We start from the raw sequence: 72,089 nt of genomic DNA on the forward strand, positions 1-72,089 counted from the left end.
AATGTTTGAAAGACAGCTTATTTTATTAAAAAGACATGCTTTGTCTCGATTTCCTTCTGGGATAAATCTACTTAACTGAATATAATACAAGCTAGAAATGTTTCAAAATGTCAAATTGTTGTTAAAATGTATTCGAGTGGAATATTCATGAGAAAATATGCCCTTTAATTAATGTTATATTGGCTGAATATTTCCTATCCTAAATTTTTCTACCCCTTTCTATTATCTTTAACTGAATTATGACATGCATGAATAAATGGCAGGGAAAAAAATGATAAAACTTTTTCTAATCTTTTATTTCTCAAAGATTCAATTCCCTGTATTTCCCACCATTATCTGCTTCACAGCAGAGTATCTAAATATCTATGCTTCTTGTTAAAAGTAATAGGAAGATTAATGTGTACACAAAGACAACAAGGCCTACAAGGCTCTTTCAAATGTTCAGTTCAATTAACACTTGAAATTCTACCAGAAAAGTAAAAATGTATGTGGGAGGAAAAACAAGTAGGTAGAATATTTGTTAAGCTAGAAAATCACTTGACAACTGAAATATTACACTTGGAGAAAAGGAATCAACTCAAATTGAGAAAGAGGAGATTTTAGGTGTTGTTTCTTAAGCTTCCTTTAGCATAGGGCAGAAAAATAATACAATATAGCAAATAAAATTGGTCAATATGTGAGTGTCATTAATACAGATTGCCTTTAAAGTGGAAGAGAGTTGTGAATCTGAATGCTCTCCATTAGACAATATTCAGTGTGACATCAATGACTTTATCCTGAATTGTACATTGACAAAGTGGGACATGGTTTAAGTTATAAAAGTGAAAAAAGTCGATGGGAGCTAAAAGAAGGATATAATTCTTCTGACACAAGTTCCAACATCATTGTGCTGCTGGTCAGAGGCAATGTACTTATGGTAGCCAGAACTAAAAGGACAGTTGGAAAGAGCATTTTATCTATACACCCAAAAAATATACCAAAGCAAAATTTGAGACCAATATTTACTAAAAATCAGTATGCAGTTGATGTTGAACCATACACAATCTAGTAAAGTGATATATAGCCATACTGAGCCTATACATTTATTTTAGAGTTATTAATTCCTGAAACATCAAATTTATACATAGTCACATACAAATTGAGATAGTAGTTTGTTAGGACTTGTTTCTCAAGAACAGGTCACAAAGATGACACTGATAAAACAGGATATGGTAAAGAAACTGGCAGAAATCAGTCAGAATCAAGATGGTGATCAAAGCAATGTCTAGCTGTCCTCCGTGCTCATTTTACTCCTGGCATGCTAATAGAAACACCCAAAAGTGCCATGACAGTTTGCAGATGCTATGGCAATTCCCAGAAATTACCCTAGATAGTCTAAAAAGGGCAGGAACCCTTGATTCTGGGAACTCCCTACCCCTTTCCTGAAAAACTCGGAATTGACCCCTTGTTTAGCATATGATCGAAAATAACCATTAAAAATAGACAATTAGCAGTTCTTAGGGCGACTCTGCCTATGGGGTAACTGCCATTTTATTCCTTCACGTTTTAATAGACTGGTTTTCGCTTTACTCTTGAATTCTTTCCTGCTCAAATCCAAGAACCTGCATGGCCTCCCAGCCTGAACTCTAATTTTGGGGTTTATCCTGTGACAAGCTGACCTCCTCTTGTTAATTCAAAGTCAAATATAATCTATTTAAACCTGCATCTACTACATACCTCTAATCGTGTAATAATTGGAATGTTTCTCTTGAATTTTATCATGCATAATCTAGTTGCACTATTCTTTTGTGAACTCTCTGACATTTAAAAAAAATTTAAGAACCACTGATGTAGATGGAATAAATAAAAATCTAATTTTTTTTAAAGTGAAGGATCTTCTGTAGCAAAACAGAAAACTAGAATTGTGACTTTGAATTCATAAAACTTTTGTGCAGCAAAAGACTCCAAAAAAAGTAAAAAGATAAATTATAGATTACACAAAATATCTGCAACCTTTATGACATTTATAAGGTTAACAAAACTAATATTAACAATAGACAAAGTACTTCAAGGAAAAAGACCCCAAAAATGCAAATGCCAACAAACACGTTAAAATGAGTCCTCAAACCCCAGGCCACAGACTAGTAGCAGTCTGTGACCTGTTAGGAACCAGTCCACACAGCAGGAGGTGACTGGTGGGTAAGCAAGCATTATTGCCTGAGCTCTGCCTCCTGATCCTTGTCGGATCAGCCAAGGCATTAGATTCCCGTAGGAGTGTGAACCTTATTGTGAACTGTGCATGTGAGGGATCTAGGTTGCACACTTCTTATGAGAATCTAATGCCTGAAGATCTGAGGTGGAATAGTTTCATCACAAAACCATCCGCAACCCCCACCTCAGACCATGGAAAAATTGTCTTCCGTAAAACTGGTCCCTTGTGCCAAAAAGGTTTGGGACTGCTGCATTAAAAGATACTCAATCTCACTTGTAGTCTGATAAATAAAAGTTAAAACAATTATCCAATATGTTAAGTTTGGCTGAAATTATATAAGATTTTTTAAAAACTGCTAGTAGTATTGGTGAGAATGTAAGAAAATGTGCACTTTGTGTAATGTGGTAGGAACATAAGTTGTTGGTAATATGTCTAAAAATAAGGGCATATAACCTACACCACACAAGTTCCACTGTTGAGAGTTCAGCCCACAAAATAAAAGCATCAGCACTTAACACGTTTTTCTTTTTTTTGTTTTGTTTTGTTTTTGTTTTTTTGGGTTTTTTTTGAGATGGAGTTTCATTTTGTTGCCCAGGCTGGAGTGCAGTGGCACAATCTCAGCTCACTGAAACCTCCACCTCCTGGGTTCAAGTGATTCTCTTGCCTCAGACTCCCGAGTAGCTGAGATAACAATTGTGCACTACCACGCCTGGCTAATTTTGTGTATTTTTAGTAGGGATAGGGTTTTACCAGGTTGGCCAGACTGGTCTCGAACTCCTGACCTCAAGTGATCTGCCTGCCTCACCCTCCCAAAATGCTGGGATTACAGGCATGAGCTATTGTGCAGTCTTAAAAATGTTTTTTATAGCATTAATCATATTGTTAAATAAATAAATGAATAAAAAGGTAATATAATTAACATGAATGTCCATCTAGAAAAATGTCTAAATACCTGGTGGTATTTTGATATGCAGCTATCAAAAGAAGTTAGTTAGATTTTTATCTATTGACCTAGAAGACTATCTGCAATATGTATGAGATTCTATCTTGATTTAAAACAAATTCTCTCCAAACAACAACAAAAAATAGTGTTTGGCACCCACATAAAATATCCATAGCTTTATGAGCTTTGTGGGAAACACTGACCATATCTGTCTGCTACTCTGAAGCCAAGAGTAAGGGGGAAAGACTGCAGAAAAACAGAACAGTAACAGAGCAATGAACCTGAATTCTCGATTTTTTTTCTTCACACAAAACAAGTCTAGAAACAAGTACTTTGGCTAGAGCATGGCTTAAAGACGACTTGAGTATCTCAGATACACCTATCTTTCTGCTTCACCATTCTGAACGGGATGTTTGTCCTGATGGATTATGGTGTTTTGCATTTGTGTTCCAGAAAGAAAAGTAAAAGGGTGAGGGGCAAAGAGCCTCCACTTGTGCGGTTTGTCTTTTTATTCAGGACAGAGTGTCCTCTCCAGGGACTCAGTAAGACAAAAGGTGGGGAAATGGGTGATTTGATTGATCAGCTACTTCTATTGTTATAAAATTACAATGCATGCCAGTGGGTAATCAATGCACATACTAGAAATAAAAAAAAAAATGACTCAAAACCTACAATAGGAAGGGTGCAGTGACTCTTGACTAACTCCAGGGCTTTGAGAGGTCAAGGTGGAAGATCACTTGAGGCCAGGAGTTCAAGACCAGTCTGAGCAATATAATGAGACCTACCTCTGCAAAAAATAAATAATTAGAAAGGCATGATGGTTTGTGCCTATAGTTCTAGCTACTCAGGAAGCTGAGGTGGGAGGATTGCTTCAGCCCAGGAGTTCAAGGCTGCAGTGAGCTATGATTGCACCACTGCACTCCAGCCTGGGCATATAAAAATATTTGATTCTTTGATGATTTATGTAAAATAATTTTTATAAAGAATTCAGATATATATATATACACACACACACATACACACATATATCATATGTATTGTGTATATTCCTAATTTTCTATATATCTTCTCTCTTCATCTCTCCTTCTGTTTCTAGATAGATAGATAGACAGATACACAGTATATAACTATTTATGTTTTATTTTCAGCGAAAGTCCCAAAACACTAGGTGCCAATCAGTTCCATATTTCCAAGGAAGGTGCCAGACCCCACAAAATAATTGCAAATGAGTTTTTAAATCATGGTTTATGAGACATGGTTTTGTATTTCTTGACTCTCCTCTGCCTCAAAAGACATGAGACTGAAAAAGAATACTGAGAGCCTATGCCAACCAAACCTCATTACTGAGAGGAGAGAAGGAATATTTTTCCAACATCTCAAGCCTAGCTAGGAAAAAGCGCCTTCCAATAGCACCTCTTGAAGGAGCTTGGTATGGGTTTCCTGAGGACTGGGGACACAATGGACTGGTGTCACATTCACAACGTGAAACAAGAAGATGTCAGTGACAACCTAATGAATGGGAAAGAAGCCTAAGCAGAGAAACAGAGGAAGCCCATTCTAGCCTCTTCGTATAGCAAGCAACCTGTGTTAAGTAAGAGTGGAGAGAAGGTAGAAATTTAAAGTTGACAGCATTTTTTTTTTTTTTTATTGCACTGAACCGCACATGCAATTACTGAACTGAGATGTTTCCATGACTAGAAGATGGACGTAAGATCAACTGGTAAAGTGACAAGATTTGCTCGAGATGTTTTCCAAATATAAGAAAGAAACAGTTCTTCAGAGCAGTTTTGAATAAGCAGTCAGTAAAAAGAATAAAGCTTGTATTTGTTAAATAGTAACTCACGTGTCCTTTTGAGGTTGTACATACATGTAAATATTCTTACACAGGAATAGAATTCTGTAGAAAGATATACCAGAGAATAGTAACAGTAATTGCCTATGGAGAAGGAAAAGAAGGGATAAGATGGAAGAGGGATCTTCACTGTCCATTCTTTGGACTCCAAATTGTTTACTTTGGGCATTTATTATTTAGGAAAAATTGATTAGGTCACTGGCATTCTGCAGCAGCTCTGATTTATCTTTATAAACATCAATTATAAATTATGTAATCATGTTGAAAAGTAGCGAGTTCTGATCAATAGAATACCAATAAAAGGAGCTATTTAGAAAGTTTGAAGATCCTGAATTTGCATTTTCTTTGAAACCTGAAGTGTTATCTACTTTTTTTTTTTGAGGCGGAGTCTTGCTCTGTCGCCCAGGCTGGAGTGCAGTGGCCGGATCTCAGCTCACTGCAAGCTCCGCCTCCCGGGTTCCCGCCATTCTCCTGCCTCAGCCTCCCAAGTAGCTGGGACTACAGGCGCCCGCCACCTCGCCTGGCTAGTTTTTTGTATTTTTAGTAGAGACGGGGTTTCACTGTGTTCGCCAGGATGGTCTCGATCTCCTGACCTTGTGATCCGCCCGTCTCGGCCTCCCAAAGTGCTGGGATTACAGGCTTGAGCCACCGCGCCCGGCCGTGTTATCTACTTTTTAATCAAACTTATCTAGGGGATTGAAAACTGGAAAAAAAAATTATCATTTCACGGATTTATTTTGTGGTTGAAATTTTCTGTCTTGAATACAGCTGACACATAGACTTTGACAAAACAAGAGTTTTATTTCTACTCACTTATACTATTCCTTAACTACTACCAGTACCACCACCAAAGACAAATACAGACAGATAGTTTTCAGGTTTACAGGAGGATACTTTACAGGTTGTTTATCCTTGACTTACTCTTACTTAAATTAACAATTAACTTGAAAGTTCGGTGCTCTGTTATAATCATGATACAAAATATCAGTCAGTAAGAAAACTACCCCATGTTTTTCCTACAAACTTTTGCAAAGCACTGGGTTACAAAGGTTGCTCTGAAATTATATGAATTAATAAATTTTGCAGCTTTTTTTTCCATAGACATATTAAATTTAATTCATGGGAAATTTTCTGCAACATTATACTATTGACATGTACTGGAGAAACTGATCGCAATTACTGTTTTTAATTTAATGAATTACTCTTTCCATGACTATATTTTGTTGTTATTTTATTTAGGTTTATAGGACACTAATGCCTCAAGTTTGTTCACCCACAGTGGCGGACTCTATCTTGATTATCAAAATTAAAATGTTCTTACTTTTTAGAGTCAAAATAATTCATAAAATAATTTACTGATATGGCAGTCAACTTCCTCCATTCATTCACAGAATCTATGTCCTTTTGAGTTGACTTTAATTTTCCTCTGGAATAAGGTCAATCTCTGTTTATGAGAATTCCACTGTGCTCTCCAGTGTTCCAGGGATCAGCAAACTAATAACCCTGCCTAAACATTCCTAATGTTGTCCTATTATCCCCATATCACCAAGATTTTTTTCTGCTTCCCTTATGTTGCTTATTTATGGGAAAGGAAAAATTACGGACAAGTCAAAATAATATACAAGAAATTATGAAATATTTTCCTTTATAGCAAGTGCTTATAAATGAATCTCATATTTTCCCAATTCTAATTATTACTGAATTGTGCATACAATCTTAAGATGCTGACTCATGATCTTTCAAGAGTTTTTGCATCCCTTCAAGATCCAAGGTTCTAGGTTACAAAACCACTGGTATAAAAAACATAGGCTTCATGGTCTAAGATCATGGTTTCATGCTGGTCTGGCATTTAGGAGGTTGAGCTAATGTCTCAAACTCTTAGGGCCGCATTTTCTCATCTATAAAATTAGGGCCATATACCCTGATTTAAAGTATGTTGCTGACAGAATTAAAACCAGTGGCACATATAAAGTGTTGGTGTTCAGTAAATGTTATTTTGCATCATTTTACACGTGCACCTCATTAAATCCCCATAGCAAACTTGTAAAGTCAGTACTATTAGTCTCCTAATTAAGAAAAGAGAAAGTGGCAGAGCCTGGCCAGATCTCAGTTGAGTTCATTGAGCTTTCAAATCAGTACAGAGACTAGTTTAGGAAACACAAAGAATATACTTCCATGGATAGATATAGGTTGTTACATGTTGAATCTGTGGGAAAATAACATTCATCTTCATTTTTCATATCTAACTATAAACGTAAACTACATTAAACATTCATAATCCTATCAGATTGTATGCCCTCTTTTATAACAGTAGTTTATAGTTTGCAACACTCCCTCTAATATCCTGAAATAAATCTTCAGATAACGGACTGAAACCCATAAATTCAAAAAGTATATCTTTATATGATACTCCACTGTAATATAAATTTTAAAATGTAATTATTAATTTGTAGTTCAAGATAAAATGCCCAGGTTCCCCTATTTGTAGAATCACTGGGATTGTGACAGCTACCGATGCAGACCTACTGAAGCCTACTTAACCTGAAGCATATAATATCTCTCCCTAAGTCCAAGAGCTCTACTTCATTTGCTTTTATTTTTTAATTAAAATTTTATTTTAAGGTAATTATAGATTAACAAGCTTTTGCAAGAATAATACAGCTAAATCTCCTGCATCTTTCACCCAATTTCCAGGAACATCTTGCAGAACTATAGCAAAGTAATACACCAGGATTGACATTGATACAGTTAAGATAGAGAACATTTCCATTACCACGAGAATCCCTTATGTTGCTCTTTTATAGGAATTTTCACTTCCTTCCCATCTCACCTACTCCTTAATCTCTACCAACTACTAATCTGTGTTCCACTTCTATAACTTTGTTACCTTAAGAATGTTATATAAATGAAATCTTACCATACATAACCTTTTGGTATTGGCTTTTTGCGAGGCCAGTGTAATTCTCTGGAGATTTATCCAGGTCTACTGCATGAATTGTAACCACACAACTGTTCAAGAACATCTGCTTGTTTGTTTCCGATGTTGAGCTATAATGAATAAGGCTGTATCATGAAGAGGTTTTTGCTTGAAAATAAATTTTCATTTACCTGGGAAAAATGTCCCAAGAGTGCAATTGCTGGTTAAAACTTATCAAGTTTTACTTTTATGGATCATGCTTTTGATATCAACTCTAGGAATTCTTTGCCTACTCCTATATCCTGCAGTTTTTTTCTCTTATTTTTTGGTAATAATTGTATGCTTTCATTGAAATTTGTAGTCATTTTAATTTAATTTTTCCAAAAGGTGTAAGAGATAAATTGAAGTTTATTTATTTATTGACCAATGGATGTCCTATTGCCCCAACACAATTTGCCAAAAAGGTTATCTTTCTCCATTGATTACTGTAGCTATACATTAAGGCTTGAAATCAAGTAGACCGATCCTCCTACTTTATTCTTTTCCAAAATTGTTTTAGCTAATCTTCATCTCTTGATGTGTAAGAGTTTTATGACTTTGCAGACCAAAAAAAGGGGGAGAGAGGGAAGATAATATTTACTTTGAAAGGTGGTTGTGACTATGTGGTTATGTAGATTTAAATACATATGAAGTTCTTAATACAGTAGCTGGCATATAATGTAGACTTAGCTTCCTTCCTATTAGTTCCGAACCAACTATCAGAAACCCTTCAAAAACAAATCAAGCACAAAACTGCACCTTTCTTTCCCAAAAATATTATGCTCTCAGTTTTACATAAATTTGTTATACATACAACTGGGTAAGATATCTGGATTACGTAGGAAATATATGCAAAAGAAACAATGCTCAAAAAGAACCAGCTGCAACTCCCACTACATCTGTTGGTAGGAAATAGTTTCTGTTTCCTTCTCACCTCATCAATTTGATATTAAAAAACTCTGTAAAAACTACAGTTGATTGGGAAAGTTTAATCTTATTCAAACATCAACACAATTGTCTGATGCCTAACTAAAATTGATCAAGACAGACATTCAATACCAAAAAATACTGTGGTTACAAATATTATCCCACTCATCAGAACCTGTTTCTGAGTAAGGTAATTGTGATCGCTGGAAAAGTGTTCCATTCCACCTTAACTGTACTGGCTTCCTTGCTATTCTTCCCAGTTTCCATGTGTGCTAGAGGAGGATCGGGGCCTTTATTCAGGCCGGAATCTTCCTCCCTCCCACCAGAGGTGTCTCCCACCACATGGCTCTATCCTTTATCCCCTTCAGGTGTTATTCAAATGTCATCTTCTCAGGAAGGCCTTGTGTGATTAGTTTATTGAAACTATTCCACTCAACTCCTATGTCTAACACTATTCAGTCTCCTTTCCTGCTTCATTTTTCTTCTTGGCTCCTAGTACTATTTAACTTGGAATATGTATATGTGACATATTTGGCTAGATTACTTCACCCATTAGCATGTAAACTCCATGAAGGCCTTTATTGTATTGCAGTATTTTCTGCACCTAGAACAGTATTGGTATATAGCAGTCACTCAAATATCCGTTGAATGAATGATGTAGAGAGGGTTCAAAAAGCATTGGAGAATGTCATGGCTTGACTGTTTTGAATTGTAATACTTTAAATCAAAGATCAATGGAAACATTAACAGGAAAGATCTTAACATCAATTTTCTTCCAGGAGAATTTAAACATAAACATATACAAATAGATAAGCATATGCTTTACAAATTCTCCCATTCCCTTCTCTAAACCTCAACCCACTCTCTCTGCCACTCTCCCCTAAAAAAATGAGAGATTAATGAAAAAGTAAACACACTGTGTCCATGGGCCTTTTTCTCTCATCCGACTGCTCAGATCCCAAATTTTAGAGGCTTTCTCGAATCATCTTTTTCTCATTGCTTCCCACTGTCTCCACTGCTATTATCCTTTTAAGCCACAATCAGTTCTTGCCTAAAATATGGCCAATTGTCTGCTAACTGGTTTCCCTCTTCCAAATTTGACCTGCCACAATCTTTATTTCCAAATCAGCTACAATGCAATGGACTGGATTGTCTCCCCACTAAATTCATATGCTGAAACCCTAATCCTTAATGTGAGATAGGGACATTATGGAAGTAACTCAGATTTAATGAGGTCACAAGGCAAGGGCCCTTATGAGAAGAGACATCAAAGAGGTTGTTTTCTCTTCACTCTATGAGGACACAAGGAGAAGGTAGCTGTCTGCAAGTCAGGAAGAAAACCCTCACCAGATTCTGATCATATTGGCATGCTCATCTTGGACTTCTAGCTTCCAGAACTATAAGAAAATAAATGTCTGTTGTTCAAGTCACCCAGTATGTAGCATTTTGTTGTGGAAGCCCAAGCCAACTAATATGCTAAGAAATTCTTCTAAAAACCTAAGTCACACCATGACGGTCTTCTGAGTAGAACCCTCCAGTGGCTCTCCAGTCTTAATCCTAGCAATTGCCTTCAGGAGCCTTTAGTTTCTGGCTCTTTTCCTTTCTAGTCCCATTTCCTACTACGTTCCCCACCCATCATTCCTTTCAACCACACTGGCCAATTACCTAATTCTTGAACGCATCAGGCATGTTTCCATCTCATGGCCCTATACTAGCTGCTCTTTCTAGAACAGCATTCACTGATACTGGTATGGTTCACTCCTCATTTCCTTCAAACCTTTGCTAGATGAATGTTATCCTTTCAATAAGCATTGCAAACAACACTCCTCACTTGCCCCCACCCCCACCAAATACACTGCTCTGATGATCTTCACTTCTCCAGCTGTTTTTTTTTTCCCTGTGTGCTTATCCCCTTCTAACACATCATATAATTTACTACTATGATTATATTTTATTGTCTGTCTCCCTGTTAGAGTGCAAACTTTTGTTTGCTTGGTTCATTAACTATCCTGAGCACTTGGATCACTGCCTAACATATAAAAGACACTCAATAAAATCCATTAAGTATAACTGACTGAGAAGCCAGCAGCCTGGGTTCTAGTCCCAATACTGTCCCTACCACGCTATATTACTTTGGCTTTATGTCTGTTTCCTTGTGTGTAACATAAAATCTTTGGATCATATTAAATAGCCTTCTTTCCATGGCTCTGACTCAGTCCTTTCTCATCGATAGGCTGTTTTGTTCATTGCTAGTCTTACTTGACCTTTCCTCTGGCCCAGACTGCTCCACCCTTCATTAAGTATACTTTCTTTCCCACAGCCTCATTCCTTGGTTCATAATGTTGATAATCAGTAAGTATTGAATCAATTGAAGTTATTTTGATTCACTCACAAAAAACCATAAAGGCACTTTCTGACAGGATTATGTCTTTTGGTGTTAATTGGTCTCTAGCTCTAATTTCTAATCCTAAAATCTATGCTGTAATACTATAAGAATTTAAAAAATATCAACCTAGGATTTCTATGATACATTCTCAAGCAGCGTATTTATTACTTATTTACATGAAAAACTGTCACTTCGACTTAGATAACATTGAGTACCTCACTTTTACTCTTTAAATATTGAATATCGGTTTTAAAGATCTCAAGTCTTCATGTCCTCCTTTTGTTAATAACGTAGAACGGATATTTTAGATTCCATTAGCAACTTCTCACTGAAGATATTATTAATGAAACTGAAGTATTGTATTTTACTACTTTTTTTTTTTTTTTTGGAGACGGAGTCTTGCTCTGCCACCCAGGCTGGAGTTCAGTGGCCGGATCTCAGCTCACTGCAAGCTCCGCCTCTCGGGTTTACGCCATTCTCCTGACTCAGCCTCCCGAGTAGCTGGGACTACAGGCGCCCGCCTCTTCGCCCGGCTAGTTTTTTGTATTTTTAAGTAGAGACAGGGTTTCACCGTATTAGCCAGGATGGTCTTGATCTCCTGACCTCGTGATCCGCCCGTCTCGGCCTCCCAAAGTGCTGGGATTACAGGCTTGAGCCACCGCGCCCGGCCCGTATTTTACTTCTAAAGGTCAATTTAATAGACTTGCAGTTTCAAAGTTAAACCGTACCATCTGTTTTGACTTAAAAATACAGTTATAAATTCTTTTTAGCAACAAGACATTTGGGTTTTAATACTCTGAAGAATTATTACAATAAATCCAAATTAATATTCTAGTTCCTAATTATAGAAGAGTGAATCAATAAATTAGATTACCCCAAATAAGATGAGATTTTGGTGATTTTTTTTAGCATATATTTACTGAGCACCCTAATGCACAGGTATTGATTTGTTGCCTAATATTAAAAATTAAATCAGTACCTTTTTAAGAAGCTCACAGATTAGTAAGAACAACTCGTGTTGAATTTATAATGGTTTTAACCCAAGGCAAAATTTAAACACAATTCTTTAATAGTTTTATTTCCTTTTTATGTCTTCCCCAGTTAAATCCAAGTAAAAATACGCCCCCCTTTCCAAATAAATATCATTAAACAAATTATCTGTATTTAAGCACAGATAAATATATGGAATTATTTTCCCAAAGATTAGTAGTAGGTCACGAGTGATGCTTGCATAATTTTTAAATATAATCAAGTATACTGAAAAACATGCTAGTAATGTATTTTCAAAAATAAGTTTCTATTCCTAGAACTAAAACTGAAAAGAAGTGTTGTGAGACACGCAAATGAAGCCAATACGTTTTACCAAGGGCTTGCCATTTTTCTGCAGGATGTTCCCAAACACTTCCTGGAAAGGGAGGTTGCCCTATAGGGTCCTACAAGTAACCTATGTGGCAGCATCTCCTCCCAGCGTAAGGCCTAAGCACACAAGCTCTTCCTTCCATCTACAAACGCAGGAAACCGCGACTGGAGAACTTATATGATTGGCTAAACCATGAATGACGCAACATAATCCACGCCCACTGAGACTCTGCCTTTCCTAGACTGGCTCAGATTACGCTTTCCTATTGGCCCCTACAGCAAGAGAGGGACAATTGTTTAAGTCGACCTCTGGGACCGGAACCGCGGGTAAAGATGGCGGCGGCCAGGTGTTGGAGGCCTATGCTCCGCCGTCCGAGCCTTTCATTGCACACCGCGGCTGATGCCGCCGCCACGGCTACAGAAACGACCTGCCAAGATGTCGCAGCGACCCCCGTCGCGCGGTACCCGCCGATTGTGGCCTCCATGACAGCCGACAGCGAGGCGGCACGGCTGCGGCGAATCGAACGCTGGCAGGCGACGGTGCACGCTGCGGAGTCGGTAGACGAGAAGCTGCGAATTCTCACCAAGATGCAGTTTATGAAGTACATGGTTTACCCGCAGACCTTCGCGCTGAACGCTGACCGCTGGTACCAGTACTTCACCAAGACCGTGTTCCTGTCGGGTCTGCCGCCGCCCCCCGCGGAGCCCGAGCCCGAACCCGAACCCGCGCTGGACCTCGCGGCGCTGCGTGCCGTCGCCTGCGACTGCCTGCTGCAGGAGCACTTTTACCTGGGGCGTAAACGGCGCGTGCACCGTTACCAGGAGAGCGAGGTCATATCTTTGCCTTTCCTGGATCAGCTGGTGGCAACCCTCGTGGGCCTCCTCAGCCCACACAACCCGGCCCTGGCCGCCGCCGCCCTCGGTGAGCCTTGGATCCCCCAGGGCGGAAGGGAGAGATGGGGATTGTACTGGGTTACTCCGTCGCAGATTTACCCCTCGTCATTTCTTTCTCTATGCTTCGTTCTTGTTTTCCTAGTCCTTTCGTTCCTATCTGGGGTGACCTAGTTTTGTAACAGTCACTGCGTTAGGAATCTAGAGACTACGTGTTTGTAGCTGTGCTAACACCTACCAGCTCTTCAACTCTAGTAGCCTGAGCTCTCCGGGATTCCAGTCCTGGACTCTACTTTGTGAGTGTTAAGCCAAATTGAAGAGCAGTGGTGATGAAGAGAAACGCCACTTAAGAGAGTGGGGCGGGCGAGGTTTCCTTTTTGCTGTTCCACTAGAAAGCTGTGTGACGGTGTGTCACACGGCTGAGCAGTATTCTTTGTAGCTTAATTTTAAATTTAGTGTGCCTTTTCTTTTTCTTTACTAACTTCTTTTTTGCTTAATTTTTCGCATTTTACGGTAGTGGTTCTTCGTCGTAGAATTGTGAAGATTAAATGAAATATTAACTAAGATACCTAACGTTTACTATTTATGTGCTAGGCCCTGTTCTAAATTTTATACGTGCCAACTTATTAATCCTCACAATAACCGTTCACGATAGGTAGCAATGTTTTGGTAAATGCAAAAAAAAGACCAAAACGTAACAAACTGAGTCATAGAAACGTTAAATGGGTTAGCCTGAGGACCCTATAGCTAATAGATTGGCGCAGGGTGGGGCATCAAACTTCAAACCCCCATTCCAAGTTCCTAGCAGCTTCTGTGTAACTGCTCAGGGCGGACATGAAAAGTAATTAACATATAGATAATTTTAAAAATTACTGTTTTTGACGCGTTCATCATTTTATATCTTCTACGAAGTGGATGTCTTAATATTGAAGTAATGTTAGGACTGTAGATGTGTGCTCAACCTAGCCTTGCTGTGTACATGTTTTTTCCCTTCCCCAGTTGAGAAAGAAGTCTTGAGGAAAGCGTCATGAACTTAGACTACTCCTGATGGATGGCCTAGAAAACCTATTTAACTTTGTCAAGACCTAGGTTCCTCTTCTATAAAATGGAGATAATGAAAAGTATACATACCTTTGGGAGTTATTGTGAAAATTGAATTGGTAGTTCATAAAATAGTCCTATTTTTGTTTATGGTGAATGATACTCTTGTTAGTCTTATTTTCTTTTATTACTCCTAGTGAGAAATCTCTTTGGTTAATGTTCAGAGTAATGATGGCAAAAATAGACAATAAATGTTTGAATGTTATATTTAAGTCATAATAGTTAAATTGTCACATAACCCAGACTCTTACCTCCAGCATTCTTATCATTTGCTAAGTTAGTACTCTTTAGTGTTCTAATAGTAACCAAGTTTGTTTAGATGATCAGATGAAAAAAATTTTGAATATCTTTTTGATAGATTATAGACGCCCAGTTCATTTTTACTGGGTGCGTGGTGAAGAAATTATTCCTCGTGGTCATCGAAAAGGTCGAATTGATAACTTGCGATACCAGATAGATGATAAACCAAACAACCAGATTCGACTATCCAAGCAACTCGCAGAGGTAAGGATTTGTTGTGATTATGTATCTGTTGATATCTCACGTAGGATCTGTCATAGGCAGGTTAAGTAATAGTAGAATAAAATGTTTAAGATGGATCTCTTGCCTTTCAGGTTTCCTCTTTGAAGACATCACATCTCAAAAATCTTTTTAGCTTTTTTAATCTGCTATGGTATACTCCATAAAGGTCAGATAATCATTTTAACAAAAACAGGTTAAGGTGTCATTTTGCCGGACCATAGAGATCTATGTTTCTCTTTTTTTTTTTTTTTTTTTTTTTTTTTTTTTTTTTTTGAGACGGAGTCTCCCTGTGTCGCCCAGGCTGGAGTGCAGTGGCGCGATCTCGGCTCACTGCAAGCTCCGCCTCCCGGGTTCCCGCCATTCTCCCGCCTCAGCCTCCGAGTAGCTGGGACTACAGGCGCCCGCCACCGCGCCCGGCTAGTTTTTTGTATTTTTAGTAGAGACGGGGTTTCACCGTGTTAGCCAGGAGGGTCTCGATCTCCTGACCTCGTGATCCACCCGCCTCGGCCTCCCAAAGTGCTGGGATTACAGGCTTGAGCCACCGCGCCCGGCCTGTTTCTCTTAATATAAAAATTCTGAAATAGTTTATGAGTGTAATTTACTAGACTGCACTAGCTAGTCATAAATCAAGGAAGTTTAACACTTATCAGCTTGGCCATTTTACATATTTACAGTTTTTTGGAGGAAAGTATATTTTGAGTATTGTCTATGCTTTCGTGTCAGGGTTGACATACTTTTTCTGTAAAGATCTGGATAGTTAATATTTTAGGCTGTACAGGCTGTAAATCTCTGTTGCAAGTGTTCAGCTCTGCTCTTACGGTGCAGAGTGCCATACACAGTTTATAAATGAGTTTGTGTGGGCTGTCTTCCAGTAAAACTTTACCTGTAAAAACAAGTGGCTTGCTGGATTTAGCCCATCATTCAATGATAGTATTATCAAATCATTTTGTGAAACCACCTCATTTTAAGATTTTTAAATTTAATGAGTGTGAGTAAAATGCATATTAATGTTGCTGTGAATTTAGTATGTCTTTTCTTTTTCTTTAAGTTTGTGCCATTGGATTATTCTGTTCCTATAGAAATCCCCACTATAAAATGTAAACCAGACAAACTTCCATTATTCAAACGGCAGTATGAAAACCGTATATTTGTTGGTAAGTTTCTCTTTTGACATATTGTACTATAAATGTGTTCAAAGTGTCCTATGCGAATTTGGAGTATTGACTACAATGAGGAATTAATTCTTGATTACCGAGAGGTTTACATAGTCTGTGAGCAATGTAATTCATAATCTCAAAGTGTCCTATGCGAATTTGGAGTATTGACTACAATGAGGAATTAATTCTTGATTACCGATAGGTTTACATAGTCCATGAGCAATATAATTCATAATCTCAGGTTACTGCAACATGCATAAACACTGGAAAGAAAATATTGTTTAAGTTCGTTATTTGAAATATTACTTGTTTCTACAGAAATAGCAGTATTTAACTTTAGAAAATAGGCTTTGTTGACTTATTAGATAGAAAAATAAATTTGTGTTTTTTTAAAAGTAAAAACTTTTAGAACTGGACTTGAGATAGCAGTTGGCTTTTTTAAGTGTTCTATTTGCGCCATGCATGGTGGTAAGATCAGGAATTCACAAATTCATAATGCCTGATGTCTGCCCTCCCTCGTGCAGCTTATTTTGTCATTTTTTCTTCCTTTGTTAATTTCTACCCAATGTGAAGAAGTCTTAAGAAGGTTTTATACTAGCCCTCCAGACCTATTTTATCAGCCTCTTCTCAGTCACTGTGGTCTTAGGGAGTGACCTGCAAGGAACTCCTTGTTGAAAAGACTTTACCACTAAAATCAAGAATGTCAGCATTTCATGAAATGTTGCTACTTTTTTTTTTTTTTTTTTACTTAGAAAAGTAGTGTAAAAATAATTTTTACAAATTAGGAACAAAGTGTGTAATTATTTCATTAAATAAGTTTTTAGAGTCTTGAAGTAGTTGTATCCTCTTGGTTAATATGACAAGGAGACAACCATAGCTAATCATGACTAAAGGATTTGAGAAAACAGATAATAGAAATTTTGAATAACTTTTGTATATATTCTTTCAACTTCTTCCTTGTTTTGATGGGCTTTATGATAGCTAGCAGATTGAGAAATTATGCTTTTCTGTGAAATTTAATTTTATTATGATCCATACGATATGTAAGTATATTAATATTCCTACTTATGTATTTAGAGTACTGAGAATATGATGTATAAAGAAGGAAAAAACGGCGCAAATACTAAAACATGTGCTCCAGATGTTCTATATGTTTGTTTCATCTGAAATGTTTTTCTTTGCTCTTCAGGCTCAAAAACTGCAGATCCTTGCTGTTACGGTCACACCCAGTTTCATCTGTTACCTGACAAATTAAGAAGGGAAAGACTTTTGAGACAAAACTGTGCTGATCAGATAGAAGTTGTTTTTAGAGCTAATGGTGTTGCAAGCCTTTTTGCTTGGACTGGAGCACAAGCTATGTATCAAGGTAAAAACTAATTTTATAGCATTTTCTTTGAAGATATTTGTAACATTCTAAGAATATAATGGTTAAAATTGTTTTCTTTGGGTTGAAACATAGGTTGAATCTTAACATCTTTAAACTTTTACATTGGCCCAAAGTATACTTGTTTTAAAATCCGTGTTTAAATACTATACAGTTGAAATCTGACACTGAGGTAATTGTTTTTATCTTCTACTTTGACCATCTCCTGTGTGAATGTACTTTTGCACGCATTTTAAAGACTGTAGCCAACTAAGTCAACCCTTTCTAGATGGTAATAGCTTTCAGAAGGTAGAAAAGGTAATGATTTTGTGTATTAAACATTTATATTAAATCAATGGCTATCCTATGTAATTTCTTTAAAGGTTATATCCAGGATTTGAATTAGGAGATTGTTCATTCAGTAAACAGTAACTGCTTTTTTATATGCTATACTCTGTTCAAGATGCAGTGTTGAATGAAACAGATCCTGCTTTCTTAGAGCTTATATTATAGTGGGGCGGGGGGGCGGTGGTAAAAGATAATAAACGTGTAATATTTATAACTAGTGGTAATACTATGGGGAAAATAGCATAAAGAGTAGAATGATTTATAGGGGGGCAGGTAGAAATGAGGTATGGAGAAGAATTTATTTTTTAAAAGTCATTCAGGGGAGGTCTCTAAAAATGACTTACACTAAGACCTGAATGACGAGGAGCTGCCTGTGCACAAATCTGGAGGAAGACACTTCCAGGCAAAAGGAGCAGCAAGTAAAAAAGTCCCTGAGGTGGGAACAGGCCTGAAATATTTAGGAACAACATGAAGGGTAATGAAGAGTGGGACAAGGAGAATGATGTAGAAGGATATAGCAGAAGCCAAAGGCTATGTGTTACAGGACTATTAGAGTTCATTGTGGGGCGTTTGGATTGTATTCTAAAACCTGAAGTAATGTAATACATGGTTTTTTTTTAACGTATATATGTATTTTAACCTTATACTCAAAATTGACTTAGATTTCTGTAACAGAATTGAATAGAGAAAGTGGGAGTAGGAGTAGACGGAATTAGACAAAGAAAGAAGTAACTTTCTTGAAGATGGTAGAATGGCACTTTATTTTTGAAAGATAAAGTACTTCTTTTTACAATAAAATTAATTCCATATGTTAACAGTGTTATTCATTTGCTATCTCCATTAAAGATGACGTAAGATACGTGTGGAGAAATAAAGTTACTCCTTGGTAGTTGGGTAATGACATAGTACCAGATGTAGAAGGCATCTGCATAAATAGAGCTTGCTGCTCTTAGATGAAGCAAATAAGGCTGACGTTGTTGAAAAAGATTAATCATGAGATTGAGGATACTAGAAGGGAGGAAAATATTATTTGTGCAGAAATGAAATATAGGGTTAGTATGGAGATAATAAGGAAACTTCGAGGTCTTCAGGAATTTTGTTACATAAAGTATCTAAGTTGTAGGAGGTATCTGATAATTTGTCTAATGTGTTTGTTTTGTTTGGGTAAGATATATTCTGTATGTAAATATGTAAATTTCAGCATAACTTTCTTCTACAGGATTCTGGAGTGAAGCAGATGTTACTCGACCTTTTGTCTCCCAGGCTGTGATCACAGATGGAAAATACTTTTCCTTTTTCTGCTACCAGCTAAATACTTTGGCACTGACTACACAAGCTGATCAAAATAACCCTCGTAAAAATATATGTTGGGGTACACAAAGTAAGCCTCTTTATGAAACAATTGAGGATAATGATGTGAAAGGTTTTAATGATGATGTTCTACTTCAGATAGTTCACTTTCTACTGAATAGACCAAAAGAAGAAAAAGCACAGCTGTTGGAAAACTGAAAAAACATACTTGATTGAGAACTTTGGGAATATTTAAATTTTACTGAAGGAACAGTAATGAGATTTGTAACTGTCAACTATTAAATACATTGATTTTTGAGATAAATATTTCTTTTTTTTTTTTTTTTTGAAACGGAGTCTCGCTCTGTGGCCCAGGCTGGAGTGCAGTGGCCGGATCTCAGCTCACTGCAAGCTCCGCCTCCCGGGTTTACGCCATTCTCCTGCCTCAGCCTCCCGAGTAGCTGGGACTACAGGCGCCCGCCACCTCGCCCGGCTAGTTTTTTGTATTTTTTAGTAGAGACGGGGTTTCACCGTGTTAGCCAGGATGGTCTCGATCTCCTGACCTTGTGATCCGCCCGTCTCGGCCTCCCAAAGTGCTGGGATTACAGGCTTGAGCCACCGCGCCCGGCCGAGATAAATATTTCTTATGTCAGCCTGTTATTAGATCTCTTACTCTGCTGAAATTCATCACTGAAAGATTTAATTTTAGTTACCTTTTATTGATTTAAAAATAATTGCATTTGTGTATTGCTAACTGATAAGACAAATTGAGTTATTGAGCTATTAAATGCACATTTTAATATAAATGCAGAAATCCCAAATAAAATACTAACATACTGAATTCAAGAATTAAAAGAACCCACTACAGCTGGGTGCAATGACTCACGCCTGTAATCCCAACACTTTGGGAGGCCAAGGTGGGTGGATCACTTGAGTCCAGGAGTTTGAGACCAGCCTGGGCAACATGGCAAAACCCCATCTCTACCAAAAATACAAAAATTAGCCTGGCCTGGTGGTGCATGCCTGTAATCCCAGCTACTCCGGAGGCTGAGGCGCAAGAATCGCTGGAACCCAGGAGGCAGAGTTTGCAGTGAACCGAGATTGTGCCACTGCACTCCAGCCTGGGCGACAGAGCAAGACTGTCTCAAAACAAACAGAAGAACCCACTACAGCAGAGTAGAATTAATCAATTCAGTAATGGACTAATGTTAGGAAGTAATGCTAATACAGAACATTAGTTGTTCAAAGGAGAAAGAAGGCTTTGATAGAATTCTCAATCTTGGTTTTAAAAGAAAAGATAGATATTAATAGGACAGTATAATGGTGAAACATAAGGGATAACCCCATTGAAATCAAATTACTCTAAGCTTTGAACTTTACATGCTTTATTTGCTAATCCATTCCAAGTGCCTAGATTCATAGAAGTAAGAAATCAATAAATGTTGGTTGAATGGATGTGAATTAATGAATTTAAGGTAGTCAACCTTTTTAGTTTAAGATCTGGTATATCTTCTTATTTACTTGCTTTTTTTTTTTTTTTTTTTTTTGAAACAGAGTTTTTGCTCTTGTTGCCCAGGCTAAAGTGCAATGGCACAGTCTCGGCTCACTATCACTTCCGCGTCCTGGGTTTAAGCGATTCTCCTACCTCAGCCTCCCAAGTAGCTGGGATTAATTACAGGCATGCACCACCATGCCTGGATAATTTTTTGTATTTAATAGAGACGGAGTTTCACCATGTTGGTTAGGCTGGTCTTGAACTCCTGACCTCAGGTGATCCACCCACCTCGGCCTCCCAAAGTGCTGGGATTACAGGTGTGAGCCACTGTACCCGCCGTATTTACATCTTTTATTTTTCAGCAAAGTTTAGAGTTTCTTTTTTCTCCATGCATTTACTATGTATGCCTACATTTTTGTGTAGTTGGAAATGGATTTTCTTTCCAATTTTATACTTCTTTATAGTTTTTAAAAGTGGCTTTATATAGGTGATACTGATAGCTATATACTTATTTTGTAAAAGACCAATTTAAGTTGTTCATTAAAGCCAATAATTTTTCAGCTGATTCTCATGAGGTGTCTGATTTGGGTTCTTCTGGAACTGCTGATAATGGATAGCCATTAGTCCCTACATAGCAAAATCCACTGGACAGTTTTCTGTGTTGTACTCAGTAAGGTCTGACACATTTTGCATGGTTGACCACTCCTTCGTTCTTAAAGTAATCTTTTTATTGCCTTCAGTGAAACATGTTGGTTTGCCTTCTATCTCATTGGCTATTCTGTCATATTTCTCTTTGCTGTTCTTCCTCTCACTTTTCTTCAAATATTGATGTACTTTTTTTTCTTTTCTAGACTCCATTTTTATTTAACCACACTCTCCCTAGATGATTTTATCAAATTCCGTGGATTTAAATATATTTGTAAGCACATTCAAATTTAGTTTGGTTTCAACTTTGTGTTTTGTATCTGAATGATAAGCATCAGCATTGTAACTAAACAGACTGTGTGATTAAGATTATGGACAATTTTTCCATGTAATTATCTAATTTTCATAATTACCCCCCAGAATGTGAGAGCATTATTTTTATAATCAGAAAGTATTTTAAGAAACTAGTTGAGTGGACTCTAATATGGAACCATCAACATGTATCAAATTCCACTTAATTATAAGCAAATTCATTATGAAATTGTATTTCAAAAAGCATTTCATGATTACATTTGTTATTTAAGAAAATGTTATTTAAAGAAATTTACGTAAGTTTCATTATACATGTATTTTAGCTTACTCATCTCTGGAAATGGAAAACTTAGATACTAGGCAAGAGGGCTTTAGATTTTTTAATGAGATATTTTAATAGACCAGTACCTAGGTCTTAATATTTGGGTTTTTCAAAAATTTACGTTAAAATCCTAATCCCCATGTCTATAGTATTAGGGGGTAAGGCCTTTTGGAAGGTGACTGGAGCAGGGCAGCACCTTCATGAATGGAATTAGTGCCCTTATAAAATAGACCCAAGGGAACTTTTTCATCCCTTACACCCTGTGAGAACATGGTGAGAAGGCACCATCTATGAGCCAGAGAATAGATCCTCACCAAACACTGAATCTGCTGGTGCCTTGATCTTGGACTTCCTAGCCTCCAGAACTGTGAGAAACAAATTTCTGCTGTTTATAAGCTGTTCAGTTAATGGAATTTTGTTATTGTAGCCCAAATATACTAAGACAACCAATATAGTTAAAATTACTATGCCTATTGCACTTTATGTTAAGTTCTAGTGTACGTTGTGTAATGCTTACATTAAATAAAAGGTAAGGTTAATTTACATAAAACATGTTTAGGTAGGATAATTGTAAAAATTATTAGAGAAATTGGTAAAATTGTGGCTTTGGATAGAGGCAGGAGAAAGAAAAGAGCAAGGCACTAGTGAGAAAAATTGCCATGGAGAATATTGAGAATAGATACAAAGAGACCTACAGGTTTACAACATTAATATTGGCCAATACTTGATTGGACAGTTTGAATTTTTCAACCTGAAAGGGCTTTGTTCCCCAAAGTTTGGTAAGGAGATTTTATAAAGACTAACAAGAGCAATAAAAAATAATCAGAGAAGATTAAGAGATTTCATAAGGAGCAAGAATTTATAGGTAATATTTCAAAGGTATAGATATGATTACTATTTTGGTGAATAATAAGCACATAGTCGACTGAAATTCAGCAGCAGCTACTGTGCAAATAAACATATCTGTGATTATGGCTTATATCGGGTTGGAGACCCAGGCTGTAAGCCATTCTTTTTAGTACAGATTAATCTCCATTTCTCAATCACAGTTCTGTTCTTTTCCTCTGTGGGAAATACTGAATTCTGTTTCAGATTTTGATTGTCTTTTGTTTTCTTTGTCATCCAACAGAATTGCACATTTCACTTTGTAACATTTTTATAAATAGCGTTTGACACTTGAAACTTGCTTTTGAGTCTTCTATAATAGTTTGTGCAGAAGTCTAAGGTTTAATATTATGATGGCCTTATTCATACTGTAGAAATATATACTGCAGCAATATGTACCCAAGTGGTCAATAGGCTTTATAAATGAACTAGCTAGATTTTTAATTTTGATTTTAATTCTTGGTTTGAATTACTAAAAGCTATCTTGACCTTAGATAAATGAAAGCTTACATGAAGTTTAGCCACTTACAAAGTATTTCTTTGTGTCTCCAGTTCATGTGAAACCAGACTTTTATTTACAGTATTTATGTTATGAGCACTTTTATTAGGATCTTTTTAAGACTTTTAAGAGTTTTCTCTCAGTCATTATTAATAGTACTAATAAACAAGGTGAACAGGATTTAAAACTGAAAGGAGCATCAGAGATAATTGAGCTTTGTTTATGCCATTCATTGTTACCCTATGCAATGTCTTTTGTTTGTTTTTTAATTAATTGCCAATATTTAACAAGAGGATCATAGAACATTCATTATTCCAGATTCTTTTGAAAAACTGGAAGATCTGGCACCTCGGGGTTTATGTTCTTGCATGTTAACAATATACAGGGGCTGGAATTACCTGCTCTGAGTCCCTTTAGATGTGCATACTCTCTCCAATTGGCCACAGTTCCCACCACTTCTCATTTCTCCTCTCTTGGCCCACATCATTGGGCCTGTCTCACTAATTTCTATTAAATATTTTGTTACTGAGGCCATTAGTTTATGACCCGTGAGGCCAAGACAGCTGTTAAGAACTTGCATTATTAGTAGCAAAATTATACCTTTATGATTACTTACTAGATTTTAAAAATCTCACTTTTCTAACAAGAGGTATTATGATAATCACAAGTTCAAAAGAATTCAAGTTCATTTGAGATAATTAAAACCTCTAGTCTTTGGGTTGGAGGGTGATAAAGTTATCTGGCGAAATACATGAACTTCTGGTACCTTCGTCTTCTGCTAAATGAATGGTAAAATGAATCCTGATTTGTTTTGTTTAGGCAGTTTACTTATGCAGTTGGGAGAATTTTTTTTTTTTTTTTTCTTTAAAGTACTGAGTCTGGCTGTGTTTCCCAGGCTCAAGTACTGTGGATTTTGGCTCACTGCAGCCTCCACCTCCTGTGTTCAAGCAGTTCTCCTGCCTCAGCCTCCCGAGTAGTTGGGAGCCATCATGTCTGGCTAATTTTTGTATTTTTAGTAAATGGGGTTTCACCATGTTGGCCAGGCTGGTCGTGAACTCCTGACCTCAAGTGAGCCGCCTACCTGGCCTCCCAAAGTGCTGGGATTATAGGTGTGAGCTACTGTGCCCGGCCTGAGGTTGGGAGAAATTTTGTCCATTTCTCTAGAACCAAAATTGGCAACCAGAAAGTATTTGGACGTTACACAAAGTATTTAGTTTCCCTTTCTAGACTAAATTGGGTTGTTTATAGCACCCCTCTCTCCATTTGAGAAAAATGGTTAGGATGCTTGTGCAGGGATGAGGCTTTATTAGAATAGAGAAGGTGCCCAAATAGTGGTTCAAACACAGGCTGGCTAATAAGCTGTGAGGTGACTTACCAAAGAACAGACAACAACAGCAACAAAAACTCTTGAACTTCTGCTTTCAACTTCTACTTTATGCTAGATTATTTGGTTCAATCTTCCTGGTTTAACACCTGATTACAGATCACATCAACAAACATCTGCTTGAATGTGTTGGAAAGGTGATGATTCATTGCCAGGCTGATGTATTAAATAAAATGGAAATCCCAAAAGTTGAACTTGCTATTGGGCCTGCTTTTGCCCTGGAGGGGGGATTTGTTAGCCAAGAAGAGGCTGAAAACGTGTAGTGTTTTAATACCTTGGGAGACTAGAAGGACGAAAGTTAAAAGTATAGGACCTCCAAGGTTGTGACTCTGGTAGAATTTTTTGGTTAGAGATCCTGAAGGACAGCATCCTAGGGATAATGGTGAAACAGAAGTAGACCATTCACATCGAGTGTAGTTTAAAATCAAATCATCAAGGTGGCTTAGTAAATTATGAGATGTTGGAAGTGGACTAAGGTGACCTTAGGTTTCTAATGCCCCTAGGAACCTGAAAGATATAAGCCTGGAGGAAGAATATTTTCCTAGGCCTCAAATTATTTGGGTACTTTTTCAAATAATGGTATCTCCACATATCCTGGATACAGGAGGAGAAAGACGGAATGAAAACTGGCAGAAACAGTAGACCCAAAGGGGCACCAAATAATTGCATTGTGAGATAGACTTTAAGACTGTATTCAAGGAGATGAAAGATGGAAAATTTCCATATAGAATTGGAAACTATAAAAAAGTCACTTCAGATTTGTGGGAAAAAAAAAAAGCCAAATATAAATTTGAAAACTAGAAAAACTAAACTGTAAAAATTAAGAACTCCAAATGTGTTAGTTATCTATTGCTGTGCAACATATTGCTCAAACTTATTGACTTAACATACGTTTATTATCTCAGTTTTTGTTGGTCAGGAATCCAAGCATGGCTTAAGTGGGTTCCCTGCTTTAGGCTGCAATCAAAGCATTGGTTGGGGTAGTCTCTTCTGGAGGCTGAGCTGGGGAAGGATCTGCTTCAGATTTATGTACTTGCTAGCAGGTTCTTGGACTGAGGACCTCAGTAGCTTCCTGGCTGTTGGATGAAAGCATTCTTCAGTTCCTTGTCCCATGGACCTCTCCATTAGGGCAATTTACAACCTGGCAGCTTGCCAAAGGGAACCTATAGAGCCCATAGAGTGAATCTGCTAACAAGACAACTGAAGAGAGAATTAACCAAACTGAAAATGAGAAAAAAAGTTTGCGTCCTTTGTAGGGACATGGATGCAGCTGGAAACCATCATTCTTAGCAAACTATCACAAGAACAGAAAACCAAACACCGCATGTTCTCACTCATAGGTGGGAACTGAACAATGAGATCACTTGTACTCGGGAAGGGGAACATCACACATCGGGGCCTATCATGGGGAGGGGGGAGGGGGGAGGGGGGAGGGATTGCATTGGGAGTTATACCTGATATAAATGACGAATTGATGGGTGCTGACGAGTTGATGGGTGCAGCACACCAACATGGCACAAGTATACATATGTAACAAACCTGCACGTTATGCGCATGTACCCTAGAACTTAAAGTATAATTAAAAAATAAATAAATAAAATATATATATTTAGAATTAATGTCTTTGGAAACTTTGACACCATTACTCTGCCATCACCAGTAAGGGGGAATTGAAATATACCCATGCTGAGAAACAATGGAAGTAGTGTGGAGAAAAGGATAAATAAGGATATATTTTAATTGAATGTAGGAGCTTAGAAATAAGGACAGTATTAGGGAAGGAAATGGGTTATTAAACTAGACATTTAGGAATCCTCTTCATACTTATTCAGGACACCAGTGGGTACCCAATCTATACTGTTTTTACTGATTTTTGCACAATTTGCTGCTCAGCAGATATTTTCAATGCGGATTGGTAATATGTCAGTGGATAACCAGTGGAAATGTATGTCAATTACTATTGCACATAATATCTTGTTTTTATATTTTGCACAGAATTTTCAAGGTGCTGATGTCATACTTATTTCTGAGCACTGTAAAGTTTTCTTTGAGAAATAGATGTTTATTTTTAAATTGCATCGTCTCATGGAAGGGTAACATTTGTAAATATACTTCAAATTAGTGTTGTTCCCTCTGCTTTCTTTTTCCTGACTCAGAAACACAGAGTGCTTTTGACTGCTCTGTGTCGGGGCCATGTTTTCTGCAGACTTGAACCCAAGCCACGCCCTTTAGTGTTCCCAGGCACGGATAAACTTGTTTAGGCTTCCTGAAACACTGAAACATCAAACATGTTGTTAAACACATAAATACTAGCCCCAACCCTGAACCCAATTCCTTAAGCTCCCATATAAACTCCTTGTCTGATTCCCCGTATGGTTCCCCTATGGTTCCACAGGTTAGAACGTCTCATTTCTCCCTGTCAATCATGAGGACTAATGCAGCACACAATGTATATAGTACTAATAAAGGCTTTGGACTTATCACTCGGTGTTTAGTGTTTCCTTCTTTGAAATCCTGACTGGTCCCATCTTAGGTTGGTTTGGGGCAGTCCCTTGTGGGAACTCTCCTGCTATTCTGTCTGGTTTTGGGCCTTACTGCAGCTGCGGTTTTGGGCGGCTGGAACAAGCATATATTTCAATAAATACATTTTTTGAATGTTCAGAAAACAACATGACACAACTGCAGGTCGAGAGCCAGTTTTAGTTTGTCCCATAAGCTTTCTGTCTTTGTTCAGTTTAGTTATAATGGAGGAAACCTCTTTAATGTTGGCAGGATTTCTTTAGAAAAAAACCATTGCTGTATCTGAAAGACCAGTTTCAACTGGCAAAATTGGACAAAAGCAGCAATTTGAAAAACCAAGCTACCTATAAGTTGACAAAGTCCTCTATAAACTAAGTCATTATATTTCTCCTTTCAAATAAACCATTGTAAATTTAATGTTCATATCAGTTGCATATTAGTTTCCAGCTGGATTCATGCTGAATAAAGTCCAGAAACTTTCGTTGTGATTCAAATAGATGCACAGGAAGCTGGGAAGGAAAAGAAAAGCATATGGTGAGTAAATTTCTTAATGCCAGGTATTACATTAACATTAAAGCAGCCAACATTCAGCATTCCTATTCATTTGGAACTCGATGAGAACATTCAGTTACTTGTCACTGACTACTTAAGGGGACATATGCCTATTTATTTACAATGCTCTGTAGAAGCATCCAGTAACATTTATGAATTTATTTGTATATATCAAATAGTATTTTATGTTCTAATGAATTTTGTCCATTTCAGGTGGAGAATGGATTATTTAATTCTGAAAACTAGATTTTCATATAATTTTGTTTTTAATTTTGTTTTCATTTTTAAAATGTAAGATTTTTATTATTGCTGTAAAATACATGATCATTACAGAAAATCTGAAAAAACAGTAGAGAAGATAATCTCATACTGTTAACGTTTTGGTTTTATCTTTTATCTATGGATTTTTGTTGATATTTTATGTTTTTCAGGTCATACTATAGATAAAGGTTTTTACATTTGTGTTTCATAATCACTTTTCCCCATTATACATTTCAGTATTCCATAAGTAGTCTTTATGTGTATTTTGTAGGTAATTGAATATAAAATTATTGCAAAATTAAACACTAAAAAAGTACATGAAATTTTCATAATAAGTTCATACTCATTACAAGAGGAAAAAGAATCACAACTTTTTTCTATTATTAAAAAAACGCAAGCATGATAATTATATAAGATTAGCTCATGTGGGTGTAAATATATTTAATGTTGGAATAGTTCACAAGTACACAGATGATTAAATCCTGACTTCCAATATATTTGCAAGATTTCCATATCTCACCACCTGGGTGTGATTCATAATCAGATAAATAAAGGATCTGTGTATTTGGAAAGTCTTAAAAGAAGTAAAAAAAATCTATATAATTATCCCTGGTAAAGTGTACTTTGTTTCAACCCTTGGTACCTAGAGTGTTTTTTGTTTGTTTGTTTGTTTGTTTTTTTTTTGAGACGGATTCTTTGCTCTGTCACCGAGGCTGGAGTGCAGTGGCACAATCTCAGCTCACTGCAAGCTCTGCCTCCTGGGTTCATGCCATTCTCCTGCCTCAGCCTCCCATAGGCGCCCACTACCACGCCCGGCTAATTTTTTGTATTTTTAGTAGAGACAGGGTTTCACCGTGTTAGCCAGGATGGTCTCGATCTCCTGACCTTGTGATCCACCCGTCTCGGCCTCCCAAAGTGCTGGGATTACAGGCGTGAGCTACCGCGCCCGGCTGGTACCTAGAGTTTTAAATGCCATTTGAAAGAACAATTCTAGAAAAGTTCTATCAGTCTAATTCTCTTGGTACCTGAAAATATAAAGAAGTTTAAAATCAGTTTGACAGTTGAATCTGAAAGTCTAGACTGAAGTCGTGCTTTAGTCATTAGCTAAGTGACTTAGGACCAATAAATTTTTCTTGATTTTAGTTTCTTCATCAAATATATTGAGTGGATTGGAGAAGAAGATACTCTAAATCCCTCCTAACATGATGAATCATTCCTTCTAAGCTTCACACTGCAGATGTAATTTGCTGTTAACACTATTTTTTTTAGCTTTCTTTTTTAAAACTACTGTTTCCAAATGACAAAATAATAATATTCTTAAAGAGCTAGAGAATTAATGGGGGTTAGCTTGCCCTTTCACTGAATTTCCTCAGTTGCGATACTTTTCTTTCATACTGTTTTTCACCACAACGATATCCCCTGAGGCTAGACTCATACACTTTTAGAATAAAAGGAAATTTCATTATCAAGTGGAATGAATGATTCAATGCTCAAATGTCCTCCCAAACACTTGCACCAAATATTCAGTTCCCTCTGTGCTTGAAAGTTAAAGATTTATTACCTCCCAAAACTGCTACTTTCCCAGTTTGAACTATACTGATTATTAGACAATGCTTACTGTGAGTTGAAATCTGTTTTTTGGTAGCTTCTACTCCTTCATTTTAGCTATACCTCTTAAGTATTTAGGAATCTTCTCCATTACTTTTTATCAGGTCGAAGTACATATTTTAGGGTCTTCTGTTCTTGAGGTTTTGTTTTTCCTTTTTTCTTTTCCTGTTGGAGGTTTGACACCTATATTTTTCTCTGACATTTTGGGAATTTGCTTCCCAACGTCAAAAATATAATGCTTAACTTTTCCCGATTTGGCCAACATCAACTTTAAGATTCTGTGGTTATCTTTTACCAAGAGATTTGTCAATTTTACTGTCCCAATCATTTCCTTTTTACTGATTAGAATTAGGCCTCTGTGTAGCTGTTCACCTAATTACTCCCTCTACCTTGTGAAAAAGAACAGGGACATTAACATTTGCTGGGTACCTACTACATGCCAAGCACTTAATTGCAGGCAGTAATATCATTTAATCTTCAAAACAACTCTCCAAAGGAAGTGTCACTGTCCTTGTTTGATTTCTTGCTTCCCAAATGGAAGGTCCTTTGTATTAATAGTATCTGTCAAATTTCATACAATACTTAAATACGTTCTTGATATGTACTTCAATATAACCAACAGGATGAAGGCAGTATTCGATAAAGTAAAAAATATGATGAATATTTTTAGTGATTTATAAGTTACTTGAGGAAATCATGCTGTTTATGCTTTTCCTTTTTAGCTATGTCTTTGTGAATTTGCTATTTGTGTGTGAATATATATGTTTCGATAATGAAATAACCATATGAAATGGATAATCATATGAAAATTCATTTATAATTCAATGGATTTCCAGGGATTTTAGGTTGCTTATGAAGGTGGTGGTGGTGGTTGTTTTCTTTTGGAGAGTGGGGAGATTGGCATACAGTTTTAAATTGTTCATGTGGAAGCTGGAAGTCTGACTGACCTTGAAGAAAGGAAGAAGGGACAAAGAAAGGGAGGGAGGTACCCCTAAGTGGGAACCTACCAGGACATTCAAAGCAAGAGCAGTAAGTTCTGAATGTGCTGGAACAACCTGGGTGATATGCATGGATATGAGCTGTGGAGGCTGAGTGTTTTAATGATAACTTAGGGAAAGGAGGCATGGCCATGGTATAAAACTCTCAAATCCCAACCCCTAATCCAACTTTAAAAGCTGAGTCTTCTAAAGGGCTCTTGTAACCATGAAAGGACCATAAGAAAGGCAATTCACAGAAAATGAGGCCATGTGGCCAAGAAACATAAGAAAAACAATAAAAGCCCTTAGTCTCAATAGCAATAGAGTGGATGCAAATGAATGTAATGAGTTACCATGTCGTTCTTACTGGATTGGAAAAAAATTAGAATGTCTAAATAACATGTATCATCCAAGATGTGGGGAAATGGGAGCTCTTGTACCCTGCAGGCAGGCATTTAAATTGGTGCAACCACTTTGGATTGCTGCTTTGTTGTATCTGGTGCAACTGAAGATGAACATGCCTTGTGACACAGCAACCTGACTTCTAGGTCAATACCCTAATTATATTCTTGTTGTGGTGCACAAGAAGGTATGTAAGCAGTTATTCCCTGAGCACTATTTAGAATAGGGGCAAACTGGAAATCCTGTAAATATCTATCAATGAAGGAATAGATAAATTGTAATATGTTCATATAAAATATGTGCGTAAATGAATGGAATTTATAAATATACTAACATGAATGAATCTTGGAAACAGAGTTGGGAGGTAAAAGCAAGCTGTTGAAGAACATGGTCAGTATACTCTCACTTATGTAAGTTAAAAACTCCAAAGAACATTATCTATATTGGTAATGGCATAGACGTGTGGTAAAATATAAAAATAGTAACTAAAAGCTCTGTATGCTTCAGGATATTGTTAGTATGATAAGGCAGGAAGTGGATAGCATTGAGGTGAGACAGTGGTTATGTTTGGTGGTTATGTTTTGTTACTTTAGTTACATTAGTAACTTTAAAAAAAAAAAAAGGATCCAGAATAATTATAATAAAATAATAGTATTTTAACACTAGATGATTGGTGTATTAGATTTCGTCCACTATTTTCTAAGTTTGTTATGAACACTTAAAATTTATAGATATGTAGTAAAATTAATGTAAATTGGTACAAATAAAAATAAATGGCATGTGATATATGGCAGTAGCTATGTGTGTGTATGAAAAACAAAGGCAGGCAGGGCAAGTTTCTGGGTAGCATAAGCATGGAGCAATCCTAGGAATATGAAATTGACCTAAATATACAAGTTTGCTTGAGATTCCACAGTTCCAGATGATTGATGATCTAATACAGTTTTCTGGTTTTATTGATAAAGTAATAGAAACAAGAAGGGTTAAGTGACTTTCTCCAAGTTGCACGTACATTAATGGCAGAGCTTGGTCTAGAATCCAAGTGTTCTGAGTCCTGTCCAGTGTTCTTCCTACATTGCCACAAATGAGTCCTTCATGTATAGCTCATGACTTGCATAAGGTAGGTAATTTTATGAGCTGTTCTTTATAGATTCCCTTTTATTTTATATTCTACTAGGTCTATCTATAGCAAAAGGCATTTAGAAGTGGTGTTAATATTAGCATGCCCAAAGTAACTCTGAGATGATATCATTTACTTCCATATGGGAATTTTGCAGTTAGTATCAAGCTTGAGATTCAAGTGGAAATTCGCTTTCAGGAATTTTTGCAATATAAAATTTATTATGTATTGACCTAGTTCTGTGTACCAAGCCAGGCTCAAAGTAGTAGTACAAGTATGTTGCTATTACACTCAAAAATAAGTTATCTAAAAGTTCTGCTGTTGTCTGTATTAACTACCTGATCTTTTGGATTAAAAGATTGATAGACAGTATTGTTTCTTTCTAACTATAGTTAGGAAAGAAGGAAGTGTTCAAATGCATTTATTACAATCCAGATCATCTTATCTCTTCTTGACAACCTAGATAAATGGATTTGTGACTAGCAAAATGGAACATTTTTAGTGCTGTCAGATATTTTGTAGAACCACATAAATTTTGTGGAGAATAGGTTATATTTTTAGTAAGGGAATTATTTCCTCTGGAAAAAAGCACTGAACATGGAAGCATTAAAACAGGTGACAAGGAATGGAGGTCATTTATTGTACCCACCCTTTCTGCCCTATATAATCACTAAGCATTCCTAGGGGATAGAGTACAAATCTGGGTATTGGGAATTAGATTGTTGCTATTTTGATAATTCCACCTATATCAGTTATTTACAATATGTTATTTCTGCATCTGAAAAAATGATTTTAATACTAAATAATTCAGAGATACAGAGTGAGAAGTTATTAATTAATGCTTATCAAATATAGTATTTACAAGTCTTGAGTATTAATGTTTCACAATTTAAAATGGTAAGATGTCTGCAATGGAGAGATATTGGACATGGGGGAAAGAAACAAAACATTTAAGCAGGAACTGGCTTTAGTAGGTAATTGGGATCAGTATTGATCAGTATTGAACCTATACAATGGAAGAGTGACATAGCTTCAATGATATGATTTGGAGGATGCAAAGGCCTCTTGAAGGAATAGTTATTTCTGTTCCATAATGTCTGGAGTCTCAGCTGGTAAAACTCAAATACTGGGAGTGACTCCATACCTAGGGGCTGGGATCATGTGGAGCCATCTTCACTCACAGTTCTGGCAATTGATACTGGCTGTTGGCTGGAATCTTGGCTGGGGCTGCTTGACCAGAAAACATACATGTGTCCTCTTCATATGGCCTGGGCTTTCTTAGAGGATGATGGTATTAGGGTAGTTGGACTTTTTACATGGTGGCTTAAAACTCCAAAATCCAATGCGTAAAAAGATCTAATGGGGGTTGCAAGCCATTTTCTAACTTTGCCTCAGAAGTTTCATAGTATCTTCTCCATTGTAATCGATTGGTCGAAGCAATTATAAGCCCACCAAGATCCAAGAGAGGGGGTATAGACCCCACTTCTTGATGGCAAGAATATCAAAGAATTTTGGATGCATGTTTAAACCAACATAAGCTACGTGGGTTGAAAGTCACCAAAATCAGAATTGCGCTGTCTGTGAAAATCACTGCCTGTGAAAGGAACTTAGCTCTAACTAAACCACGGCTGCTGCTGGCAATCCAAGTGTTGTTCTAGAGATTTATCTGAAGTTCTGGCTCTTGTTTCAGGAAGCCCTCCTGAAACATTGATACCATTACATTAACAGGGACAATAAGGACCCCCACCTTAGGCTCATTACAGGCTTTCTGTTACCTCCTAAAAGAGAGCAGCAAAAATTAGGGGCTTCCTGCGAGCTTACTTGCTTGTCATCACATCAATCTACTAAAATATTCAATGTCAAACTACTCAATTATCGATGTATGAAAAAAAGTTTCAGGTGTAAACACTACTTTTAGTACAATTTTAAGGAATCTCCTTCCTTAACATAAGTCTTCTTATATAATGTGGTCTTCTAGGAGTACTATTTGTGCTTATATGTATACCAGTGCCTTCATGCTTGGCAGTAGGAGAAGAGAAGGGAAGTTGGGATGGAAAAGAGTAGTGATAAGAGAAGATATAAAACTGTTTTCAGTTTTAAATTAAATCCACAAAGACTAAATTTGATGAAGGTGGTGGAGTGTTTGGAAACATCCCAGACATAATGGTTTTTCAGAGGATGGTTTTCATATTCTTTATATTCAAGTTTACTTTTTCCTAATAATAAAAAATATAAAGGAGTCAAATATTTTTAGATCCCTATGGATTTTGAGAATCTTATCTCACTCCAGGTTTATTTCTGAACTCTATTATTATTTTCACGTATATGAGGCAAATACAATTAAAATTTAAACATAAAATATAGTGTTGCTACTTTTGCTGTAGCACATAAAGTAAGCATAAATGAGTCTCAGTTACACAAACATACAAATAATCATCCATCCAGGAAAGTAATTTAAAACAAATTATAGTCAAACAACTGATACTTTTAACTTTTGATATAAAATATGAATTAGATTATAAAAAATCAAGAAAATATTATTACAAACTAGGTATATAAGTGTGTATTTGGAATGAAAATTTGTAGAACTAAAAAGCCACAAAATTCTTTTAGTCTTAGAAATAATAATCTTAAAATTCTTTTAGTAAATTACAAAGCTTTTGTTGTCAAAAAGTACTATTGTCTGATTAGGAATTACATTTTCTGTGATCTGTGACATAGACCTCTCCACATGTGCTAACTTTTCCTGAAATGCAAATGAGCAATGTTTATGAAAATAACTTATTTTATTAATATTTGATATTATAAAATTCATTATTTCTCAATTTCTTGAATTTGAACAAAAATATATAAAACAACATATCAGCATGGGATCATGGAATTTTCTGCTGCTAAAATATTTATTTAAGTAGTCATGTTCGCTGGGGATATGCTTTACTTTTCATCAGTGATAATCTGTGGATAGAGAAGTCAGAGTTAGCTGAGGATTCATTTCAAACTGTAGCCTCCAAAGGTTTGAAACTGCACCATCGCAGAGCTTGTCTACAAGGTTGAAAATTCTGCTGTTCTAAGCTTTTGATACCTGGTAACAGTATGTCACATTTCTGAGATGTTTTAGAAGAGGAAAAATGTTTTACGAACCATTGCTTTTAACAAACCCTCATATATTAAAATCTAGATTTACATTACAGACAGATAGGGGTAATAGCTTTGTTAAGATATTCCAAACATTTTGCATGTTATTACAAGGCTTCAATGGACATGTGTACCTGAACAATTTTTCAGCCTCTCTCTTCAGCCAGAATTTGCTCCTGAGATGCAAACTCATATCTCCAGACATCTCTACCTGAACATCCCAAATATGCTCATAATCAACATGCCCCAAACTGCATTCATCAGCTTCTTGTCCTTTTCAATATTCCCAAACCAAGGGTTGGCACTACTACTTGCATAGTCTTTCATCTAGACACCTGGGAGTCATTCTTAACTTTCATTCTTCCCTTCCATATCCAGTCAGTCACCAAGTCTTGCAGATTCCTAAAGATGTTTCCAACCCACCATTCATTACTTCCCTTACCAATACTTACCTTATTTCAGATCCCCATCATGGCTCCTCTGGACAATTCCAGGGGTCTTCTAAGGTTCCTTACTGACAGTCATTACCCTCTAGTCAGCCTTCAAAATGCAATCAGAAAGATTCTTCTGGCATACAAACTTTTTCCCCCTGAATGAAATCCGTGCTTCTAACCAAGCCATGCAAGACTTCTTGTTTTCTTTCTAGCCTAAAGTCTTGTCATTCTTTACCTCCTGTGATTTAGCAATCATGATGGAATTGACTTTCACTAAATGCACCAAATTGGCTTTTAGCTTCTTTCCTTTTATGTTTGCTTGTTTGTTTACCTGCATAGAAAATTGGTTCAAGGCATAGCTTCAGTTTTCCTTGATCTGTGAATCTTTCCCTGGCTCTTCCACATAAATTGAGGCTCTCCTTCTATTTATCCCATTATTTACTCACTGTATTGCACTTCATTTTTCCTAGGTTCCTTGAGAGTATGGATTGTGTTTGTTCTTTGTTCAATTGGTAGCACATTTATAAAATGCCTGGTACATAGTAGTGCTCAATAAATATCTGGCTAATGAATTAATATATCCCCTCAATTAGAACACTAGACACAAACAATTAAAATATACTTTACTGTGCAATAATTCAAACTTTGGCATTACAAATATATTGAATCTCCTACTGGCTTCACTCATAATCAATAAAAATAATTTTAAAATGTAATTTTTTCTTATTTAAATATATTGATCTTCTGGGGGAAAATGCAGTTTGGAATTGTAGCGGATTATCAAATAGTTGTAGGAAATCATAGACATCCCCACATTTATTATCTTTACTGTCTATTGTGTGTCTTTTTCCCCTACAATCAGCAGAATGCTTTGTATTTCATATTTGTTCTCTCTTGCAAGGCACTGTGTGTGGGTGTTCTGATGTGTAATTTGCCCATGCAAGAAGAAAAATGACTGCTAGAGGAAAATGTAGGCGGTATCTGTTCTTACCTTTGGAAAAAAAAAATTGTTATATAACTGGTCCCAAACTCTGAAAAAATTTTCTATCTTAAGGCCTTTTTTTTCCCCTTCACATGATTGTGACTGCAATTGATATAAGATTTCTAGAATCCTCTTCATTCATTCAGTGTTTATTGAATATTTAGTACTTGCCAGATATTGTCCTGGATGATGGCATTAGCAAAATGAATAAGACAAAATCCCTGTCCACACCATGATTGTAGCCTAAGAAGAAAGGCCAGTGAGGAGACAATACAATAATAGATATTATAGTATTATAGTAGGTAGCCTGAACAAAGCTAAACTATTACCTGGCCCATCTCAAAAGTATGTTGTCTCACAGGGTGTGGCATGCAGGAGGAATTCAATCCAAAAGTGAAAATCAATTTTTCTGTATTTTCTTCAAAAATACCAACAATGATTAGTGCATAATGCACTGCAAAATATCCTAAAAATCTGCTGTGCACACCCACCTCCCATAGTCAATCATCACAGTAAGGGTCCTGCCTGGGATCTTGCACCTAGTTATTTGTTTATTTGCCCCCTCTCCCTTTCTCATTAATTGTCTCTCCCTCTCCAAAACTTCCTAAGAAAATTCAGACCACTCTTGATCTTTTGTATTTCTCCTTTTCCTTCTTCTTTTCCAAATCTTCCCCCCTCCCCCAAGCATAGAATTTGCCTGTCTTCATGTAAGTAATATAGTTTTGTGGGGGTTTTGTTGGCTCTGCCATTTCATACCTACCTATGTCAAAATCCTGACTAGAAAAATGACCAATATAATGAATTACTCAAAGTCAAGCAAGGATAGGGAAGTGAAGGAAACTTTCAATATTTATGCATTATTATTTTCCCCATCTTACTAAGAAATTCTGACAGCCCATCATATCTTCCTTCCAAAACTGGGATTCAATGAGTAAATATAACACTTTCCAGTTGACATAAAGTAAAGAGGAACCATAAGTATTAAGCTCTCAGCTGGGTGCAGTGTCTGATGCCTGTAATCCTAGCACTTTGGAAGGCTGAGGTGGGTCGATCACCTGAGGTCAGGAGTTCGAGACCATCCTGGCCAAAATGGCGAAACCCCATCTCTACTAAAAATACAAAAATTAGCCAGTGTGGTGGTGCCCACCTCTAATCCCAGCTACTCGAGAGGCCGAGACAGGAGAATTGCTTGAACTCAGGAGGCAGAGGTTGCAGTGAGCCAAGATTGTGACACTGCACTCCGGCCTGGGCAACAGAGCAAAACTCCATCTCAAAGAAAAAAAAAAAAATTTTAAACTCTCTAGACCTAAATATGCTTATGAAAAACACATTTTGCTGCTAAAAAAGGAATGGAGCAATAACAAAAAAAAGAGAATTCTAGATAACTTGTTAGAACAATTTGTCTTGGGAAATTCTGAAATGAAAACCTTTAGTCCTTGACTAATGAGGTTTCCATCTTTGGAAAATATACCAAATTCAAAATAGGCTGGATTCGAGTTGTGATGTGCATTTGGGTCAGTATGAAAGTCTTGTGCCGATAATTTGCTCCTCTCCTAAACATGGAAACATTTTATTAAGTCTATCCAAAGGACTTTTGCAATTTTCTAGTCCAATCTCTTCCACAAAGTGTTTGATAAACAGCCATTGGCCCTCTTCAGGGTCAATCAGGAGGAGTGGGGAAAGGTGGGAAGTGTACGGGAGGGTTTCCCATGAAGAAAGCATCTGACCTATGTCTTAGACACAAAGTAGGGTGCCAGTAGATGGAGAAAGGAAGGAAAGACATCCCTGGTTAGTTAAATAGCATGACATATTGAGAGAGATGATTGAAACATATACCGTGTTTGCTGAAAATCCAGTAATTTTATATTGTGGGGACAAAACGTTTAGGAAAAGATATAATGGGGGATAAAGATTGGACATATATTTTGGGAAAATGGTGAATTTTCTAGAGGCCACCACAAAGAGTTTGAAGTTTATTCTGAAGGCAATGAAGAGTTCAATCCACCTAATAATGGGAAGCCTCCCACTATTCTTGAAGTTTAAATAAAATTTTCTTTCCTCTGGAGACAGCTGAATGAATGAATGACTAAAGGAATCACTGCCACAAGTTTATTTTTTTAATGCAAAAATTATTTTATTATTTATTGTTTCCATTTTGCACACTGCTTGGGAAAAGGATCCAGGATGAAATGACCTCTGGAGTCCAGAGGCTCCTTGTGCTGGAGGATGAGTCTTTCAAAGAGGTATTCATCCAATCTGCCTGTGGAGGAGGCTGGCCAAGTGGTCATCCAAAAGTGGCCCACACCCTCCAGGGTGACATCTTTCCAGTGGAATTAGCCCAGAGAAAGGTGTAAGAGACCCGCAGATGCTGGGGACCTGGTGGTTAACAGTAATGACCTACACCCTGAGTCAGAGTAATGTGTTGGATGTGGTGCTCATGGTTGGTTGGTAACAAGGAACTGATACATATAAACACACACCCCATAGACCCATTAAAACAACAGCAACAAGAATTAAAAGGCATTAACTGATCCTGAAAGCTAGGGCTTAGATGCGAAGATGGTCCTGGAGATTGCTACTGGAGAGGAGATTGAAGGGTGGTTAGAGCTGGAGGGGCAGAGTCCCTAGAGTCTGTGGCACGCAAACACTGTTGAAACAAACAGTGGATCCATGGGACCAGTGCGCACCCTGTGCCTTTGCACACTTTTTTACGTGCACATAACCAAGGATGCCTTCAAGATCATGACCCAGTCATTAATCAAGAAAAAGGGATACATGAAGTTAGAGCATGATGGTGCTCATCCTACTGGAGACTTCTCCCTTGGTTGCCACAGTCATTGACTAAGAACTTCGTGGGAATAAATTTTCCAATAGCAGAGACTTCCATCACTAGCAGAACCCTCAGCTCATATTTATTTCACTGCATATTTCACTTGATTACTTGGGAAGGATATATTTATATGACTACTTTTAAAGATAAACTACACTGGGGCAGACATCTCATAATAACATCATAGATTTTTTTTCTAATTCACATATATTATTTCTGGTCTTTCCAGATATAAAATAGAATAATTATGGCAAGGATAATTGCCACAACTTTAAAGAAAAGGAAACTGAATTGAAGAGGGGTTAAATGATTTGCTTAAGGCCACATAATAAGCGGAACCCTAGGACATAAACCCAGATGTTTCCAGTTCTAACGTTTTTTCTAAAATGTTACAATAAATCCTAAATATGTTTTGATTAAAATATATATAAATAAAATAAATGTATTTTGATTAAACATTATAAATGTATATTTTGACAAAATGTGATCCAAGAGAACAGTGAAAGAATGCCGTGTATAGTATGCAAATACATATTTTTCTTCCAAATCTATATTGATACATCAGTCAAATGCATGTAGAAGACAAAGCAACCTATAATGTTAAACACAGCCAGTGTGGAAAGACTACCTAAAAATGCTGGGAAAATTCTTATTTTACTAGGAAACATACTTTTCACCTCTGTTTGTCTTTGGAGACATAGCACAAGAAATTTTGTGAAGCAAAAGGTGCAGACACATTTTAAGGAAGCCAAAAGAGTGCTAGGGAAGAAAAATGTCCAAGGAAATATTAGTAAAACAAATGTACTTAATCTCTGAGTGGTTATTTAAATGGAACTTTTCTTCTACTTTGAAGCTTAATAACGGTTCATTGTTTTAAAAAATATATATCTTGACTATGCATAATGGCAGGGTATATATCTTTGTTCAATTTTCCTCACTAAGTTCTGGTGGTTAAATCACCCCCATATTCTTTCCAATAGTATTTCTTGGTTCAATTCCCCTTTCCCCCACAAACAGGGACATTCATAGTGCCATGCATGTAAGAGGTACCCATGAAATATGTGCTACTTATCTGAAGACTGACTTAGCTTTATTATCCTGGCAGCAACTGTGTATGCCATGAAATGGACAGAGAGGAGAAGTAGCAAAGAAACTCCCAGATAAGAAATAGACCTCATAATTTGGCACTGAATAGTTGATAAATATTTGAAATTAAATATAGTGCCTACAAATATTAAGCTAATTAGTCATGTATTTTTATAACATCCACAATTGTTAACCACAGGCAATTCTTGTTAACCACAGGAAACAAGCGCTCTATGTTATCATCTTCTCATTTTAAGATTAATATTTCCTTTTTCTTCCTTTTTTTCTTCAACACAATAAAGTCTTCATATAAGATGGGGGTAATAATAGAACCTACTTTTTGGCGTAATTTTGAAAATTAAGTGAGATGATCCATTTAAAGTTCATACCATGTTGATAGCAATGTCAGCGTATTTTGTGGTAGATTGTTCATATTGGATCCTTATCTTTACCAGGCACTGGCCTAAGTGCCTTACCTAAATTATCTCTTTTTATCTTGACATGCTTATTTTGGATAGGGTTCATGGTCACAGAGCTAGTTAATGGTAATGACAATATTTGATCCTACGTAGTCTCATTTTGGTTTCTTAATTCTTAGTCACCACACCATAGCGCTTCTTAGTTTGGACATCTGTGACTTGTTCTACTTTCTCTTTGTAAGCAGCAAGTTCAGCTCTGCTGTGTTTTATAACACGATTTTCAGATGTAGCAAAAACTTAGATCCTTTGAATAACTTGAGTGAAGTCCTTCAGCAATAAATCATCAATGCAAATATTTCAGGTTAATGTTGAAATTTGATATGGTTTGGCTCTGCATCCCCACCCAAATCTCATTTTAATTGTAATCCCCATGTGTCAAGGGAGGGACCTGGTGGGAGGTGATTTGATCATGGGGGTGATTTCCCCCATGCTGTTCTTGTAATAGTGAGTGAGTTCTTATGAGAGCTGATGATTTAAAAGTGTTTGACAGTACCCCTACTCCCTTTTGTCACCTTGTGAAGAAGGTGCTCACTTCCCCTTTGTGTTCTGCCATGACTGTGAGTTTCCAGAGGTCTCCCCAGCCATGTGGAACTGTGAGTCAGTTAAACCTCTTTCCTTTATAAATTTCCTAGTCTCAAGTAGATCTTTATAGCAGTGTGAAAATGGACTAGTACAGAAAATTCGTGCTGGGAGTTTGGGGCACTGCCATGAAAATATCTGAAAATGTAGAAGTGACTTTGGAACTGGGTAATGGGTAGAGATTGGAACAGTTTGAAGGACTCAGAAGAACACAGAAAAATGTGAGAAGGTTTGGAACTCCTAGAGACTGGTTGAATGGTTTTGACCAAAATGCTGATAGTGATATGAACAATAAAGTCTAGACTGAGGTGGTCTCAGATGGAGATGAGGAACTTACTGGGAACTGGAGCAAATGTCACTCTTGCTATGCTTAAGCAAAGAGACTGGCAGCATTTTGCTGCTGCTCTAGAGATCTGTGGAACTTTGAACATGAGAGAGATGATTTAGGGTATCTGGCAGAAGAAATTTCTAAGCATTGCATTCAAGATGTGACCTGGTTGTTTCTAAGTGCATATGGTCACATGCACTGACAAAGAGATGATCTGAAATTGGAACCTATATCTAGAAGGGAAGTAGAGCATAAAAGTTTGGAAAATCTGCAGCAGATCATGTGGTATAACATAAAAACCCATTTTCTGGGGAGAAATTCAATCTGGCTACAGATATTTGCATAAGTAATGAGGAGTTGAATGGAAACCACTAAGACAATGGGGGAAATGTCTCCAGGGCATTTCAGAGACCTTCACACAGCCCCTCTCATAACAGGCTTGGAGGTCTAGGAAGGAAAAATGGTTTCCTGGGCCAGGGCCAGGCTCAGGTCCCTGCTGCTCTGTGCAGCTTCAGGACATTGTGTCCTGCATCCCAGCCACTCCACCTCTTGGCCATGACTTAAAGGGGCCAAGGTATAGCTTGGGCTGTTGCTTCAGAAGGTGCAAGCCCCAAGCCTTGGTGGCTTTCATATGGTATTGTGCCTGTAAGTGTGCAGAAGACAAGAGTTGAGCTTTGGGAACCTCTGCCTCAATTTCAGAGGGTGTATGGAAACACCTGGATGTCCAGGCAGATGTCTACTGCATGGGAGGAGCCTACATGGAGAACTTCTACTATGGCAATGCATAAGGGAAATGTGGGATTGGAGTCCCCACACAAAGTCCCTGCTGGGGCGCTGCCTAGTGGAGCTGTGAAAAGAGGACCACTGTCCTCCAGACCCTTGAAATGCAGATCCACCGACAGCTTGCTTAGGGCACCTGGAAAAGCTGCAGGCACTCAAGGCCAGCCAATGAAAGCAGCTGCAGGGGCTGTACCCTGCAGAGCCACAGGAGTGGAGCTGCCCAGGTCCTTGAGAGACCCCCCCTTCCTTGCATCATCATGCCTTGAATGTGAGACATGGAGTCAAAGGAGATCATTTCAGAGCTTTAATATTTAATGACTGCCCTACTGGGTTTTGGACTTGCATGGGGCCTATATCCCCTTTTACTGGCCCATTTCTCCCATTTGTAATGGGAGAATTTACCTAATTCTTGTACCTTTATTGTATCTTGGAAGCAACTTACTTGCTTTTGATTTTATATGCTCATAGGTGGAAAGGGACTTGCCTTGTCTCAGATGAGACTTTGGACTTAGACTTTTGTGTTAATGCTGGAATGAGTTTAGACTTTGGGGGACTGTTGGAAGGCACAATTGTATTCTGAAATGTGAGAAAGATACGAGATTTGGGAGGGGCTAGAGGTGGAATGATATGGTTTGCCTGTGTCCCCACCTAAACGTCATCTCAAATTATAATCCTCATGTGTTGAGGGAAAGTCCTGGTGGGCGGTGATTAGATCATAGGGGCAGTTTCCCCTATGCTGTTCTCATGATAATGAGTGCGTTCTCAAGATCTGATGGTTTAAAAGTGTTTGGCAGATCCCCACCACCTCTTCTGCTGCCTTGTAAAGAAGGTACTTTCTTCCCTTTTGCCTTCCACCATGATTGTAAGTTTCCTGAGGCCTCCCTGGCCTTTTTTCATTATAAATTACCTAGTCTCAAGTAGTTCTTTATAGCAGTGTGAAAATGGACAAATACAAAAATCACTAAAATACCTCCAAATTTAATATGGAATTGTGTTTACATGTAAGTTATCAATATCAAAAGCTCTATCAGTTGTCAATAAATATAATTGGGAATGTCCTAGAAGTAAATGGTTACCCCTTTTCCTTCATTGCTGCAACAAGAAACATTGTTCTGGTGGAACATTACACAAAATTATCAATATTTTGAAAGAAAGAAACATAGAATCCCTTGGATTTTACTAATATATGCAGTCCTCATAATATACTACTTATTTACCATGCTAGAGAAATAGCAACCATAAAAACAGCTGCAATTAAAATGTCACTAAAGCTTTTATACAAATGGTAGGTTATTAAAAACAAAATGTTATACCGATAATTTAAGGGACAATATTAGGTTTTTATATTTTTCCCTTTAAAGCCTGTAGGTTTACCCTTGACTAATCCTTTTGACAATATCCCTGGCAATACTATTTTTTGAAGTAGTTGGTATTCAATATTTGTAATTCCATGTTTCCCAACATTCTGTTTTTCCTTGTTTATTTAAATAAAAAAACTGTAAAACAGCCAGAAGAAAATAGAAGAAATATAAAATCTATCACAGTTTAAGTAGTGTATCTGTGTCAAAGTAAAGGGTTATGTCTAAGGAGACAACTGTCTCATTCAGACGACTACTGTAATTTAAAGAGAGTATTTTATTCTACTGAAAGTCATGTGGATTATATAAATCCTGCATCCTGCACCTAGCACTGAATCCCAGCTGTTAACATAATATTTAGCTGATAGTCTAACCTTGTTAACACCTAGGAGGATCTCAAAAAATGCTTGTTGAATGGATAAATTCTGGCTACTTAACAGAAACACTGTAGACGTGTGAGAGAGACTAAGAGTGAATGTGTGTGTGTGTAAATGTATGTGTATGTGTGATTTTTAGGTGGTAAAGACTAATTCATATACCATCAAATGAAAAAATAAAGTTTTTAAAAAAGGCTTCAGTGGCAAAGGCTTTGAAAGTAAAAGGTTATAAGCAATTTAGAATCCAAACTTGAGTATAAATGATAAATGTGAATGATAAGTTCATACAGTGTAACTGTCTTTTGATGCCCTCTATTTGGATACTTTATTTTGTAGACATTGTTGCCTCAAGATATTTGTTGAAGTATGAATTTTCTGGATAAAATTTAACGTAAATTTTTTTTAAAGTAACAATGCTCAATTACATTGTTTAAACAAGTTTGAATTAGGAAATATGTTATACAAGGATACATATTTTCTCTCAAGACTTCACATATCTGACAATTTTGCAACTTCTGTAGAAAATATCATCTTGCATGAGGAGAGAGGGCATTTTAAACTGCATAGGCAATTCCATCTAGTTATAAATAGGTTGTGTTTTAGAAGTTCATTTGAAAGTTAATTTTTTGGAAGCTTATAACCTATTTTCCTGTGGAAGCAATGTGAGAAATAGGACTTGGATTCCCAGGATGCCAGATGGTGTCATGGCTTGTCCAAGCAATTTAATGTAAAAGCTAGTGCTCTGGAGGAAGAAAGATCAGGACTCAAATTCGAGCTCTCTAGATGTTAGTGTCCTTCACTATAAAACTGTGCTAATTATAGCACACACTTCATTGCATCTACGTGGATTAAATGAGGTAATGTATTATTAAGTAAACTGCAATATTACTCAATTTTTTCAAGGAAGCCATTGTTATCTATGATTGTCACAAATTCTGTTAAAATCCACCTTCCCATTCTACTTTTAGTATCTTTATTGTATCCTTTCTGTTCGGGGACCCAGACATTGATAGTGTTTAAAAATTATCCACAAAATTCTCTGCTGTGCCAGGGAAGACTTCATGCCTTTCCTCATGTTCTTTTCTCAGCTGGAAATGAATCCATCTACTTTTTTGCATTCAGGTCCCAGCTCAAATTGCTACTTCCTTGAAAGACATTTTTCCTGTATGGAGTCAGAACTGTTAAGAAAAACTCGGCCGGGCGCGGCGGCTCAAGCCTGTAATCCCAGCACTTTGGGAGGCCGAGACGGGCAGATCACGAGGTCAGGAGATCGAGACCATCCTGGCTAACACGGTGAAACCCTGTCTCTACTAAAAACACAAAAACTAGCCGGGCGAGGTGGAGGGCGCCTGTAGTCCCAGCTACTCGGGAGGCTAAGGCAGGAGAATGGCGTAAACCCGGGAGGCGGAGCTTGCAGTGAGCTGAGATCTGGCCACTGCACTCCAGTCTGGGCGACAGAGAGAGACTCCGACTCAAAAAAAAAAAAAAAAAAAAAAAAAAAGAAAAGAAAAGAAAAAGAAAAACTCAAATGTTGGAGAAGTGCTAAATGCTAAGTAGAACTAGCTTTACAACTTAAAAAGGATTTTAGATTTGTTGCCTTTGCCTGCTTTTAGGGGTGGGTGAGGCAGGTAGTCAGTGTAACAGAGGATCCTGGATTAGTAAAGTATCCTAACACAGAAGAATGAAGTTACATGGAAATCCAGCTGAAGCTATGTGATGCGTAGAAATAAGCCATATATGGACAGACACATACTCCAGTTCATTGTTATAATCCTGCCATTGAGTACGGGGCTAGCTGTTCATTAACTGACTTGGTTAATTGTTTAAACAGGAGAGACGGAAGGATGAAGGGAGAATATGGAAAACTAAGTTGTATGGAAATCCAAAAGTCTGTATTAAACTATATTCACTGAAATAAAATGTCACTGAAGGTAATGATTTTACATAAAGTAAAACTACCTGCTTGGTGCCTCTGTTTTATTCTCTGACTTGTGTTCATCTTTTACTTGTTTGTTTTTGACCTAAACAGAAACATATGTGTAAGACAGGCTGAAGAAATAAAATGACACAGAATTTATGCAGTCTCAGAATAAAGCATGTACATACAAATAATAGTTTAATAATTATTATGTTATATGTTACATTAATAAAGTATTATAAATTAATACATTATAATATTAATATATTGATAACTAATAATATAATAATATATGAAATAATGATGTAAAAATGGGGAACTATCAATAAATATTGAAAAGCTGGCTGAACTGCATTAGAGACAATTTAAAATAAAACAAGTTATTAAAGAAAGATACTGTGGAAAGTGAGCTATACTGGCAAGATTGTTGAATTTTTCAGATTTCTTATTTCTGTTACCCTATATTTGCACGAGTAACCTGTTCCATGCATATTTTCTTGACTTTTCAGTTATTCTCATTTTCATTAATAGTTTTGCTGTTTTTGTTAAAAATAATACATATTATTAACAACTAAAAGCATAGCAAAAATTACTCCTAATATCACTCCTCAAAGCTAACCACTCAATAGTTGGAAAATTTTCTTCTCATTCTCTCTCTCTCCTACATCGTATCCTCACATACTGCTTTTTAATTTCTTTCTTTTCGCTCAAAATATGTTTCAATATTTATAAATCATTATAGACATCGTTACTGTCATGGGAACAAAGTATTCTGCTGGGTATATGTAAGATAATTTACAGGACAAGCTGCCCATTTCTAAATTGGAAGGTTGCTTCCAATTTTTCTTCAGTATACATTTATTATTCTTTTAAAAACAAGTGCTTTCCTTATGCCAAAGGTAAACCCAGCTTAACAGTAATGGAAGATTGAGTAGTCACCCTTTTTCTAAACCAAAAAGATTAAGCTTCTAAAGGGTATTTGTGTTCAGTGGTACTAATGATTAAAAACAAATTAATGAACTAAATTCAAGCCTAGAAACCTCTAAGCTTTCTAATTAGGGTAGAAAAAACACAGCGGTTTACAGTTTAATCAAGAAAATAATGAGGAAATGGAGGGATTATCACTTAGACCTAGAACTATTCATTTATCTAACTTGTGAAAATGTGTGTGTGCATGTTTGTGCGTGTGTGTGTGTGTATTCAGCTTTCCGGAAAGATGAAACAATAAAACATCATATGAAAAGCTGAAACAATGAACATAGAGCAAAGTATTGCCTGTATCTTACTTTGAAAATCTGAAATCCTATTATGGAGAAAAATATTAGAGAGCATCTGGCTTGCTTGGTTATTTCTCAGTGTATTAATAACAGTACTAAAATAAAACCTTAGAAACTCCATGATAGAAATTAGGTCACAACAAACTTGTTTAAACGAGACATTAATGCAGATACTTCAGGGAGGACTAATTAATGCTTGTGTTTTAAGACATTTTAAAGATAAGGGTTTGGCCAGGCACAGTGGCTCATGCCTGTAATCCCAGCACTCTGGGAGGCCGAGGCTGGTGAATCACTAGATCAGGAAATCAAGACCATCCTGGCTAACATGGTGAAACTCCGTCTCTACCAAAAAAAAAAACAAAAACAAAAACAAAAAAAACCAAAAAACATTATCCAGGCATGGCGGCTACTCAGGAGGCTGAGGCAGGAGAATGAGGTGAACTCAGGAGGTGGAGCTTGCCGTGAGCTGAGATGGTGCCACCGCACTCCAGCCTGGGCAACAGAGCGAGACTCCGTCTCAAAAAAAAAAAAAAAAAAAAAAAAAAAAAGATAAGGGCTTGCTTTCATAAAACTATATTTTCTTATTTTCTCGGCTGGGCGAGGTGGCTCACACCTGCAATCCCAGCACTTTGGGAGGCCAAGGTGGGCAGATCACCTGAGGTCAGGGGTTTGAGATCAGCCTGGCCAACATGGTGAAACCCTGTCTCTACTAAAAAATGCAAAAATTAGCTGGGCATGGTGGTGTGCACCTGTAACCCCAGCTACTCAGGAGGGTGAGGTAGGAGAATTGCTTGAACTCAGGAGGTAGATGTTGCAGTGAGCCGAAATCTTGCCACTAGAGTTTGCAGTGAGCCGAGATCGTGCCACCGTACTCCAGGCTGAGCGACAGAACAAGACCCTGTCTCAAAACAAAACAAACAAACAAACAAAAACAAACAAAAGCAAAACCAACACCACCAACAACAAAACACTCTATTTTCTCAAGTATATACTCCACTGAATTGTTGTTCAGAAATATTTTTTAGTCCAAGAAGATAGTCTGTGTAGCAGTGTAGTTGGGTATGAACACTGTCAGTGTAGCAGTGTAGTTGGGTATGAATATTTGCAGGTAACTCTAGAATGCCAGATGTCAAATCTAATTGACATGACTCAGTTTGATTCATTCTCAAAATATTCTGATTCACTTAAATAAGAAAGAGGAAAACAAAAGAGTGAACAAAAAATGAAAATCAAATCTTGACAAGAACTATGATAACAAGTACAGTCAAAGCAATTTTTCCTGGTCTTAAAATGAGGGGCAATGGTAAGCCACATTTATTTTTTGCTCTAATTTGCAATTCCTCATTTAAGAAATAATTTCACATTTCATTTCAAACCATCATTATAAACATTCACATCTCTTTTGTGGCAATTTTGAATAGAGTAGGGTGGTGGGGGGTGAGACAATAGCTTTAACGGAATATTAAAAACTACAATGTTTTTATCATAAGACTTTTCAATTTCAAAATACTAGGTAAACATGTTTACCCTTATAACTTTCGTAGCTCAATGTATGTAGTTAGTTATAGAATAAGAAAATTCCAGCCAGGTGTGGTGGCTCATGCCTGTAATCCCAGCACTTTGGGAGGCCGAGGTGGGTGGATCACTTGGGGTCAGGAGTTTGAGACCAGCCTGGCCAAAATGGTGAAACCTCGTCCCTACTAAAAACACAAAAATTAACTGGACATGGTGGCACTCATCTGTAATCCCAGCTACTCGGGAGTGCAGGAGAATTGCTTGAACTTGGAAGGTGGAGGTTTCAGTGAACCGAGATCACGCCACTGCACTCCAGCCTGGGCAACAGAGTGAGACTCCATCTCAAAAAAAAAAGAAAAAGAAAAAAGAAAAAAAGAAAACTCTTTTGAGAAGAGGAGGGTCAGATACACACTAGCAGACTTAATTAAAACTCGTATTACCTTATTTTCCATTTTCCTAGCCCTCCAAATTATATTGACAATTCTGACTTTTCTTAGAAAGGAATTTTACATTTTTGGTAAATGTTACTTTTGTATTTTTCCTTAAGGGTAACTGCTACTAAAGGCTATTTTACATACACACACACACACACACACACACACGATTCTCAGAAGATAGTAGTTTATGGCTATACTCCAACTCTTCCATTCACACACGGCTTTCCCAAGGGGACAGTTCTACTTTATAATTATGCTGTTATGGGCAACTGCTTTAACCAGGTGCAGTGGAAATTTCTCTTCCTTTCATGATTGCTAAGCCAGCCACCCCCTCACGCATGTGGCTGCACATGTTTCTGTGAACATCAATTTGATCGTACACCTTCAGATGTAGTTCTTGCCCTTCATGTCTTTTCACGCTTGATGATCTTTGGTTTATTTCCTTTCTTCCTATGATTTCCAGTGCTATCTCTGTATGAAGCAAAGGTGCCAAATTCAAATTGCCAACCATATCTCTGTCCTGAATACTCAGATACATGTATTAATACCCAAATGTCCGTGAATATCTTAACTTCCATATCCAATGGACAGTTCACACTCAACATGTTAGAATCTTAGATATTATACACATACAATATCTCCCCTCTCCTTTTGGTTTCACAATAACATGTCTCTTTTGCTATATCCTTATCTCAGTGAATGTCACCTTTATTTATGTAGTACCTAAAATTAATCTGAAAGCATAGCTCCATCTTCCTTGTCTCTTACAGCCAAATGATTCACCCTCCTTAGCATCTTTGGGATCTTTTTATTTCCCTAGATCATAGACGTACAACAGAGCCTCATAGAATTTTGCTTACTTTACTGCCATAACCTCTCAAACACTCATTTCCTTACAGCACAGCTCTTTTCCGATTTATTTTCATACTCTACTCATCCACAGTGGTCTTTCTAACACATAAACCTTGGATTCTAAATTTAGCCAACATTCTTCTGATTCAGTAAGTTCCTTGAGTTTACCACATTTGATTCAACTTTGTATCTCTAATTTCTAGATGAATCCAGGATACAAGGAAGATTTACTAATTCATTCTCTTATTCATTCATTCTCTTTCTATTGAACACCTTCTGTGATCTAGGAACCATGACTCATGCTGGGTATACAGATGTAAATAACACAGATGAGGCACCTGTTTTAAGAAAAGATCATGTGATATGACAGAAAGTAAGCAGAACTATGTAAAAAACTATGTAATAGTTTTTTTTTTTCTGATAAATAGTTTTTCTCTGATAAAACTATGTAAAAAAATAGCATATTTTTACATAGTTTTACATAGTTTTATCAGAGAAGGGTGCTCTATAGACATAACATTGGGGTTGGAATCTTAAGGGTGGGAAGGATTCAGTCTTGAAAAACAAAAAGGAGACAGTGTATCTGGAGCGCGGTGGGCTAGAGGGAGGTTGCAGAAGGTCAGAATGCCCAGATGGGAACAAGCTAGATTTCAGAGGCAGTCAATACACCTTCATTCCCTTCCTGGCTGAATGAATAAAATATCTAGGTGGGGAGGGTCTTCATTTTTTGACTTGATCAGCTAACATAGCAGTCCTCAACCTTGTTGGCACCAGGGACCAGTTTCATGGAAGACAATTTTTCCACGGACGGGTTTGCGGGGGATGGTTTTGAGGTGTAACTGTTCCACTTCAGATTATCAGGTATTAATTAGTAAGATGATCATAAGGAGAAACCCAGATTCCTCACATGGGCAGTTTACAATAGGGTTTGTGCTTCTATGTCAATCTAATGCCTCATCTGATCTGACAGGCGGTCCTTGCTGTGTGGCTCGGTTCCTAACAGGACAATGACAGGTACCAGTCAGTGGGTTGAGGACCTTTGAGCTAACAGATATAAGGAGAGGTACTTTCTGGTCATTTCAAGCTATTGCCTTTACATTTCCATGGAATACTGCAATCTGCTCTTTGTTTAAAAGTAGCCACTGGGCGTTGGTGAGCTCCATTGCCCTTTGAACAGTTGATTGGGAACCTGTAAGGCCAAAAATGAAAATGTCAGCAGTCCCGTGTGATACTTAAAGTGGATCCATCCAATGATTTACTTCTCCAAGTCTTTTAAAAGCCTTAAGTGGAGACTCAGAAGCATGATTTCAGTGTGAATTAGCATCAGAGAAAAAACACATTCTTCCTTTGTTTTGATTCATGCTAAAGGGCCTGATTTCACATTAGAGCAAAAATGTCCTGATTTTTTTTTAAAGCAGTACCAAGTTTAAATATGCTCTCTATTGTCTGCATAAACTTACAAAAGTGTTCCAAAATTCAAATATTTTCGTTTATTAGCGGCATCTTGAACTCCTTCTTATAGGCAGAGGCAGGCCTATTCCATTGGGATGAACAAGTCACTACAATGAAGACAGAATTGCAAACTGCTGTTGCATAGACAAATACATTCATTTCCATAATGAAAATAATCAGTACCATGCTGCATAGTATACTTAACTGAATTTGGTTAGACAAGTTTTAAGGTGAGTGAGAATGAGGTTCTATTTGATGTAGTGAAATGAAGCCAAACAAATCATTATTCCTGCCTCTAACCTATGGTAAGAACTTCAACTCCCCTGAGCTTTAGACTTATCAACTTATTTTCTTTAATGCAGTATTCTACAAATTTGTCTGGTGATAGCAATTACCTAGGGTAAGACTTATGTTTCACATTCTATAGTTTCTTCTGAGATCACAAGCTGTCTAGGGGAAGGATTGGGGAAATTATGTATTTAATTCCTTGAATTATTTTCATAATCTGAAAAATTAGGGACCCACAAGCCTTATGCAAACATTTAGAAATTCTGTAATTAATCCCTAAAAATTCTGAGGTTCATCGGTTTGAGAAACATTGATTTAAGAACCTAAACACTTAAAATAACAATAGGCTTAATTTGAGAAATTCAAGAAACAGCATTAATATACTTACCTCTTAAGAAAAGACGATGGAAATCCCAGAAAATCTCTCCTTTTCATGGTGAATTCCAATCTTTATGGCGTTTCATCATGAAGGTAAAGGACACATTCTAGCTGTATTTTTGGTTTTTTACTAATTCTTAGAGCCTATTAGTACCTAAGTCTTTTTAAAGTGAATTGTATAATAGGCCTTGGGCTTTATGCACATAAGTTATTTCATTACTGCAATGTCTTGCTATACTGCCTCCCTAAAAGGGCAGTGTTTGTTTCTTATACTATCATCCTAACTTCATTTACTCTGCCACCACTCAATATATTATCTAATTTGATATTTGTAAAATGTTGTAATACATAAGCTATTTTAAATTAAATTTAAAATGCTAAAAAAGAAACTAAAGACATACTTTTAAAATGTCTTCAACATGCTAATTATTACTGAAAAAGGGTAGTTTTGCCTTTAAGCCTGTTAAAATTGGTTTAAGTCTCACCTGTACAGTAAATAGTAAAATTTAAAAAATTCTCAGAGAATTCACAAACCCCTAGGAAAATATGGTACAATCTTTGGTTTGAGAAACTAAGTTTGAGCCCATAACCAAATATGACAGTGAATTTATTATTGCATAATTACTTTCAAACTTTTTATTATCTCATAGCTTAATTTCCTGTTCTAAAGAAACCCAAGTTGTCCTAATGAACGCGAACTAACATTTTGGAATACCTAATATATGTCAATATATACCTAATATATTTAGGTCTAGCTCCATATACGTTATCACATGAGTTTGATAAAAAGGTATTTCAATTAACTGATTATATTTTTTGTATTTGTTTCTGGGAGAAAGAGTCAAGTCACTGGAACACGAGTATGTGTGTAGTAGAACAACTTCTGGAGCACATGTCATAGTTAGAAGTCCAAAACCTTTGCCAGGCATGGTGAGTCATGCCTGTAATTCCAGCACTTTGGGAGGCCATAGCAGGCGGATCACTTGAGGTCAGAAGTTCGACACCAGCCTCACCAACATGGTGAAACCCCATCTCTACTAAAAATACAAAAATTAGCCAATTGTGGTGGTGGGTACCTGTAATCCCAGCTGCTCAGGAGGCTGAGGCAGGAGGATCACTTGAACAATTGCAGTGAGACAAGATGGCGCCACTGCACTCCAGCCTGGGTGACAGAGCAAGACTCCATCTCAAAAAAAAAAAAAAAAAAAAAAAGTCCTAAACCTCAGTCTCCTTTGATTTTTACACCAAAAAGGAAGATGATTGTTTATGCTCAAAATAAAGATTCTTTGGTTATGAAGTTCTTAAACATCAAAGAAAGTATCATATAGAATTTAATGGATTGCTCTGATCCTATGTATTGCTAAAAGATTTTCAGGGATAATTTTACGATTTCCTTGCAGTCTTTAATTTTTCTATACATGGTTTTCATGTAGTTTAGATCTATCTATCTAGCTAGTTTTCTCTCCTTCTTTCTTTGTGTCCGCTTCTCCTTTCTCACTTTACAGTGTATTTTTCTTTTCAAGAGTACTAGTGATTTCTGAATCAGATATCTATACATTTCTGAGACTCCAGGAAGTCTAGGATATGGAGGAGGAGAACTGGAACTTTGACTGAAAAATGCGGTTTTTAGGCTATTATAAAGAATTAAGTTATGTACTAGTTAGTTGTCTCTCCAAACAAGGTTATGATTAATATTATTTAGCTTTCAATTTTTATATAAGATATAAAAAGACGAATTATTCTAGGCCATGCAGTATGTATTTTATAGCATACTCCTGATCTTAGCTCTGTAACTAAAAAAACACAAATGAATATATGTATAAATAAATATGAGCGCTAGCTTCTTGAGTAAGAATGAGATAAGAATGAGATATACATTTTCTCCCCTTTTGGCAATCTCTATCACAGAAATGGGACAAGTTGTCACTACATTTAGTTCATGGAAAATTTGTTTTATTTTGAAAGTGCTACTCTAGTTTTGTTGTATGAAATAACAACAATTTGGATTTAATTAGTCTAGTACTTCAGAATAGATGTTCAACTGTTTCAACTACTTGGAAAAGTCACTCTAATATTTGTTATCCCAGAAAATCTTTGTATCCTATTAAAAACTAAAATATAGTTTGCCGGTCCTTTTACTCTTACTATTTTCTTTTAAACTGCAAGATATGGTCATGACTATCTGGAAAAGGCTCAGAAAATGAAAAATTATAGCTAATAATATTGCATTATTTCTCACACGGTTAAGAACTCACATGATACTAGGTGCCACAATTTTACAGAAAAAAAGCCCCTAAAACAAATTTGAAAGAGCAGTTTCTCAAACAGTGATTAAAAGAATAATATATTTAAAAAAAAATCGTGTAATGATACTTTTTAAATATAAAATTGATATTTAACAAACTCAGCTAAATCACAGTTCTATGAATAACTTACTTCCTATGTGAATTCATTAAACATATAACTCATTACTCATTTAGTCCTTGCTTAGCTAAGTTGACTAAATTCTCATGTAGCAAGATTAGAAATGGCTTTTTGTTATTTGGTAGTTTGGTATTTTGAAAAAAAAAATTCAAAGTAACACTTTTCATGCTATCCACTGATCACTCCGTGTTGGATTTCAACTGAAAAATGACAAGATTTCCATATTTGAACTCTTTTTTTTTAAATGTCAGCTTTTGATTATTTACTCTAGCAACAAAATATCCAAAATCATAGGTAATTTAAAATACTGGAATATTTGGTTTTTGAATCTGCAGCTTCACTTTGTGAAGTTACTTCTCAGATCTTCCCAGATCAGAAAATGCCACCTGTGGAGATCTGAATAAAAAAAGAAGAAAGTTGTACAGTTTCTGATTTTTAAAACATTTATTTTTTATTATAGAAAATTTGGAAAATAGAAAAAGCAGAATTTAGTGAAAAAGTACTGTCACTTTTGCCATTCAAAGTCAGAAGATTTTAATCTTCAGTACATGTTCTTCTAGCATATTGTCTAAGTTTGCCTTTAAAGACTTTTAGAGTTGGGTATAAGCAATATGAAACTCTGCTTTTCTTTCCAGTACACATCATATTTTCCCCATATTGTTATACATTTCTCACAGATATAACTTTAAATATCTGCAAAATATTTCATTGGGTTGATGTTCCACAATTCATTTAATCCTTCCTCTATGCTGGACAATGAAAGAACCTGTAATATGATATTATTTTTTAGTACAACTTTGCTATTCTATCATTGACTTGTTGCATTTCTCTGTGACTCTATATGTTATTCATGAGAGTTCAAGTCCCTGGGAAAATAGAACTATCAATAAATTTTAAAATGAGATTTTTCTCAAATAAAACCAAGTGGAGTTATTGAGAGATGATAATGGAAATTGCTTATTCTTGTTAGAGAGATAATACTAGATATAATTGAATTATTACCTTAAAGGTTGGTATATCGATAACCAATCTCAAAATCAGTGTCTTGAAAATTATGTATAAAGCAATGCAACCTTAACTGAATGACAAAAATTATATGTTCCTAATTTGAATTATATATGATTATATTTTATCTAAATGCTGGAGGTTGAATATTATCATGTTGGGTATTAAACAAATCCCACCCAAAAATAATAGTGAGAACCAATTTCTATACCTCATAGAATCTGTAATGTGTCCACAAAAGGATCAGACTGGGATGCAGTAGGGAATGACAGTAGACTGATGAACTGAATTTTCTTATGTGTCTTGGGGTGCTGAATCCAAGACAGGTTACACTGTTATTTGTTGAAATAATAGTTGGAAACAGAGAAAGTGCTATTGATCCTTTCATCAATAAATCATATGTAGACAAAGTAAGCTCCTGAACTGAGAGGGGAAGATTATGGTATCTCATTTCCAGCTTACCTCCTCAAGGAGAGCGGGATCATTCACTAAATATGTGCAAGGGAAGTTTCAATTCTGAGCTGACTTCCAACATTTTTTTCAGGGAAAATTTTATCTCTATTATTTTATGTCTAATGACAAACAGCCTTTACTGTAACTCTCCCTTTTAATTTATCATTCTCTTGTTCGTTCTCTTCTTCCACCAGCTTCTTCTCTTCTTCCACCTTCTATGCCTCATTTTCTTTATCTTCTTCCCTTATTGAACATGGCTTTCTTTGAGAGACTCCAATGAAAGTTTCTTAAAAATAAAACCCAGTCCTTAAAAGGCAAAAACACCCTCAAAACCTCCACCTGTACCATTTTACTTGACAATGGAGATTGAATGCATTTATATTACTCCATTCTCATGCTGCTAATAAAGACATACTTGAGACTGGGTAATTTATAAAGGAAAGAGGTTTAACTGACTCACAATTCCACATAGCTGGAGAAGTCTCATAGTCCTGGTGGAAGGTGAATGAGGAGGAAAGTCACGTCTTACATGGTGGCAGGAAAGAGAGCTTCTGCAGGGGAACTCCCATTTATAAAACCATCAGATCTTCTGAGACTTATTCACTACATCAAGAACACTATGGGGAAACTGCCCAAGTGATTCCATTATCTCCCACTGGGTCCCTCCCATGACATGTGAGGATTATGGGAACTACAATTTAAGATGAGATTTGGGTGGGACAGAGCCAAACCATATCAACATCTAAGGCATGTCCTTTTGGACAGAAGACTTCTGTCAGCACTGGGCCTCTGGTAGTATTAGGAGTTGCTAGACCTGGCCAGTAGACAGAACTGCTATGACAGGTGAGAGATCCAAGACTGATTTGAGCAGTAACCAAAAAGAAGAGGGATGGGCATTGCAGGTTGTTGAGGAGGATCAGCCTGCTTTGTAAATGCAGCAGGTGATTCAACCAAAAGTCACTGAGTGCTTGACACCATCTAAAGAATTCACTAAATGATGGGCCATAGTTTTTGACAAGTTAGCAAGGCACAGAGAAAGGGAATTTAAGAGCAGGTATTAGTAGAAGGAGTAAAAATCACGAGGACTGATGTTCAGCCTTAAGGCACCTGCATACAGAGAAAGAGAATGAGGAGTGCGGCAAGCACAAGTTTAGATGAAAATGCACTTATGGATATATTTATTGCCCAGTACTTTTGTGTTAATTATACCATAATTGCATAATGTTTTATTACCTATTTAGAGCTTTCAGAAGATTTTGATGACATATATATGTCATTATTTATGTCAAATTAACTATACTATCATTGCTTGGGACCTCAATATAATTAAAATGAAAATCTAATCAGAAATAAATGTGTGCACACTGACTTGGTAAAATATTTTTGTGTAAATGTAATAAACAAGTCAGAATTAACTCAGGATATATTTGTGTTCCTCTGTACCAAAGTTATAAGGAACAAAATAAGCAAGTAGCAAGCTTCAGATAGATTCTTTTGTGTTGTCAGTTAATTTCAAAATGTGATTATATCTGCAAGTGAAAATAAGTTAAATATCAGAGAGTGATTAGAGTACATCTAGTTATACATCTTTTGGTTATCCAAGAATGAGCTGTGAAAAGTATGTTACTTGAATGATGCACTGAACATTTATTTTAGTACCACTCTAATGTGTAATTACAGATAATTACATCCCAAGACAAGTTGTCTTTTTGAAAAGAAACCAATCAAGTACCAACACATCAATATGAAGAGTATTGTACTCTTAGTCAAAATGAGCTGTTGCCTAAAGAAGATGGGTATTGGTAATCTCCAAAACATGTTTAGATGATCTTAAAGAATCTTGGTTACTTTCGTAACATACTTTATTTTACTCAATCATATACTGACTATAGCAAGGAATCTAAACGTTCTTGGGAGAATTAGTGTTAGGATGTGGAGGGCTAGAAAGAGCTGGATGTTTCTTACTATCATAATTGACATGCACCCTTCATTTTTTAGAATAGGAATTAGAATAGAATGTCACTGATATTTCAGACTAAGGATTTTACCATAATAGTGCTTAGTCTATAATGAGAATTTTCTTCCTGCAGGATGTTCTCCTCTGTCCCTATCTTCAAAACAGAAGTAGATTCCTCTTAGTCTTCAAAAGTTAGTATTTTGTCATGGAGGAAAATAAAAACTATCAGTAGTCATCAAAAAGAGCAGCATTACATATCTGCACAGATTTTGTTTTATGTCTGAGTTGAATAAAGAAAAGATCAAGCCAGGGTCTTTCCTTTGATAATTTATAACTTAATATAAATCATCTTTTGATAATGTAGCTACACCTGAAAATGTTTCATGCAGGTTAAAATGATTACTTATTGGGTGTAGAATTTTCAATTACAAGTCTACATAATTGAGTTTATTAATTGTGTTCTTTAAATATTGTCATTAGTAATGTTTTGACTTCCTAATCTGTCCATTTAAAAAAATGTAATTATATTTCCAATTATATTTGTGAATTCTATCAATTTTATTTATTTATTTATTTACTTACTTATTATACTTTAAGTTTTAGGGTACATGTGCACAACATGCAGGTTTGTTATATATGTATACATGTGTCATTTGGTGTGCTGAACCCATTAACTCGTCATTTACATTAGGTATATCTCCTAATGCTATCTCTCCACCCTCCCCCCACCCCACAACAGACCCTGGTGTGTGATGTTCCCCTTCTTGTGTCCAAGTGTTCTCATTGTTCAATTCGCACCTATGAGTGAGAACACTCAGTATTTGATTTTCTGTTCTTGTGATAATTTGCTGAGCATGATGGTTTCCAGCTGCATCCATGTCCCTACAAAGGACATGAACTCATCCTTTTTTAGGGCTGCATAGTATTCCATGGTGTATATGTGCCACATTTTCTTAATCCAGTCTGTCATTGATGGACATTTGGGTTGGTTCCAAGTCTTTGCTATTGTGAATAGTGCTGCAATAAAAATACGTGTGCTTGTGTCTTTATAGCAGCAGGATTTATAATTTTTTGGGTGTATACCCAGTAATGGGATGGTTGGGTCAAATGGTATTTCTAGTTCTAGATCCTTGAGGAATCGCCACACTGTGTTCCACAATGGTTGAACTAGTTTACAATCCCACCAACAGTGTAAAAGCGTTCCTAGTTCTCCACATCCTCTCCAGCACCTGTTGTTTCCTGACTTTTTACTGATTGCCATTTTAACTGGTGTGAGATGGTATCTCATTGTGGCTTTGATTTGAATTTCTCTGAGGGCCAGTGATAATGAGCATTTTTTCATATGTCTGTTGGCTGCATAAATGTCTTCTTTTGAGAAGTGTCTGTTCATATCCTTTGCCCACTTTTTGATGGGATTGTTTTTTGTTTTTCTTGTAAATTTGTTTGAGTTCTTTGTAGGTTCTCAATATTAGCCCTTTGTCAGATGAGTAGATTAATCACAAGCATTGTTATACACCAATAACAGACAAACAGAGAGCCAAATCATGAGTGAACTGACATTCACAATTGCTTCAAATAGAATAAAATACCTGGGAATCCAACTTGCAAGGGATGTGAAGGACCTCTTCAAGGAGAACCACCAACCACTGCTCAGTGAAATAAAAGAGGACACAAACAAATGGAAGAACATTCCATGCTCATGGATAGGAAGAATCAATATCATGAAAGTGTCCATACTGCCCAAGGTAATTTATAGATTCAATGCCATCTCCATTAAGCTACCAATGACTTTCTTCACAGAATTGGAAAAAACTGCTTTGAAGTTCATATGGAACCAAAAAAAAAAAAAAAAAAAAAAAAAGCCTGCATTTCCAAGACAATCCTAAGCCAAAAAGAACAAAGCTGGAGGTGTCATGCTACCTGACTTCAAACTATACTACAAGGCTACAGTAACCAAAATAGCATGGTACTGGTACCAAAACAGAGATATAGACCAATGAAACAGAACAGAGCCCTCAGACATAATATCACACATCTACAACCATCTGATCTTTGACAAACCTGACAAAAATAAGAAATGGAGAAAGGATTCTCTATTTAATAAATGGTGCTAGGAAAACTGGCTAGCCATAAGTAGAGAGCTGAAACTGGATCCCTTCCTTAAACCTTATACAAAAATTAATTCAAGATGTATTAGAGACTTAAATGTTAGGCCTAAAACCATAATAACCCTAGAAGAAAACCTAGGCAATACCATTCAGGACTTAGGCATCGGCAAGGACTTCATGTCTAAAACACCAAAAGCAACGGCAGCAAAAGCCAACATTGACAAATGGGATCTAATTAAACTAAAGAGCTTCTGCACAGCAAAGGAAACTACCATCAGAGTGAACAGGCAACCTACAGAATGGCAGGGATTCTATCAATTTCTTGTAATTCCATAATTGTTACTTTATGTATTTTGAGGCAATGCTTTCATGTGTTTACATGTAAATGATTATTTTCTTTCCTAAGTGTACTTTTATTATTTTCATTATATTGATGTCCTCTTTATTAATAACTTTTGCTTATAATTCAATTTTTATTATTCTTTATTATTGGTTACTGGTTATTATAGTCCTGGAGAATCTTTGTCAATCTCTTCATGTTGAATTTTCCCATGTCATTTTTAGGGTGTGTTTTTTGGAGCCAGCATCTAGCTAGATTGTGTTTGCTTATTGTGTTTACTGTTTTTTTTTTTTTTAACGTATACGTCATTTTGTTTTATGTTTTTACTTTATTCTTTCTTTCCTAGGATTACTGTTAGATGTATCCTAGAACTTCTTCTTAAGGTATTGTTTTTGACTTGTTTTTTAAGTTTTCTATTTTATCTTTTTGGCCTATATTCTAGATGATTTTTTTCCGTATCAACTTTGAGTTTACTAATTTTTTCTTCACAATACTTCAGATTGGAGTTTGTCTCATATTTATGTTCTCAATTTCAGTGAATTTATTTTATCATTTCTTAGGATTTCCAGTTTGTTCTTTAAATCTACCCATTCTTGCACCATTGCTTAAAGTTGATTTTATAATTTCTTGTTCTGTTTTAATGAATGCTGTCTCTTAATTTTGCTCTGTAAGAATGCTAAACATACTTATTTTAAAAATAAAAATGTTTTCAGATTGCATATTTTTATCTTATTTGAAGTAAATTAATCAGCTTTTTTTTTTTTTTTTTTTTTTTTGAGAGAGAGAATTGCACTCAGTTGCCCAGCTGGAGCACAGTGGCATGATCATAGCTCACTACAACATTGAGTTGCTGGGTTTAAGTGACAATCCCATCACAGCCTCTCCAGCCACTGAGACAACAGGAGGCGCCACCACCTCTAGCTAGTTTTTTAACTTTGTAGAGATGGGGGACTTACTGGCTGCCCAGGCTTGTCTTGAGCTCTTGGTCTCAAGTGATTCTCCTGCCTCAACCTCCCAGAGTGTTAGGATTGCAGGCATGAACCACCACTACTAGCCCAGCTGTTTTTTTTTTTTTTTTTTTAATGTTGTTGGCTATCTGCCTATTTATTTATTTATTTATTCATTTTTATTTATTTATTTTTTAAAGACCAAGTCTCGCTCTGTCACCAGGCTGGAGTGCAGTGGCTCCATCTCGGCTCACTGCAACCTCCGACTCCCGGGTTCAAGCGATTCTCGCATATTTATTAATTATAGCTTGTATTAAATGGGAGATTTTATTTTTGTCTCACATGCCTTTACCCACTTTTCATTGGTGGTTTTAAAATGGCCTCCACCCAAACACTTCAGAACTTCCAAATGATAGCTAAGTCTTATTTGTAACTCTGGACTCTGGTGCCTCGGTGATACTGAGGACATAGAAAATTTGGTCACTAAGCTAGTTTATAACACGGCCCACACCCTGGCCTGTAGACTATGTCTTCTTGCTTCTGCTTCTCTTGTTCACTAGAAGAAGGCAGAGTTTGGATACAGACTGGGAGACCTGCCCAAGCCTTGAGTATGATGAGAGTTGTCTTATTGACCAACCTGGCATGGGTCACTTCTCCATGGATAGTTTCTCTTATTCCTTGAGTTGGGAATTCCCAGCCGACTCTGTAGAAACCAAGCTTGGCTGGCCTATGCTTATCGTTCTGCTATGTTACTGTGCTAGAAATGATCATCTTATTCTATTTCTCAGCTATTTAATTTTTCATTTTTTTTTTACATTTGTATTTTCCATTTGTTGTGTGTTAGAAGAAACAGATCTCAAAACACAGAGGTATAATGCGATATTGTCTACAGCTGCACTGTCCAATATGCAATCCATTAGACACATGTGGCAATTTAAATTAAAATTATTCAAAATTAAATAACATTGAAAAATTAGTTTGTTACTCTTATTAGTCACATTTAAAGTTCTCAATAGCCACTTGGGGTTATTAGCTACGATTTTGAATAATGCAGATATATAACACTTTTATCTTCATAGACAGTTCTCTTGGGTAGCTCTAGTTCATGGTATGAAGCTGAATACTGAAAAGATAAAAGAATCTGCAGGTATTTAACCTTTTGTGAGGCTATTAGAAGCCCTGAAGCTCACTAAACTAATACATATAATAAGGCATACATAGACTATGTAGTAATTGGATTGTGAATCTATATGTTTTCTTTTCAACATGTCTGTAGTAGCCTACAGTGAATTTTCCCCTGAAATATAATCTTATAATTTTGCAGCCAGAGCATCTGGGTGCAAATTCTAGCCCTTCCCCTCACTAACAATTTCATCACTAACCAGACACCTAACTTCTCTGAACTTCCACTGTCTCATTTGAAAATTAGGATGAGATGTTTTGCCAACTTTGTGTGATCCTTGAAAGGTAGTATGTTCTATTAAAGTGGTTTTCTGGATTTATTAAAAGGGTGCCTTTTTGTATTTAAAACTTTACATTAAAAATTTTTGCTTTCCATCATGTCTTCTCAAGTCACATAATGTTTATGCTATTTCTATTTGAATATTAGAAATATTCATGTTTAGCTATTTTAATAGAGACTTAATTTTGAGTAAATGAGAAAAATGTAATAACTTCATTCCAAAACAGGTATGCCTATGATAACCTGGTTCTTTGGACTAGAGGGTACTAATGAAGGTAATGGTGGTGATAATGATGGCATTCCACTGCAGAATCTCACAATTGCAGGCTTAGTGGATGAGGCATACGTATTTCCAAACCTCGGTCTAATCAATGTAAACCTATAGTTTTGTCGCAGTGTTTAGCACCCATCACACAATAAGTGATTCATTTTTATTAGATATAATAAGCCAAACTATGATGCTAAAAGCTGAAGCCATCAAAAGGATTTGGCTCTAATAGTTGCATTCATTTTTATATCTTTATAAATGTACAGTTTTGTCCATCTTTTTTTTTAATAAAACACCGTAAGAGAACAATTTTTATCAAGACATTTACATTTTAAAATAATAAATTTGTTTATCATTGTGCTCTATGTCAGCATCACAAACTATCTATATTCATTCCTGAATCATTTTATTTACTTACTAGAAAAGACAATTTCTAATTGTGTAATAAAGTGCTAATTTTGAAAGAATATAAGTAAATGATAATAATTTTACAATGATGCTATTTATTCTACTTTAAAAATCTGCCTACTTCTACATATTTTTGATCATTAAAACATTTATTTCTCCTCCATGAAATTGGAACATGTATTATTTTAAGATTTATCATTTATAGACTACTTTTAATGAGATTTACTTACGTCTTTTTTTGTTTGTTTTTTTGTTTTTTGCGACGGAGTCTCCCTCTGTCGCCCAGGCTGGAGTGCAGTGGCCGGATCTGGGCTCACTGCAAGCTCCGCCTCCCGGGTTTACGCCATTCTCCTGCCTCAGCCTCCCAAGTAGCTGGGACTACAGGCGCCCACCACGTCGCCCGGCTAGTTTTTTTATATTTTTTAGTAGAGACGGGGTTTCACCATGTTAGCCAGGATGGTCTCGATCTCCTGACCTCGCGATCCGCCCGTCTCGGCCTCCCAAAGTGCTGGGATTACAGGCTTGAGCCACCGCGCCCGGCCTACTTACGTCTTTATACTTATAATACATGGTGATTTGTTTATAGCAGCTGTTTCTTGTAAATATTACCCAATTGTGGTGGCATATTCTTTTTGCTTTCAGCTTTTTATGTTATTTATGATTCTGAGTATAGCTTTATTTTGAAAAATGAATAGTAAAATGAAATTTTACTTGTAAAGTATCTGCCACAATTGGGAAAATTAAAGGAAGAGGGCATCTACCAATGATGTTAATGTGATGGACGGAAACAAACATATTTAAATATTTAAAGCAAAATAAAATATTTTATTTATATATTTATAAAGCATAGCAGAATCTTTTCACTTCTTACCATTTCTACTCTTTCATTTTTACTACCAGCTACCATTATCTCTGGCCTTGAGTGTTAGAATAGATTTTTGTCTATTCTTCCACTCCTGTGAAAAGCACTCTTTCAGGCACTGAGAGTATCAACTTAGCAAGATTGGCATGACCCCTAGTTATGAAGCTCAAAATATTTCATGGGATGAGTCTAGACACCTGAATTTGTAATAAGTTCCTAAGCTGATACATCTCTAGGCTATTTAACAGAAATATTTTGAAAAATATTTCTCTAGAGTGATGATTTGCAAACTTGCTAACCATACATCTCACTGAGGATCACTGCCAATTAGATTAGATCGCTAAGATTTAACCCTGACCTACTACTGGAAAACATGTAGGAAAGGGTCTTGGGAATCTCCGCTTTTAATTAGATCTTCAGATATCCTAATAATCAATAGAGTTTGGGAAACCCTGCTCCAGAAACTGCAAGCAAGTCATAGCTGGCATGGATTAGGGCATAGAAGCTCAGCTGAAAAAAGTACCAAGGGTACCAAGAGGCTTCTTCCCCATTTTCAGAGGAGTAGCCCCTGGGACCTGGAACCTGCAAGGCCAAGTCTAGATACACAGCCTTAAAGTGGGAACAGCTGATAAACCAGAAGGCGGAGACTTGCAACACAAAGAAATATCTCTTGGATGCTCAGCCCTGCAGGAGAATAACCATAGTCCAGAGCTATTTGGTAAAGAAGAAACTCTGAGGCACAGAACCACTAAACCAACTTACCCGGAAGCTAGAAGGAGTAGAGGTGTTTTCACCCAGGGCTGAGAAAGCCGAACTGAACTGGTAGTTACTGTTCCAAAATTTGAATCGACCTAGAGGTAAAGAATTCCATGGAGTGCTTTCTAGTTGGGGAAAGTGGTAGAAGGGGTGAAAACTAATAAATACTAAATTATGAGATTCTTGCGTATGTTGTCTGTTAATCTTCATAGGAATTCTGCAAGACAAGTATGTTTATCTCCCAATTTTACAAGTGAGGCAACGAAACACAGGAAGTTCGCTTTTCTCAAACTAAGTTTTCAGTTCAAGGTCTACTCCATATCTGTTGTCTTTCTTGTAGTGAGGGCTTAAGACACAGTCCTAAGCATATCAACTATCTGGTTTTTAACCCAGAATGAAGGTTTTCAATATTCATATTAGTTGATTTTTTTATTAGTTTTTTGGGGAAGACATTAATATAACACTCTTTTTTAATGTGGCACCAAATGACTATTTCCGGGAAAATAGTCATATAGATAGTGAATCTTGCCCAGATGATCTAACTATTCCGTTCAAATAACCATGGCTCCTTCTTGACTATAATTTCTAAGAACTTGTCTTATAGTCTAGTTTTAGTCTGTTTTGTAATTGCCTATTTATTAATGATGTCTATATCATAAAATTAGAATTGTGAAGTCAACATCTAATTTTTAGTTTGATGGAGAGAATTATAAATAATAGTGAAATCAAAAAAATCCTAACTAAACATAGATATTTATAATTAAATATTGTGCACACAGGGATATACTTTCTATGACAAGTGATAAGAATATCATCTTTTTATTTCATTTACCAGAAACTTCTAAGTAAGTAAAACCTTGGAAAATTTAGTTTTCTCTAAAAAGAATTTTTCAAGAAGTTTTCCAGGCCACTGAGAATGTTTGAGGTGAACTGGCACACTCATTTTTCATTATGACCTAAGTTGTTTCTCTTAATTCAGATTGTAGTAGAAGGGCCTTTGCATGGAAGATTTGTGCGATTGTACTGTGAGGCTGGAGTGAATTTTAAAAGATTATTTATTCCTATATTTTTATCTTCTCAATTTGGTTGGGCCATTTAGGGTGGATAAAGTTTTAAGGCAATATATTAGAAAAGAAATCTCACAGCCTACTTTACTAACTCTAATAAGCTTCCATCTTGCTGTATGCTCTATGTTAAATCTGTACCAGACCAGAAAATGATGAGAAAAGTGAGAAAATGTGTTACTCATGCTAATGGATAAAAATTACAGGAAAATTGACTTCAGTAATAAACTAAAAATAATTTTATAACAAATATTTAGAGTATTTCCTATATTTGCAGTAGAAGGAATGCAAACACTAAACAAGTATTTGGGCTAGGAGGTGTCTCCCAGTTTGTAGACAATTTATTTGAACCTCAGGGAAGTTAAGTAACTTTCCCTATGTATCACACAAATTGTGCCAGAGTTGGAACTCAAAACCAAAGTCTACTTCAAGTCCAGTGAATATTGCATTGTACCCGGTTTCTACTGCTCAGAATTTCAGTCAATGACCACCCCTTCATTTTTACATAGGAGACAATTTAGTCAGGAAGAGAGAAGGGAACTTGCCTAAGTTTGCATGTAAAACAAACTAAGGCTCATGTAAATGGGAAGCTATTACTGTAAATTTGTTTGCAGTGGTAGGATAAATTATAGATGTAAAAATTCTCAAATCTTGAAGTAGGAAGATCTGCAGAGGTTACTTTGTCAAGTGTAAAGATCTCTTTTAGAGCTTGCTTGATAAATGGTTATTCAGTCAAAGCTTAAAAGTTCAATCTTGTGAATATTACTTTCTATATTTGTCAGAGAGCACTTTAATGTTGAAATAGAAAAGTGTCTGCTTTTCTGGTAAAAATCTTACACTCAGAAACAATATAGAGTAAATTTGCTTTCTTATATGCCAGATCTTCAAATTTTGAAATTTTGAATTGATACTCAATGGTAGAGTATCATTATTATGCCTAATTGCTTGGATGTTGATAATACTGTTTTTGTGGTTTGCTCAGTTAATAGTTGGTGGTTAAGACTCAAGTAATTATTAGAACAAAAGTACATATCTTGGGAAGCTTTATTGGTTTGTCAGCTGTTTCTATGAAAAACAGAAATTAAAGATAAGAATAAAATGTGCAAGAAAAATGTAACTTCATAAATTGTGAAGCCTGAGGTGAACAATGCTTACTTTTTACCACCAGAGGTCTTCAAAAGACCTGTAATAGCTGCATCTCTGCCAGCTGAGGAGGAAAAAAACTCTAGCTAAGCTGACAGAGATTCTTAGCAAGTAATTTGCTTAAGAGCTTAAATATAGTATGAATGTTCTGTAGTCTTAATACTAAACATTTCTGCTAGTTAGATTTCAGGCAATGAAAACAAACAAAAACTCCAAAACAATGCAGAACCAACCTTCAAAATGCAGAAGAGTTATAATGTATCATTTTACATTTTATTTTAATTTATTAACTAATTATTTTAGTTTATATTGGGAAGCTTCTGATGCTAATTATAATGATTTAAAAAAACTTATAAATATTACATAGAAGTGGAAATCCACTACCATTTAAATCTAATGAATATACTCTGTATGTAGATTATAAACATATTGTGTGTATGCATGAAACATCCTAATTTTGCTTTTAAATTTAAAGCTTAAGAGACATTGTGGGCTAATTCCTTTGACTTATCCTAAACTATGGTGAAGCAAAGGCAGCCAAAGATTTTCTATCAACTTGGAAGAACAGTTTCCTGTTTGGACTTAAAAAAAATAAAACGACTTTAGATGAACTGACAATAGAACCTATGATAATATGCATAATAACTTGAGTAGTAACAATCTGATTTCATTAGTACTTTGTATTTTTGTGTGACTTACTTAATTCAATACTTATGGAGGGCCTACTATGTGTCTGCTATTTTACCAAGTGATGGAATACATAAAAATTGCAATCACACCTGAAGAAATTCAATTTACTGCAAGAAGAAAGACAAAAAATGTCAATTCAACTTTATGAATACCACATTAGGAAGATGATAATCATACGGGCTGTGGGAACCCAGTGAGTGAGTTCCTAACTTAGGGAGAATCAGAAGATTTCACCAAAGAGCTGACCTAAGAATGAGACGCTGAGAGACAACAAGACATCTATGCAGTTGGGCAGGGAATGTTTCACAGAGGGGAGAGAATACTAGAAAATGTTGGGAAGTGGATGGAGAAATGTGCCTCCTGGACCTGTAACACAAGCTGCTTTGCTTGCTCTGTGTAAAATGAGTTCAGGAAGTACATCCTTGGCTGTTTCATATTAAGAGAGAGGAAAGGGCTCATGTTGAAATAAAGAGTCAGTATATCACAATTTTTTTCCTTTCCTTTTTTCTTTTTCTTTTGAGATGGAGTCTTGCTTTATTTCCCAGGCTGGAGTGCAGTGGCCTGATCTCAGTTCACTGCAAGCTCCGCCTGTCGGGGTTCAAGCGATTTTCTTGCCTCAGCCTCCAGAGTAACTGGGATTACAGGTGCCTGCCACTGCGCCTGGCTAATTTTTGTATTTTTAGTAGAGACAGAGTTTCACCATCTTGGCCAGGCTGGTCTCAAACTCCTGACCTCATGATGCACCCACCTCAGCCTCCTAAAGTGCTGGGATTACAGACGTGAGCCACCGCACCTTGCCCTTAATTCTTATTTGTTATTTTAACCATTAACCCTTTGAAAATAAATAGTAGTTCTCTTATCAGGATCCAAACAAAATTTAAAAAGTAAATTTATGCAATGAGCTGAAAAATAATTTCAAAATTGTTATTTTTTTAAATGATCTAGCTCCTATTTTTTCTTTCTCATTAAGTTTTTTCAGTCTGTCCCTCCTCCTGGGGACACAGACTGTATGGTCCACAAAGTCCAAAATATTTATCCTCTGGTTTTGTCCAGACAAAGTTTGCCAAGCCTTGATTTCACATTATGCTACTTAGTACAATTTTATTGGTCTATGTCACGTTATTATTTATCAGTTATTCTTTCTGGACAATGATTTAACAAGATATGTTACACATTAAACCTTTACAACATACATAAAAAAATGAGAAATTTTAGATAAGTGTGCAGTGACTAAAAAAGGTTATAAATACATATGTACAGGAATTTTTTTCTAAGATAAAGAAAAATTGAGTAAACAGGGCCAGGCACGGTGGCTCACGCCTGTAATCCCAGCACTTTGGGAGGCTGAGGCAGGCAGATCGAGACCATCTTGGCGAACACGGTGAAACCCCATCTCTACTAAAAAATACAAAAAATTAGCCGGGTGTGGTGGAGGGTGCCTGTAGTCCCAGCTACACGGGAGGGTGAGGCAGGAGAATGGCTTGAACCCAGGAGGTGAAACTTGCGGTGAGCCGAGATTGCACCACTGCACTCTAGCCTGGGTGACAGAGCAAGACTCCGTCTCAAAAAAAAAAAAAAAAAAAAAAAAAAAAAAAGAAAATTTGAGTAAACATAGACACCTTAAAGAAAATGTAATGAGCAGAGGAAGTAAAAATATCTGTATTATAAATAACTATGGTCTGTTAAATAACCTGTTTTTAAGCTTCCTTATATGACTTTGTTTACTACTCATTGTTTACTATTGTTTATTTCTCAGAAAAAAAAGCTATTGAGTTAACACTATCTGTGAAAAATAAGTATACTTCATTTATTTTAAAAGAGACAAATTATACCCAGATCAGCTAAGATAATTTTCCTACTCTTACCTATAACATTATGTTATTTGTACCATTTGCACTGCAGTTCCCAGTAATTAAAACAGCAGGTTACCAGTGGATTATTTCGGCATGGGCACACTCATTTCCCTGCCCTCAAGTTAGAGGGACATTGTCTTACATAGACACTGCCCATTATCCATGGGCAAGATTCCTTCAAATTGCCCTTGGAGGAGAAAAGTAGCCTAAATAGATCTCTTTCATTTGTCTCATGAGTCTTTGAAATGAACTATATTGGTGGCTGTTAGCTGAGTTACTCTAAACAGAAAAAAAAACCATTCAGTAATCTTACGCTTTTGATGCCAACTTGACATAAAGTTAAAATGAAAGAGATTGTTATTTAAGAGATTTTAAACAAGTTTCTTTGAAGTGCATATTTATTTGTAAAGAAACCTTTTTTAGGTCAATTGGAAGAAACCACTGAACATTCTCTAATGTTACTGTATTGCATACCTGCAAATAGTGGTAGTTAGGAGAAATTGGAGGAGAAAGGAGAAAAGATAAAAATGTTTCAGAACAACATGCTCATTTGATTTTAAGTATATGCAGAATCTGCAGAAAAATCTTAGCAAATATTGTATGTGTCCCTTAGATGATGCCAAGTTTCTGCTCCTTTTTCATAACCAGAAAAACATTTCTTTTTTCTAAACCAGTGTATAAACATTCAGATAACATATTTCAGTGCATGCTAGAAAATTATATTTTGTCTTATTATTCCTAGGTATAAAATGTGTAAACTATTTATCACCATGTTTGAGTTCTCACAAATTCTTGACAATGTCCCAAGTTCCATTTGGCAAGTTTCTACATTGAGAACTCCAAGAGTTAATGAATAGGCTGCCTTGGAAATAGATGTAAATCTCTTCAATAATTTACAGATCTCCACACGTCATGAAATTGTTTCTATGGTCCTGTTCACCTATATTGCTTACCACTTTCCCTCCTCACCGTCTGTCAAAATCCTACCCATCATTTTGAACTCTGTTCAAGCCCTATTACATTTGTGAAGACTGTTTTGATCATAGAGCCTGACAAGATCCCTCCTTCCTCTGCTCTCCCATAGCATTGATTACCAAGTCCACTCATGTGCTCTGTATTCTTACTGTGCTGTCTTGTACTGCTCTTCAGTAAAATTTTATTTGTCCTACTGGATAACAAGCTCTTAAGTTAGTGACCAGATCTTAAACTTTTGTGATACCCTCATAATGCCTTGAACATATTGATTTCTCAAAAATGTCTGAAACAATTTTTCATGAAAAATATAAGTGGTTTTGGATCGTCACCTTTTAAGATTACACATACATGATTCAGATAATTGTTTGGATAATTGAGTTGATGAAATCATTTCCACATATGAAACTAGAAGAGTAATCTTTTCCAAATCATTATTGATTGTTCACGAATTAAATACTCTACAGAAGGTAGATTTGTGCAATATCAATATAATAGTAAACATATCAGTATAATAATAATTTCTGTCAGTGTCTATGATTTTTATGGCCCCATGCTAGGACCTTACTAGCCTGAAGCTCCTTATTATTTACCTTTTTTTCCCAAATATATGGATGGAATACC

General features: G+C 36.4%; 1 protein-coding gene across 1 annotated transcript; it reads left to right on the top strand.

Annotated features, from left to right (window-relative positions):
- The first annotated feature begins 12,891 nt into the window (after positions 1 to 12,891).
- MRPS30 (mitochondrial ribosomal protein S30) lies at positions 12,892 to 19,611 on the top strand. Its single transcript, XM_010355919.1, has 5 exons — positions 12,892 to 13,536; positions 14,965 to 15,110; positions 16,177 to 16,282; positions 17,475 to 17,651; positions 19,216 to 19,611. The coding sequence occupies exons 1-5, from the start codon at positions 12,948 to 12,950 to the stop codon at positions 19,503 to 19,505; spliced, it is 1,308 nt and encodes a 435-aa protein (XP_010354221.1). The 5' UTR covers positions 12,892 to 12,947; the 3' UTR covers positions 19,506 to 19,611.
- Positions 19,612 to 72,089: the final 52,478 nt, after the last annotated feature.

Source organism: Rhinopithecus roxellana, chromosome 3 (genome assembly GCF_007565055.1).
Source record: "Rhinopithecus roxellana isolate Shanxi Qingling chromosome 3, ASM756505v1, whole genome shotgun sequence".
Taxonomy (NCBI): Eukaryota; Metazoa; Chordata; class Mammalia; order Primates; family Cercopithecidae; genus Rhinopithecus; species Rhinopithecus roxellana.

Excerpts from the sequence above, each read along its gene's own strand:
- MRPS30 (XM_010355919.1), top strand. The coding sequence starts at position 12,948 with ATGGCGGCGGCCAGGTGTTGGAGGCCTATGCTCCGCCGTCCGAGCCTT. Across the intron at positions 15,111-16,176 it reads TATCCAAGCAACTCGCAGAG|TTTGTGCCATTGGATTATTC; the intron begins GTAAGGATTTGT and ends TTTTTCTTTAAG. Across the intron at positions 17,652-19,215 it reads AGCACAAGCTATGTATCAAG|GATTCTGGAGTGAAGCAGAT; the intron begins GTAAAAACTAAT and ends TTTCTTCTACAG.